General features: G+C 43.9%; 1 protein-coding gene across 1 annotated transcript; it reads left to right on the plus strand.

Annotated features, from left to right (window-relative positions):
* Window positions 1-1,881: 1,881 nt before the first annotated feature.
* Window positions 1,882-44,317, plus strand: SPARCL1 (SPARC like 1). Its single transcript, XM_083176161.1, has 10 exons — window positions 1,882-2,132; window positions 14,825-14,897; window positions 27,274-28,233; window positions 28,327-28,384; window positions 30,352-30,470; window positions 33,644-33,764; window positions 35,513-35,649; window positions 39,516-39,664; window positions 41,461-41,609; window positions 43,982-44,317. Exons 1-10 carry the CDS (start codon window positions 1,882-1,884, stop codon window positions 44,008-44,010), a joined length of 2,046 nt encoding a protein of 681 aa, XP_083032287.1. The 3' UTR covers window positions 44,011-44,317.
* Window positions 44,318-72,089: the final 27,772 nt, after the last annotated feature.

Below are 72,089 nucleotides of genomic sequence, written 5' to 3' on the forward strand. Positions count from 1 at the left end.
CCGGAAGGTCGACTGGCCCCAAGGTCGACAGGGTTAAAGGTCGACATGGGTCAAGGCCGACATGACTTAAGGTCGACATGGGCCAAGGTCAACATGGGTTTAGGTCAACAGTCATTAGGTCGACATGAGTTTTTCACTGTTTTTTGAGCCGACATGTGCCAACAGGTGGTATTTCATTGAAGTGTTTGGATCACACAGAAGAACATTTGTGAGATGCTGAACAAGTGAAAAGCTGGAAGAGTGCCTGACTCCATCTGCCAAGCATGGTGCCAGTAATGTGATGGTCTGGGCTGCTTTGGTGCTAAAATGGGAGATTTGTACAAGATAAAAGAGATTTTGAATAAGAAAGGCTATCACTCCATTTGCAATGCCATGCCATACCCTGAAGACAGCACTTGATTGAGGCCAATTTCCTCCTCAAATAGAATAGTAACCCAACGCACACCTCCAAATTATGCAAGAACTATTTAGAGAAGAACATACATACAGATAGTGGTAGATGCTCAATTAGTTCAGTAATATTACTCAGGTGCATGAGGGAGGGGTTAATACTGAGTAAGTAAACAAGGCATTTTTTCCCCCAGCACACTGAGTAGTATTAGTAACCAATCTTGAACACTAAATGATAATAGAATTCAGAGATATTGGTTACATATACCTGCGCAGGTGTATGATATGCCCCCAAGCCGCGTCAAGGCTTCTCTGTATATTGGGGGTCCCTAGCGCTATATCTAGGTGCAGGGTGCGGCACCCCAAAAACTATCATAAGCTAGGAAGCCCAGTGCGGCACACCAGTGAGATACTAAGTGTTAATAATTAGTGATAAGAAGCCGAAGCTATATATAAAGAGAGAGATAAATTAAATGTAATTGAAAAGAGAGATAGTGTTAGTAAGGGAAAAGTGTTAATAGAATGTAAGGGCATGCCGCACTAAAGCCACCCAGCCCAGCTCTTTTGACCCTCAATTGACTAACCCATCTATTAGGACATACATGCTCCTTATTGGCGAAGAGGTAGATAAACAACTGGTTAATTCCCCTCATAAGCATTCTAATTTGTCTAGAGACGAGCGTTCTATTCTCAAAAAAATGGTGGATAACCGTGACAAGGGGGGAGCCCTGGTGGTCCTCGATTTTAGTAAATACAAAAGGCAGAATTGGATTCGCCACTGGCCAATGTAAATACCTATCGGATGCTGTATAGGGATCCTACCTCTGAATATCGACTGGAATTGGCCAATCTTTTGAAGTCAGCTGTATCTCAAGCCATTATAGATCAGTCAGTCATGGATGCACTATTGCCTGCCTATCCAGTGGTGCCGGTGATATATTGCCTGCCCAAAATCCACAAGACTATGGTGGACCCTCCGGGCAGGCCTATCATAGCTGCCAGACAATCCTTGTCTCAATTTATATCTGTTTATGTTGATGCTATCTTGCAACCCTATATTAGGAGACATGTACACTACCTACTGGACACTACCACCTTACTTCAAAAATTAAAGGAATTACCTTTGCTGACTGATGAAATTTGGCTTGTGACCCTTGATGTCAAAAGTCTTTACACTGTCATCCCACATGGTGAAGGGTTGTCGGCAGTGGGGACTTTGCTTAATGACCATTTTTATTTTTTACACAATGGTAATACTGGTTGCAATTAAATGGCTGCTCGATGGGGTCTAAAGCCGCTCCGGCGTATGCCAATATTTACATGTTTTTTGTTGAGCAAATAATTTTTTTCAATAATTCGATGATTGCAGATAATATTATTTTATATCTCAGATACATCGATGATTTGCTCATTTTTTGGCGGGGCCCCATTGATCCACTCAGGATCCATATTGATAAGCATAATTTGAGTTCCAATCCAGTTAAACTTACCATGACATTTGATCAGCACGTTATTCATTTCCTCGACGTTGCCATACACCTAACAAATGGTCTGGTTACTACTGCTCTTTTTCAGAAGGAGACAGACAGGAATAACTTACTCCACCGTACCAGTTGTCATCCCAGTAGTTTGATTGATGGTCTTCTCTTCTCCCAGATGGTGAGAACCAAACGCATAAAGTCGGATCCAATTGATGCTGAGGCTCAGATAGAGGTGCTCATGGACAAATTTATTGAAATAGGGTAAAGGAAGAGGGATCTTCTACAGGCTAGGAATAGGGTATCTGCCATCCCTAGGGAGGATCTTCTGGTACCCAAAAAGTGCCCTGACCCTGATAAAATCATCCCGTGGGTGACCAAATTACCCCCCAATAGGTCGACAGGGTTTAAAGGTCAACACACAATAGGTCGACAGGGTCTAAAGGTCGACATGCAATAGGTCGAAGTGGTTGAAAGGTCGACATAGTCAAAATGACAAGCTGTCAGCTAGACAGCGAAACATGTCAGGGAGCACCTGCTGATTTTATTACATTGGGTTACCTTGGTTGCTATTGGACACCCCTGCTTTGGAGATTGACTCTGCAACATGTCACCCTTGGACAAACAGCTGAGATCCACTTCTTTACTATATATTCTGGGATACTACCACCTGTGCTCGGCGGATTATAAATACGCACCATCGTCGAGGAAACCCCTAATCCAACTGCGGTTTACTCATATCCTCCAGGGTTACGAAAAATCCAGCAAGTTTTATGAACCCCTAAATCTCATTCAGCTTTAATATGAATCCCTCCAAAGGATTATAACATCTCCAAGAATCTCCAAACAAGGACTACATATGGGACTCCCCACCACTAAGTATAATACCCACATTTCTTTTAAACATTCTATTGTACTATTTGAGTTGTATATGTTTTTTATACTTCATTAATTAACAATATGTATTTAATAATAAATACCATATACTGTTTTTTACAATTAACCAATTAATCCAGTTTTGTTAGCGCTCTACCTTTGTTTTTTCTATTTGTAATCTTTTTAGGGGTTTGACGCCCCCTAGCAGGAGCAGCTTGACATCACACCCTGTTCACTTCTGGTCGTGAGGCTACAAGCTAACCCCTTTTGCACATGGTCAAAAGGTCGACATGAAAAAGGTCGACATATATTTTTTACTACATTTTCAGCCGACATGTGCCGACAGACAGTATTTCCTGCTCTACCATCCACTAGCGCATTGAGGGAGAAGAAAATAGCGTGCCGAGCAGCGACGCAGTGCGAGGGGACGCGGTATACCTAGACAGTGTCCTTGTCTACCTATGTTGACATGTAGACACCCTAAAAACATTAAAAACTCATGTCAATCTTTTTCCATGTCAACCTTTTGGATGTCAACCTTTTGACTAGGCCGACCTTTTTGATGTTGACCTTTTGACCATGTCGACCTTTCAACCATGTCGAACTTTTACCTGTCGACCTTTAGACCATAGATGCCTACCCTCCTGCATTCTGCAGGAGACTCCCTGAAATAGCAGCAATCTCCCTCTCTCCCTCATTAGTCTAGCAATCTCCCTCATTTCCCCTCACCCACATTACACTGTTAAATTTTGGGGCAAAAAAGGAATGAGAGATAGATACATTTACATTGAATCATCAGCACCATTTCCCAGCACTTTACTAAGTATACTAGCTCTTACTAACTGCTTTGGGGCTCATCTACATTTGGATATTTCATTTTAAAAGATTCCTCGCAGATGTAGCAGTACACACCCACGCTTCTAGGTGCCACATTCACAATCTCCATTCACAATATCTCCATACTGTATATGGAATTAGAGATGCCCTTTGGGTGGAGCATGACACACCCCTTAAAAGGGCACCGTGCAAAATTCTACTACCAACTGTAATCTCCCTGAAACTAGTTTTCAAAAGTAGGCAAGTATGCTTTAGACCCTATCGACCTTTTGACCCTGTCGACCATATGACTGTCTATGATGAGTCAGTCTATGAGGCATACCATAACCATTAAGATGAGTTAGTTTATTGTGGTGAGTGTTTAGCCCTCTCTTTCTTTATATATAACAAAGTCCGGCACTCAGTGGTATACAAAAAGTATTACTTGCCCAGCTGCCCTCTTAGGGTGGCATGACCCACTTCAATCAGATACAGGAATAAAGCGGCACTCCAAGACTCCGTGAACAACAACTGTGTTTAATAGGAGCGAAAGCTTACCTGAGCTTGAGAGGAGATAAGCACCCTGTTTTGTATGAAGAAATTGTTAGCTTCCTTGTGATTGATGTTTTAGTCAGGGTTGGTAATTGGGTGCAGTTAGTTCAGCTAGCCAGTGAGAGTGGAGTGAGGGGGAGGAGTTAGGAGTTAATATAAGGGCTGGCTGAGGTAAATTATTCCTCTTGCCATTTTTTGGATTCCCTGGAGACTGCTGTCCTTTCGGTGTCTGACTAGGCTAAGTGCTTTTACTTATTATTCTTCTACTATTCTGTGTAGTTTCTTCCTATCCTTTCCCTTCATATTCTATACCTCTATTGTCTATATCTTTTTTATCCGCATTCTTTAATTTAAGTGGGCTAAATAAAAGTTGTGTCTGTCCTTTATATTAGCCACAGCTTTAGGTGATAGTAGTTTTCTGTAGGTAGTGGAAGATGTCCCGTCCGCGCCGCAGCGCTCCCCCGCCCCAGAGGCTGGCTGAATCAGCCAGGCCCCTTCAGTCAGCAGCCGCGTCCCTCGTCACGCGGGGAGCGTGACTCGCGGCTGCGGCAGCCATGGGGGGGTTCGTGCAATGTCCCTGCTCAAGCGGCTAACGCGGCGGGAGTCAGAGGGAGGGCGCAATAGTTCAGCAGGGCCGGCGGCTGCCCGTCCTGCTGTGCAGAATACAGGTGTCATGGCGGCCGCAATAATAGGAACGCCGCACCCGGCCCCCCGCCGTCAGGCCTGCAGGCATGGTTGGCCAGGGGGACACAGGGCAGTGGGGCTCACAGTTTTAGAGGTAGCCCTGCCTAAGGGGATTTACTATCAGGGACTGGGGGTTCTGAAGTGGCTGCTAGCCCCCCCTCATTATCTCCGGGGGCCATTTTGGATGCAGGGGATCAAATTGCAGGGAGCAATCCCACAGCCTTAGGGGCTGGGGATTTGCACCAGCATTCACATTTAGGTAGCCTGTCTCCTGTGAGAGATCAGGCAGACGTCAGGGCGGATGAGTGGCAATCCCCACAATCAGTCAGGGGGGCTTTTGCCCCAGTAGTAAGGGTAAGGGCATTACCATTAGCCATGTTTGCACCCCTGCCATCCACTCCTGTGGTGATGTCTAGGCCTGCCTGTGGCTCCGCCCACAGTGCTGCAGCAGTTAAGAGGGGTTACTGATAGTTCTGCTGCAGTTCAGTCAGCCCATTTTGGCAGCTGGTCACCGTATTTTTCGTCTTCCAATAGTTGATTGGGTAATTGCATCGGCGGGTAGGAGCTTAAGGTCAGATAGAGATTTTCCAGAGGTGGTAAAGAAAAATGTTGAAAGCGAGGTGAGTTTGGGTAGGATGATAGGGCATTTTAAGGAGCCCCCAATTGCGGACCTATGCATTTCTCAGCTGGGGGTGGTGCCTAAGAGGGAACCTGGGAAATACTGGCTGATACAGCATTTGTCATATCCAGAAGGGGGGTCGGTGAATGATGCACTAGATCAGAAATTTTGTAGTGTTACCTACGAATTGTTTGAGCAGGCGTTGGTTTTAGTGCAGGGTTATGGTAAAGGGGCGCTGATGGCCAAAGTGGATATAGAATCAGCTTTCAGAATTTTACCATTGCACCCAGAATCATTCAAATATATGGGTTTTAAGTTGGGGGATGGATTCTATGTGGTCAAATGTCTGCTGATGGGTTCGGTTTCCTGTTCATTTTTTGAATGTTTTAGTAGTTTTTTACAATGGTGCATTAAGGCGGGTTGTAGGCAGCAAGGGGTAACACACTATCTTGATGATTTTTTGTTAATAGGTCCAGCGGATAGTGGGGTGTGTGGTGATTTGCTTTTTTCAGTCAGGGCATTATTTAGGGTATTGGGCGTTCCCATTGCTGAGGAGAAAACGGAAGGCCCTGTTAATAGATTATCATATTTGGGGATTGAGGTGGATACTGAATTGGGTATTTGCAGGCTTCCGGAAGAAAAAGTAAGGCGTTTGGAGGAGCAATTGGAGACATTTTTAGCTGCAAAAATTTTGCTTTTAGGGTTATTCCAATGGGCAGGGTTTTTTGCCGCAGACTAGAAAGAGCAACAGCAGGGGTTAAGAAGCCACATCATTTCGTGAGGGTTTCAAGAGATTTAAAAGAGGATTTAAAAACCTGGCTTTGTTTCTTAAGAGATTTCAATGGGGTTAGAATCTGGCAGAAGTCAGTAAAGAATGCGAAATTGCAGTTATTTACTGATGCATCGGGGGCTATTGGTTTTGGGGCTTATTTTAAAGGGCAATGGTGTGCAGAAGCTTGGCCAGAGTCATGGAGATTAAGGGGATTCACGAGTAGCATGTTACTGTTGAAATTGTTCCCAATAATAGTTGCGGTAGAACTTTGGGGACCCCAGATTGCAGATAGCAATATTGTTTTTTTGGTGTGATAACTTGGGGGTGGTCCACTCAATCAACAACCAGAGGTCAGATTGCCCTAGGTCCATGCGGCTGCTTAGGCATCTAGTTCTTCGTTGTCTGCAGGGGAATATTTCTTTTTCGGCAAGGCATGTTCCAGAGGTGGATAATGAGATAGCAGATGCTTTGTCCAGCTTTCAGTGGGATAGGTTTAGGAGGTTAGCCCCAGAAGCGGATCCTGTTGGGTTGATATGTCGTATTAATTTGTGGCAGATCATCGAGCCGGCATTGAAGGCTTAGCTCTGAAGGCATTGGCTCCAAGTATGCTTATGACTTATTCAGCGGCTTGGAACGAGTGATCGGTTTTTTCAGCAAGGTTGGGTGAGGGTAAGTGTCAAGAAGAAGGCATTTTGGAGTTTGTTTGGGCATGCCACCAGGAGGGTAGGTCTAGGGCTGCGATGTCAGGGGTTTTGGCCGGGATTGCGTATTTTTCAAAATTGAAGTGTCTTAGGGACCCAACCAAGTAATTTCTGCTATCAAAGGCGTTGAAAGGATTGGCCAAAGAGCAAAAAGGGGAGGGGGATTTGAGAAGGCCCATAGGCTTGGGTTTGCTTCAGGAGCTAGTTACAGCGGTATGGGGTGTGGCAGTAGATGAGTTTGAGGCGACACTTTTCAGTTTGGCATTTGTATTAGCGTTTTTTGGGGCGTGCTTGATATCCGGGTATTGAGGGAGAATGTTTTGATAAAAAAGGACATTATTTTAATAAAGATACAGAGGTCAAAAAACGGATCAGTTGGGTAGGGGGCGTTGGATATCCATAAAGGCGGTGGGGAATAAGGATATTTGCCCTGTTGAAATAGCGAATAAATTTGCAGCAATTAGGCCGCAGGGGGGGGGGGGTGGGGCTCAGTGGTTAATACATAAGGACATATCCCCCCTAACTAAAATTCAGTTCTCCAGCGTGTTCAATAAACGCTTGGCGTTGGGTCTTCCAGAGGAGGAGTACGGCACACATTCCTTCAGGATAGGAGGAGTCAATAAAGCGCTTAGGGCGTTGGAAATCATCTGCTTACAAGTCGTACATAAGGAGGGATAGATTATAGGGAGCGCGCTCCTGGTGAGTTTGTTTTTTGGGTAACCCAGGGCCATAAGCCACCTGCCTTTTATCAAGGGGGATTGGATGGTGTTTCACTTTTTTCCTCTTAAAATCTGAGGTTTTGTGTTGTTCACATCCATCTGGGTAGCCTAAAAAACTGAGTTCACCTTACCCTGGCTAGTTGCTATTGCATATAATTTTAAAAATAAGTTTCTAATGTGTTTTATATAATTCTGTTATAGGTTCGCCTGATGTGGTGGGTAGAGTGTGGATTTTGGGACACTCTTATGTCTATTTGGCAGGAAAGCACGAGGTTAGGTCAGGAGAGGCTCGTAGGGTTAGATGGATAGGAATTAGGGGTCTTTCCTGGTTTAGGCTTTGGGAATTGTTGATGGCCTCAGAAGCAAAGTGGGGTGCTCCAGATGTGTTGATCATTCACGCCGGTGGCAATGACTTAGGGTCATGCAAGGGCATTGAGTTAATTATGGCGATAAAGAATGACCTCCAATGCATAAAAGAGAGATGGTCTGAGGTAAAGTTATGTTGGTCGGAAGTGATTCCGAGGAGGGTATGGAGAGGGACACAAGGAGGTGCTGCTCTGGATAGGGTCAGGAAGAAGCTTAATGCAGCAGTGTCCAAGTTTGTGTGGAGCATTGGAGGTGTGGTAATCAAGATTAAGTATGAGGCAGTGGAGCTCTATAGAGCGGATGGAGTTCATTTATGAAGCTGTTTGTCACAGCCTTGTTGGAGGTGCTGGGAAAAGAGGGGTGAGGGTATAAGTGGCGGACTTCGGCCTGCTTTGGCGGCCTTGTTTTGGCGGAGAGCATGGCTCCTCGGTTGGAAAGAGATTAGCGTGACAGAAATTGACTAGCATTTCCCCTTTGAGAGCGGCGAGCCGGTCACTACCTTAGGGGAGGACCAGGTCACCATCTTAGGGAGGGACCAGTGCTCTGCCAATTTAGGGAAAATGGAGCTACTCGGTAAGGTCACGCAGGGCGTGGTTATAGCCATGCCCATTTCTTACGCATTAGCTATTACTGAGGGCTGTGACCTTAATTTTCCAATCTATACAGTTGTCTGAGTCATTATTTATTGTCTACGAGTCCAGTTATTGTGTCCGAGTCAATTATTTCTAGGCGTAAAAAAATTCTGAGTATTAAAACATATGGGTGACTTAATAGGAGCGAAAGCTCACCTGAGCTTGAGAGGAGATAAGCACCCTGTTTTGTATGAAGAAATTGTTAGCTTCCTTGTGATTGGTGTTTTAGTCAGGGTTGGTAATTGGGTGCAGTTAGTTCAGCTAGCCAGTGAGAGTGGAGTGAGGGGGAGGAGTTAGGAGTTAATATAAGGGCTGGCTGAGGTAAATTATTCCTCTTGCCATTTTTTGGATTACCACCCACCCACCCGAAGTAAGAAAATTTTGTTGTGTAAGTGCATGAAAAATGCTTGAAAAGGCTTAGGGCCTTGCAAGTAAGAGGTAGAAGGCGAGGAGGAGGAGTTGCAAAGGCTTAGGGCCTTGCAAGCGAGCAGAAGGAGGAGAGGAGGAGTTGCAAAGGCTTAGGGCCTTGCAAGAGATGTGTGGAGGGCGGAGAGCATGGCTCCTCGGTTGGAAAGATTAGCGTGACAGAAATTGACTAGCATTTCCCCTTTGAGAGCGGCGAGCCGGTCACTACCTTAGGGAGGGACCCGTGCTCTGTCAATTTAGGGAAAATGGAGCTACTCGGTAAGGTCACGCAGGGCGTGGTTAAAGCCACGCCCATTTGTTTAGTTACGCATTAGCTATTACCGAGGGGCCATGCTTCTTGGCCACTTTTTGATTAATTTAATTCATTCCAGCCATGCTATTGAATAAATTTTGGCTGTGACCTTAATTTTCCAATCTATACAGTTGTCTGAGTCATTATTTATTGTCTACGAGTCCAGTTATTGTGTCCGAGTCAATTATTTCTAGGCATAAAAAATTCTGAGTATTAAAACATATGGGTGACTTTCGGGAAGACACCTATCTTCAGGACACACACAGAAAATAAGCGCTAAAGAAATGTATTTAAATACTTACACAACCTAGGAGTCTCATGCCTCCACTCATTCCTCCATCCAGGTCCCACTCTGCTGCTTCCCATAACATACTGGAAATGACGTGACGCGGCTGGCTGAGCGAGTGGCTGCAGGGGATAAGTGACATTAATATAAAAATACTAACGTCAAAATATAAATATGCCAAGTGCAGAGGATCAACCTAACAGTACAAGGATGAATAAAAAAGATTTCTATTGAATATAAAATACATAAAAATATATAATTAAAAACTACTAACAATCAATGTAACACATACTGTAAGATCACTGCTATACTGGATTTTGTCCAGCAGATGGTGCTGAAACACAGGCTGAACGCATTGGAAACTCACATACTGTAGTGTAATATTTAATGTGTGGCTGCAAAAGAGTTACTGAAATATTTCATATATCATATATACAGTATGGTGCTATGACTGGACGTGACAGTCATATTACTATTAATATTATTTATTTTAAAGGTGACATAGTTATTTTACTATGTGTAGCAACATATGTCCCCTAAAAAAAAAAACCCAGGCTGCTATTAGAATCCACTTAACTATATATAATCTATAGAAAAATAGAATAACCTAAATATTCCACTTTCCAATGATGGTCAAATACAGATAGCCCTTTTTGTTTTATTATTATTATAATTTATTCTTATTATAATTATTAATAATAATAATAATAATAATAATATTATACTATAGATAACATCATAAATTGAGATAGGGCCGGATTAACAATGGGAAGGGGGAGCTGCAGCTCCAGGTCATCCCATGAAAATAAGTTGTAATAATTGTTAGCTCCACTGGGGCAGGGCACTGTGGAATATGTGTGCGCTATATAAATAACTTAAATAAATAAATAATAGTGCCTACAAGATGCAGTCCAGTGTTCACAATAAATTACCGTTTAATACACTGAAAACATATTTATATGCTTAGGGATGAATTCATACATGGTCAAATTGCATTTGAAATATATTGCATAGACATCACATTAATCATATACAGTACTGTATTCTGTTCTGAGTGAGCATAAAATAAATTTAACAGCTAATATATTGTCACAGGCAGCAATGCAGGCAGCAATGTTAATATCTATTTTTTACTGTTATAAGAAATATTTTGCCACAACAAGCATAGAAATACCCATATCTGGAAATAGAAATGCCCTTTGGCCAGCGTTTGACAGGCATCTTGACAGCACATTTTACTGTAAACTCCCTGAATCCCTTTTGCAAATGTAGACAATTATGATATAATTCGCACATGAACCATCTGGTTCAAATGGTATGCAGTTAATTTCCCGACAGTCGGAATCCTGGTGGTCACAATTCTGACGCTGAAATCCTGACTGCTGACATTGCCGCTACCCACAATCCCATCACGTGGTCTATTCTCCCTTGTGGGGGTCCACAACCCCCTTAGAAAGGGAATAGAACCTCGTGGTGAGCAAAGCAAGCCAGCAGGGGGCTTGTTTGCTACCCTCCTATTGGCATTCTGTGGCCGGGATACCGCTGGTGGGATCTTTCTCTGATACTGACTCTGGTACAAGCCAATGCCTCCCCAGTTATTGACTTTGCTGGACTTAACTGCTGTAAGCAATTGGTGTGTGACAGACCAGCACAATTTCAACTTCACTGGGCTTAGTCTTCAATTACCTTCCAGTCAAAGTATCAATCACAAAGAGAAAGGGATTTACAAGGTATCCTAACTGGCTGTGTTATTACTAATGCTGGTAACTGGCGAGTGCTTTATATTCCTCGAGCTCTCATTGACTAAGGTACTGGCTGTATGACCTTTCTAATTTGATATATTTAAAGCTGAGATCTAATCATATTATACTAATAGTAGTTGAATAATAATAATCTGCCTTAATGTTGACAAATTCTATTCCCCAAACACTTCAATACATTTATCATAGTTATAACAAGATATTGGAACAAATCTAAATGAAATTGATTATATATGGATGTTAGCATTAGGCTTCACAAACATGGTTATATAGTATATGATAAACAAAACTGTTTAAAACTTCTTTGTAACGAGTTACAGTTTTCAGATGCAAACGATGTAAATATGATGGAGTAAGATCATAAAATAACCTGGGATTTAACAAGATACATATTGACAAACAGTCCAGTTGTAACAACGGGCTTAGCATGCATTTGACAAATCCGGGGGATGATTGGACCACATTAGGTGGGGGGGTCCTAAAATGTGCAATGATTTATTGAGAATATTGTCTGTATGTTTTTAAGTGCACTGATACTCAATGTTAGTACACAAACTTTTGTTTGAGTGTATATTATATATATATACAGTTAAACTATTCTCAGTTTATTGCACAAAGGAAAATAAACTACCATGAAAATGAATTAACTAAATACACCATCCAAATTATGTTATATTAAACTTTGATGTTGGATGATCATGAAGTAATTTTCACAAATGCCTAAATGAAGATAGTTCTGAAGAAAAGTTAGAGAAAACGTGCCCTACACGTTACAATTATTGTATACCCATATTGTATACAATATCGCATCTCATCGCATCTCGGTTTTGCGATGAGATGAGATCTAGTACAAAGAGTATGTGCTGCACATACTTTTTGTAATAGATCTCATCACATCTCATCGCAAAACCGAAATCCGATGACATGCGATATTGTATACAATATGGGTATACAATAATTGTAACGTGTATGGGCACCTTAAGCATGTCAAGATTTTTATGATCATTTTATTATTATATTATATTTATATGGTAACACAAGGGGTGAGAGATTCAGAGAGTGAGAGATTTGGTAAGAAGGTACGTGTGTAGTTTCACGGCATGCGATTTGACATGCGATACCGCATGGGATATCGCATGCGATTTACTATCTATTTCATTACCCCACTATCCACTACGGTGTGGAGATGACTTTATATAGTGTGGCGAGCGCAGCGAGCCGAGTCCGAAGAGTGGCGAGCGCAGCGAGCCCCGCGAGGGGACACAGATGACGCTACTTGTGTTGTTTCACAGCGACTCACGATATCGCATGCCATTTGCATGCAATTCCGTGGAATACATTCCGTGTCCGCTCGCCACACTATATAAAATCAACTCCACGCCCTAGTGGATAGTGGGGTAATGAAATGAATAGTAAATCGCATGTCAAATCGCATGCGATCTAGTGGCGCCGTGAAACTACACAAGTACCGGTAAGAAATATCCAGTTTTTTTTAAGCGGCAATCATTTACACTACAAACCGGTTTGATTTTGCAGTGTAAATGATTGCCGCTTTAAAAAAAAACTGGAGATTTCTCACCAAATCTCTAACTTTCTGAATCTCTCATCCTATTAAATTTCACCTAAGATTTATGCAGCTCTCACAGGTGTCACAAATTATGACTATAATAACAGTAGTATATATGATAAACATAATTTTACTACAGGTGCAGGTCATCCCTATTAGCAGCAGCTTTCTATGTGTTATATATATGAATATGTTGACTCAATCAGCATCTTGGGATGCAGCTATCTTCAAGTAGACTCCAGGGCCATCCTAACTTATGGGTTTACTGGGCAGCTGCCCTTGGACCATGCAATGCTAAGGACCTTCGAGCGGGGGTTTGCTGGTCCTTGGAGTTTCTTGTGAGGCTAGTAGAGATTGCTACCCAGCTGCTTTGATTGTGAATTACACAAAACCAGAGCTGTCAGGAAACCTTCTTTGCCAGCCGGCAGCCAAACAGTTACTGGCTGTAAGTAGGCTAATTGCTGGATGGCTGATAGAAGGTGGATGGACACCGCAGAGAGATATGATTTTTTCTTTTTTTTACTCAAGTAGGAGCCACGGTGCATTACTTTGCCTAGGGCCCACAATGCTGTTATGATGACCCTGGTAGAGAAAATAGATATATGTACATCACTGCGCAAAGGGACATTTTCAAATAATTACCTGTCAATACCAGAATTATTTACACAAAGAAAATTGCACTGAACAACAGTAAGACACAATAGCATAGAAATAATACAAAATCATTTTTTTTATAAAGATTTCTGATGCTGTCTGTCTCCTCTCTCTTTTGCTGATGCTGTCTCCCTCCCTCCCTCCCCCTCTCTCTCTCTTTCTTGTGCTGTCTCCCTCCTCCCCCCCCCCTCTCTCTCTCCCTGGCACTGTCTCCTTCCCTTCCTCTCATTCTAATGCTGCCTCCCTCCCTTTTTCTCGTTCTGATGCTGTCTCCCTCCCTCTCTCTCGTTCTGAAGCTGTCTCCCTTCCTCTCTCTGGCCCTTATTCAGATCTGTGCGGCCGGAGCCGCATACGGTGCTCCGGCCGCACAAACCAATCCCCGCCCACAATACGGATCGCCACGGCCGTCCGTACACGGACGGCTGGCGATCCGCATGAAAATGGTGGGGCGTACGCCTCCACCATGGTGGGAGCTGCCCCCTGCATTCAATGGTCTGCGACCATCGAAGGCAGGGCCGCACGCCCCACCAGCTCCCGCAAGCTGAGACCACACGGACAATCGTCCGTGTGAAAGCTTGTATGGGGGCGGAGAACTGACATCCGGCGATGTCAGCTTTCCGCCCCCATCACTGGCGTCATAGCCTCATTACCATGCATACGCCCCGCGTTTGCATGGGAACGCCCATGAAACGCGGGGCGTATGCATAGGGAAATGAGGGTATGAAGCCCCTCACGCCCCTATACGCCCCCTTTGCGGCGTAGAAACTTTATGTGCGGCGATTTCGCCTGCACATGCGCAGATTGACCTCTGCGCATGTGCAGAGTGAAAACATCGGCGGTACGGCCGCACGCGGGCCGTACCGCTCAGTTCAGAATAAGGGCCTCTCTGATGTTGCCTCCCTCTCTCCTTCTCTCTCTCTGATGCTGTCTCCCTCCTCACTTTCTGATACTGTCTTCCTCCCTCTCTGTTTTTCTGACACTGTCTCCCTCCCACTCTTTTTATTGCTATCTCACTCCCATTCTTCCCCTTTCTCGCTGTCTCCCCCTTACAAATTAAAAATAACATTTCGCTTTGGGGCCACAAAGTTCTAGTTACGCCCCTGCCTAAATCATTATTTAAATCAGTGTTATTTTAGTTTTCTTTGTAACATTTTTAATGTACAGTAGCATACATTTTAATAATGAAAAGACTTGTTATTTTTTGTAACTTGTTTTACCCATTTTTACTTAACAGGAGTGAAACAATGAGTTCAGTACTGATATTTTGTCTGATATTCTGTCTTTTCGGGGTTTATTATGCATCATCTGTAAGTACATTTTCTATTAACCCTTAATTGTTTATTTATATTACATGTGTTATATCTGTTGTTTAAGCGATACATTTTACTTAGCAGAACAGAGACTAATGTGTAGTGCAGTACTTCCCAAGCTGAGACCACATGATTTATTGCATCAACTAGAACCAGAGTAATTCGCAAAACAAATTATTTTTCAGAATGAATTATTGCTATAGTCAGCAGCTGCTATTATTCATATAAAACCTGTTTGTAAATTTTGCCTTGGGAGGGGCGATTCAGACCTCATCTCAGGTCCGAATTCATCCTCGGGAACAGGCGGCTGATATCACATGATGTCAGCGCCCGCCTCCAGTTCGGCAGATAGCGGCCATCTGAAAAGTATGTATAGACACTTTTCAGAGCAAACGCTAGAAAAAAATCATTTGATGGTAAGCAACCATCTTATGATTTCTCCTCCGTGCGTCCGCATGCGACCGGTTGTGTAAGCATACACATCAGCTTGCGTGCTAGTGCGAGAACTAGCTCGGCGATGGGCACATGCGTTTTGGCAGGGCTGCATTTTACTGCTGCCTAGGCAGCATACAGTATATACCAGCAGGTCTGAATCGGGCCTCAGGTGCCTACAATATTTCCAGTTATGTCCCTGAATCTGCTTATTGTAAAGAAGAAGAAGAATTTTGAATAATGGATTTTTCCGTATTTCAGAATATTTTTATATTTCAATGATCATATCATTTATGTTGTACTGTACAAACATAAAACAAGGTTTCAAAACATGAAACAAAGTTTGTGTAGTACTGTATCTCAGATACTGAATTTGAATTCCAAGCAATCACTGTCTTGCACATATTTAGTGCCAGTTACATTTCATGTCCTCAGTAGTGCCAGATTTTTCTGGCGATGCCCCCCCCCCCCCCGCCCCTGCTAGATCCCCTGCACTGGCAGATGCCGGTGGAGAGGGGATCATGCAGGCGCTTCCGGAGAGGTGCTCCATCTGTCTAAGATGCAGGAGCATCTCAGACGCTTATGCTTCTCAGTAATGATTGCCACAGGGTATGGCAACCCTGCGGACAGAGTTAGGGGTTGGGTAGCAGGGGTACGGTGCCATAAAGGACGCTCCAGTACTCCAATCAACATATTGGCAAATGCCTCCATTTCAAACCCCCACTATCCACTCCAGCCCGAAGCACGGCGAGCGGATGCGGTATGTGACTTTCCGACTTCTTCATACTCCCACTATCCACGTCGACATGGAGTTGAATTTTACAAAGTGTGGCGAGCGCAGCGAGCCACCGAGCCCGAAGCGTGGCGAGCGAGCCCCGCGAGGGGATGCGGATTACTTGATCTGTATTCCGCGTCCCCTCGCAGAGCTCACTGCAGTCGGTCTTGGTGGCTTGCTGCGCATACCACACTTTATAAAGTCAACTCCACACCTACATGGATAGTGGGGGCATGCAAAAGTTGGGAGGACGCTTATCGCTTGCCACGCTTCGGGCTGGTGTGGATAGTGGGGGTGTTTCAGGAAAACATTCACTCCTGTCATGTCAGGCAGGTTAAAATGGTCAATGGTTCACACACAATGTTATAAGCGCTGACTGACTACGCTAACTGCGTAATGCTGACTGACTACGCTAACTACGTAAGCTCCCGCTAGCCACGAACAGGGAGGAACAGATAATGACAGGAGCACCTGACTAACTACACTAACTACTTAAGCGGCCGCGAGAACACGCTCTATTGACTATGCTAACTACTTAAGCGAGCCGCGGGAACACTACGTTGATTCTGACAGGGACGCTGACTATGCTGGCCGTGGGAACACTACGCTGATTCTGACAGGGACGCTACGCTAACTACGTTAAATGCCGCCGTGAAACTACACAAGTACCAAAATAAAACTTTAACACACACAGAGCTCATACATACTGATACTTTCCTATGTTGAGCCCGTAGGTAGGTCCCCATCCATCAGTCCTGGGGTCCGGTGTCCTGGGGTCCTGGGTCCAGGTCCGGTGTCTGAAGAAATCCATAGGGGGATATGTGGAAGGAAATTAACGTGGCTCCTCCAGCATAGATCTGTCCTCTTCCCTCCTGAAGTAGTCCACCGTACTTTGCAAAAAGCAACAACTTGCAAACACCTGAATCCATCGCAAACAGTGAGAAGCATTGAATGTACCGGGGACAGCACCAGGCTTCAGCCTGAGCAGGTAAGTTCTGGAGGGGGACACCCCTTCGTTGGGGGGGTCCTTACTCCCCCAGGACCCCTGCCCAGGCTGACTGGTCAGTAGCGTTAATATTTTGGCAGCGGTACATTATATAATAAGTGTTCCCCAGCTGTGACATTACCCTGTTGGCTAGTTGGGCCTGGGGCTGGTTCTTAACCCCTTCCCGACATTTGACGTACATGTACGTCATGGCCGGGATGTACTTCCCGACACATGGCGTACATGTACGTCATGACTTTAAACTGTCACCGCGTCTATAGACGCGGTGACAGTTTAAACATGTCTGCTGTCCCTGACAGCAGACATGTCCCAGCATGCCCAGGGGGGGCGGCGATGCCTCCCCCCCCCCGGAGATCGCTGCGATTGGCTGTTCAATGTGAACAGCCAATCGCAGCGTTTTCCTGTGTTACCGGCGAATCAGACGCTCGGTAACACAGGGATCAATCACCGCCGGGTGTGAGGGGGCGTGAGGGGGTCACCGGTGGTCATCGGTGATGACCACACCTCACCCCACCTGCCCCCAAGGCTGTGATTGGTCCGTCGGACCGACGGACCAATCACAGCCATGGCGCATGATTTAAACTAACGGTGACTGCGCTGCAGACGCCATTCCGGTCTGGAATTGCGTGCAGAGCGGTCACCGTGCCAATCTGTCGTGATATACTGACCTGATCCTTGCCTGATACTTACCTGATCACCGCTGGTAGCGTGCTGCCAGCAGCTGGATGCTTCCTGGATCTTGTGACTTCCTGTGTGCTGCTGCTGCAGTGTCATAGAGTGAGAGATAGTGAGAGATAGTGAGAGATAGTGAGAGATAGTGAGAGATAGTGACAGAGAGTGATAGAGAGTGCTATATTTTGTGTCTGCTGCCCCCCCTTTTGTGCTGATCAGTATATCTGTGCTGATCAGCAACTTTTTGGGGGTGCAGGTTTTTTTTTTATATATATATATATACCATTCAGTTGCACCAAAGGTTGTGCTGCCTGTGCAACTGACTGCTGCCCCCCCTGCTGCCCCCCCTTTTGTGCTGATCAGTATAAATTAACTGATCAGCAACTTTTTGGGGGTGCAGGTTTTTTTTTTTTATATATATACCCTGTCAGGTTGCACCCACAGTTGTGTGCCTGCTGCCCCTCACTGCTAATCAGTGTTGCATCACTGCATCACTGATCTGCAGTTTTATTTTTTTGTAAAGTGCAGTGGGGTTTTGTTTTTACACCCACGTTGCTTTTGTGGGTGTCCTGTGGCCGCTGAGCGCTGATCAGTGACGTACATCACTGAACAGCATTTTTGGCACAGGGTTGATATAATTTTTTTTCTGCAGTTTTTTTTAATTGTTTTTTTTTTTGGAGAGTGCTGTGGTTTATTTTTTTTTTTAATTGTTTTTACACCCACGTTGCTTTTGTTGGTGTCCTGTGGCCGCTGAGCGCTGATCAGTGACGTACATTACTGAAAAGCATTTTTGGCACAGGGTTGATATAATTTTTATTCTGCAGTTTTTTTAAATTGTTTTTTTTTTGGAGAGTGCTGTGGTTTTTTTTTTTTTATTGTTTTTACACCCACGGTGCTTTTACACCCACAGTGTCCTGTGGCCGCTGAGCGCTGATCAGTGATGTACATCACTGAACAGCATTTTTGGCACAGGGTTGATATAATTTTTTTTCAGCAGTTTTTTTAAATTGTTTTTTTTTTTGGAGAGTTTAGGGTATATGAAGGGAAGGATTCAAGAATTGAACCGCCAGAATGCCCCCCCTCCCTCGTAGGTGTTAGTGGAAAAATTGTCTGGGATTTAGTGCACCCCTTCCTGGATAAAGGTTATCACCTCTATGTGGATAACTTTTACACCAGCATCCCCCTGTTTAAGGCCCTTGGTTCAAGAGGTACAGCAGCTTGCGGTACTGTGCGCAAGAACCAAAGAGGCCTCCCAAAAACGCACGTTGCCCAATTACTGAGAAAGGGTGAAAGCAGGGGAATATGCACCGAAAATATGTTGTTGGTCAAATATAAGGACAAGAGGGATGTCCTTATACTGACAACAATTCACGGAGACAGTACCACCTCCGTCCCTGTACGAGGTACCAGTACCCACACCTCAAAACCTATTTGTATCCTAGATTACAATAAGTACATGGGCGGAGTGGATCTTTCAGATCAGGTACTGAAGCCGTACAGTGCCCTGCGGAAAAAAAAATATGGTACAAGAAGCTGGCCGTGTATATCATCCAGATAGCACTGTATAACGCTTACGTACTATTCCGTTCTACCAGCCAGACGGGGACATTTATGCACTTTCAAGAGGAAGTCATAAAGGGCCTAATATTTGGGAACCAGCAGGCAGAGGGCCCCAGTACTTCTAGTACTGGCCCCAGTACTTCTAGTACTGGCTCCCGTATTGTATCAGGGCAGCATTTTCCAAACGAAATCCCCTCCACTGGAAAAAAGGGCAGGACACAAAAAAGGTGCAAAGTTTGCTATAAAAAGGGAATACGAAAGAAAACTATTTTCCACTGTGAAACTTGCCCCGACAAACCCGGCCTATGTATGAAGGAGTGCTTTAAAATATACCAAACATCTATGGATTATTAGGTTCATCATTTCACCGTGCTTCGGGGGTCTTGCTAATGCGACATAGCACCCACCATTCATTCCACTAGAATCTGTGCTGCAAAATCTAAATATCACTCCTTCCCTTCTGAGTCCTGCCATTTTTGGTCACATATGAGGCATTGCCGTACTCGGGAGAAATTGGGGCACAGATTTTGGGGTGCTTTGTCTCCTTCATTCCTTGTGAAAATGAAAAATTTTGAGCCAGAACTGCATTTTTGTGTAAAAAAAAATTAATTTTTCATTTTCACAGCCCAGTTGTACCACAATTGGTGAAACCCCTGGGGGTTTGAAATGTACACTATACCCCTAGATGAATTCCCTGAGGGGTGTAGTTTGCAAAATGGGGTCACTTGTGGGGGGGTTCCACTGTATTGGTGCTTCGGGGGTCTTGCTAATGCGACATAGCACCCACCATTCATTCCACCAGAATCTGTGCTGCAAAATCCAAAAATCACTCCTTCCCTTCTGAGTCCTGCCATGCACCCAAATGGTATTTTTTGGTCACATATGAGGCATTGCCGTACTCGGGAGAAATTGGGGCACAGATTTTGGGGTGCTTTGTCTCCTTCATTCCTTGTGAAAATGAAAAATTTTGAGCCAGAACTGCATTTTTGTGTAAAAAATGTAATTTTTCATTTTCACAGCCCAGTTGTACCACAATTGGTGAAACCCCTGGGGGTTTGAAATGTACACTATGCCCCTAGATGAATTCCCTGAGGGGTGTAGTTTGCAAAATGGGGTCACTTGTGGGGGGGTGCCACTGTATTGGTGCTTCGGGGGTCTTGCTAATGCGACATAGCACCCACCATTCATTCCACCAGAATCTGTGCTGCAAAATCCAAAAATCACTCCTTCCCTTCTGAGTCCTGCCATGCACACAAATGGTATTTTTTGGTCACATATGAGGCATTGCCGTACTCGGGAGAAATTGGGGCACAGATTTTGGGGTGCTTTGTCTCCTTCATTCCTTGTGAAAATGAAAAATTTTGAGCCAGAACTGCATTTTTGTGTAAAAAAATGTAATTTTTCATTTTCACAGCCCAGTTGTACCACAATTGGTGAAACCCCTGGGGGTTTGAAATGTACACTATACCCCTAGATGAATTCCCTGAGGGGTGTAGTTTGCAAAATGGGGTCACTTGTGGGGGGGTTCCACTGTATTGGTGCTTCGGGGGTCTTGCTAATGCGACATAGCACCCACCATTCATTCCACCAGAATCTGTGCTGCAAAATCCAAAAATCACTCCTTCCCTTCTGAGTCCTGCCATGCACCCAAATGGTATTTTTTGGTCACATATGAGGCATTGCCGTACTCGGGAGAAATTGGGGCACAGATTTTGGGGTGCTTTGTCTCCTTCATTCCTTGTGAAAATGAAAAATTTTTGAGCCAGAACTGCATTTTTGTGTAAAAAATGTAATTTTTCATTTTCACAGCCCAGTTGTACCACAATTGGTGAAACCCCTGGGGGTTTGAAATGTACACTATACCCCTAGATGAATTCCCTGAGGGGTGTAGTTTGCAAAATGGGGTCATTTCTGGGGGGGTTCCACTGTATTGGTGCTTCGGGGGTCTTGCTAATGCGACATAGCACCCACCATTCATTCCACCAGAATCTGTGCTGCAAAATCCAAAATCACTCCTTCCCTTCTGAGTCCTGCCATGCACCCAAATGGTATTTTTTGGTCACATATGAGGCATTGCCGTACTCGGGAGAAATTGGGGCACAGATTTTGGGGTGCTTTGTCTCCTTCATTCCTTGTGAAAATGAAAAATTTTGAGCCAGAACTGCATTTTTGTGTAAAAAAATGTAATTTTTCATTTTCACAGCCCAGTTGTACCACAATTGGTTAAACCCCTGGGGGTTAGAAATGTACACTATACCCCTAGATGAATTCCCTGAGGGGTGTAGTTTGCAAAATGGGGTCACTTGTGGGGGGGTTCCACTGTATTGGTGCTTCGGGGGTCTTGCTAATGCGACATAGCACCCACCATTCATTCCACCAGAATCTGTGCTGCAAAATCCAAAAATCACTCCTTCCCTTCTGAGTCCTGCCATGCACCCAAATGGTATTTTTTGATCACATATGAGGCATTGCCGTACTCGGGAGAAATTGGGACACAGATTTTGGGGTGCTTTGTCTCCTTCATTCCTTGTGAAAATGAAAAATTTTGAGCCAGAACTGCATTTTTGTGTAAAAAATGTAATTTTTCATTTTCACAGCCCAGTTGTACCACAATTGGTGAAACCCCTGGGGGTTTGAAATGTACACTATACCCCTAGATGAATTCCCTGAGGGGTGTAGTTTGCAAAATGGGGTCACTTGTGGGGGGTTCCTTACTTTTAGCATCTTATGGTGCCTAGAAACCTACATGGTGCCTAAAAAATAATCTCATAAAAAGGAGGCTCCAAAATCAAGTAGGTGCTCCTTCTATTATGAAGCCTGTGGTTTGGTCAACGTGCACACTAGGGCCACATATAGGATATTTATGAAAACAAAAGAATTGGGGGAATCAATTTTTAGTCACATTTCTCTAGTAAAATCTACTGTGTTCCTTAGAAAAATGTATTAAAATTGAAAATCTGCAAAAAAAATTAAATTTTGAAATTTCACCTACACTTTGTTTTAATTCCTGTGAAACACCTAAAGGGTTAACAAACTTCCAAAATGCTGTTTTGAATACTGTGAGGGTGCAGTTTTTGAAATGGCATCATTTATGGGGGTGTCTCACATACAAGTCCCTCAAAGTCACATCAGAACTTAACTGGTCCCTAAAAAAATCAGTGTTTGAAATTTTCTTGAAAATTTGAGAATTTGCTATTCATATTTTAAGCCTCCTAGTGTCCAAAAAAATTAAAAGGAGGTTGAAATAATGATGGAAACATAAAGTAGATATATGGTCTATGTTAGTTATTAACTATTTTGAGTGGTATGATTATTTGTCTCACAAGCAGAAAATTTAACATTTTGAAAATTGCTAAATTTTCCATTTTTTTTACGACATTTTGGTATTTTTCACAAAAAAACACAGACTGTGTCGACCAAATATTACCACTAACTTGAAGTACAATGTGTCACGAGAAAACAATCTCAAAATCACTGGGATAAGTAAAAGCAAAAAAAAGTTATCCCCACTTAAGTGATACATGTCAGATTTGAAAAAAAGGGCTCTGTCAGGAAGGCAAAAACAGGCTGTGTCGGTAAGGGGTTAAAATACGGGGGACCCCTATTCAATTTGTCTCCCCATATTTTGGGAACCAGACCCAGCCCTGGGGCTTTTTTTTTTTAAATCAGTGAAGCCCTACGCAAATTGTTTCCTGATTTTTTAAAACCAGGCCCAGCTCTTTGAGCCTGGTGCTGGTTAGACACTGCAGCCTGGAGGGATCTGACTGGGGAATTTGATACGAATGAATATGACATCAGGAATTACAAAGCAGTCGTATTTGACTGCTTTGTAAATTCCCCACCGGAATATGAATTGGCACACGGCTAAAACAGCCGTATGCATTCGTATTAAGAATATGAATATGAAAAATCGTATTCTTAGTAAATTTCCCCCTTGGTGTTTTTAATGGCTGCAGCATTAGTGGAGACTGAGAACACATAGTGAAAACTGCATGATGCCGACTGAGAGCAATACCTGAGACTGAAAGGAATGACAGGAGCTTCTGTGCACCTTACAATAGGGCAGCACTGACAAACCATGCTTTGTGACAATATTGTGACAATATTACTGTTACTTCAGTTGGATGGAACTTGTCAAGGCTGATAATTGCATTATTATTAATATTATTGTTGTTGTTATTATTATATAATACAGCAATTTAGGACTGTAATTTATCATGAATTATCTATGTAGGTGGCATTTCTCATAGTGAAGCATGGATTGAGACATCAACAAAAAGTATTTTTTTTTTAATTCATTTATCAGATAAATTATAGTAGTTATATTCAGTGTGCAAAAAATACATTTCTGGTGCAAGAATATCAGTAACATCGTCAATGATTCACTTTAAACCTGTTTGGGGGCATTTTGAAAAAAAAAAATTGGTACCAGTCCTGGTAGTTGGTAGTCCTGATTGGCCTTTTTCTGTCCTAAAAAACATCTTCCATGTTTTGCATGTCGATGTCTTATATGTTTGGGGCTTATAATGAATCATGAAATGCATAATAAAATCAATAAAATCAACTCATGTAGGGCCTAATTCTGGTTTGTTTGCAAAAGCAAACTCCTGTAATGGTCAGAACCATGTGCACTGCAGGTGAAGCAGAGGTAACCTGTAGAGAGAGTTACATTTGGGTGAGTTATTTTGCTTCTGTGCAGAGTAAATACTGGCTGCTCTTATTTTTACACTGCAATTTAGATATCAGTTTGAACACACCCCACCCAAATGTAAGACTCTCTGCACATGTTACATCTGCCCCACCTGCAGTGCACATGGTTTTGTCCATTAAAAAAGGAGTTTGCATTTGCAAACCACCTAGAATCAGGCCCATGGTGTGTTAAGCTGGCCATACACTTCTCCGAATTGGCCATTTTGCACCCAATTCCTGTAGATCGGGCTGAGAAATCGGGTGAAAAGTGTCCAAATCGGATTTGCTTCACATCTGATAGAATCCAATGCGCAGTCCCGTGCGTAACAGATCAGAGTACGCAAGTGCTGCACAGAAGATTAATCAGATCCAGGAGGATCCGGCAGCACTTGCTGGGGGTTGCATACAATACATCAAATGCTAAAGTCCAGCAATATCGAACTAATGCATGTCTAACTTTTGTCAATGACTAATGCATGTCTAACTTTTGTCAATGACTAATTCATGTCTAACTTTTGTCAATGACTAATGCATGTCTAACTTTTGGTGTCAACCTAGTGATTGTCTGACTAGACATTGTTTGTGAGCTATACCACACTCAAACTGAGATACCGTATATACTCGAGTATAAGCCGAGTTTTTCAGCCCTTTTTATTTGCTGAAAAAGCCCCACTCGGCTTATACTCGAGTCAGTGGCTTTAATACTGTAGCCGCGGCTTAGGGAAGATGGCCGCGGCTACAGAAACATGGCCGCCGGCCTCCTGCATTGAGGACATCTATGGTGCAGGAGGCCTGGCCATTACAGAATGAAGCAGGGCATCGGCGCCGCAAATGGAAGTCAGCGGCTGCCGCCGTGCACCCCCCTCCCCCTGTGGAGCCGGTCAGCGGCACCCGGCCTCTAACTCCCTTGGACACTGCGAACAGGGCATCGGCGCCGCAAAAGGAAGTAAGCAGCTGCCGCCGCTCCCCCCGCTCCCCCCGTGGAGCCGGTCAGCGGCACCCGGCCTCTACCTAACTTGGACACTGCGAGCAGGGCAGCGGCGAGCAGGGCAGCGGAGGACACACCAGGAGGACAGCGGCGGCCATGCACCCTCCTCCCCCGCCTCTCTGCGGAGCCAGAAAGCGCGGCAGCTGCAGCAACCCCCCCAATACAGAGGTCAGTAAAAACCGAGCAGCCTGTTGTGTCCTATGCAGGGGGAGAAGCCTGTGGTGTGGTGTCCCATGCAGGGGGAGAAGCCTGTGGTGTGGTGTCCCATGCAGGGGGAGAAGCCTGTGGTGTGGTGTCCCATGCAGGGGGAGAAGCCTGTGGTGTGGTGTCCAATGCAGGGGGAGAAGCCTGTGGTGTGGTGTCCCATGCAGGGGGAGAAGCCTGTGGTGTCCCATGCCTGTGATGTCCTGTTGTGTAGGGGGAGCAGCCTGTGGTGTCCTGTTATGTAGGGGGAGCAGCCTGTGGTGTCCTTGTATTATGTAGGGGAAGCAGCCTGTGGTGTCCTTGTATTATTATACAGGGGAATTTACCAGTAGCTGCTGCATTTCCCACCCTCGGCTTATACTCGGGTCAGTAAGTTTTCCCAGTTTTTTTAGGTAAAATTAGGTGCCTCGGCTTATATTCGGGTCGGCTTATACTCGAGTATATACGGTATATCTATATACAGTATTAGAGAAAAGTTTTAATTTCCCATTAGTGAAAAAGATAATTTAAATAGATAAAGCAAAGGAACATAAACTACAGATATTTCAAAGCAATCAACAGTAACCTAATACTCTGTTTGGATTTGTTGCAAAGATAAATAGTGATCAGTTCTCTTATGGATACTTTGATCTAAAGTTATTGTTGGGCTTTCTAGATATGTAGTGGTCTTGGAAAATAATTGATAATGATATACTGAAACCAATAACCATATACTGAAACCAATCTTTCCGATATAAAATATACAATTACCTAGTGATACAAATTCTAGAGGCAGCACTGCAGAAATGAAGAGACAGGGCATTTAGATTATTATCGTAATCCATTTTTGGTCATTTCCAATAATGAAATAATTTAAGTAGAACCAGGAAGTCTATTGCTTAAGGGAGATAAGTCAAATTTCTACTGAGTAAGGGATAGTGTCTCTTTTCTACTTAAAGAAAAAGGGAACAATAATGGAAGTTGTATGGGGGGGGCATGTGCAGTTCCCACCTTAATACAGTTCCTGCTATCATTGGCACCATCTTTCTTGCAATGTCTCTTATGCAGGCAAAGATGATAGCAACGACTTTGTGCAACGAGTCTGTGCTGGTTCTATTATTAAACTGGAGGTAGCGACAGCACGGCACAGTTGAACAGTCTATTCTGAGTGCAGGACCCACATGACCAAAGGGCCCAGGTACACATGTCATTTATGAGTACTCCCTCATTTTAAATATCCATAGTAATTATGAGTGTACTGGAAGTGAACGATATGCCTTATATTAAGGAGTAGCGGAAGAGTAGTGTACAGTCAGGAATCAGGTCCCTCTGTCTGGCCCCTGGCTGTGTACTGTCTCCAGGGTTGCCGCTTATGCCTGTAGGATCAATGCAGCTGCTACCTTCTTCTGTGTCATTGCGGGGCAGATGATCACTGATGCCTGAGGATAGCATGCATAGCTCCCAGTGGATTGCTGGTTGGCAAAAGCACGAGGAGACACTGATGATGCTGCAGACAGAATTGGAAGTGACACAATATGGTTTTTCTCCATGGCAATGAGAGATTTCTTCCTCCATCGGAAGACTTCTTCCTCTTCTTACACCATTACCAAGGGGCATAACTACCATAGGTGCAAGAGGTGCAGCTGCTATGGGGCCCAGAGCTGAAGGGGGCCCTTCTTTACTGTCTAAATAATATGATTTACATACATTTTCACATTCAGTTGCTAAATAGGGGGCCCTTACAAACTTTTGCTATGGGGCCTACGGATATCTAGTTATGCCACTGCCATTACCAATATTATTTTTAAGTACTCCTAACTGGTCTACAGAGTACCCCCATGGGTAGAAGTATCCCAGGTTGGAAAGCGCTAAGATATCTAGAATCTGGTTGCTATGAGCATCTTAGCTCTTTTCAGCTTAAGAAGCTTTAGTAAATGTATCCCATTGTGTTGTAGCAATAGTAGCAAATGTATGATTTTGGGAGTATGTTCTGTAATTTAAACCTATCTATCCTAACCTAATATTTTTTATGAATAAATCCCACTGCTATGATTTTATTTTTATTCAGCTAAATGACAGCCTGCAGGAGCATCTGGGTGTCAATCAGGAGAAAGGAGAAAGAAAGCAATTAAGAGTCACAGATAACATAAAAAGCACTGAACATATTAAGCATAAAACTACTGACATTCTAACAGAAGACCCCACATCTACAACAGACATCATTCTAGGGGAACCTATATTGGATCTAATACATGGAGAAAGTGATAATAGTAAAAGTAAGGAAAAGCACAATAACCCCATACAATATGAAAATGAAGAAACAGATAATGAAGAGTACGAAGACAGTGTACAAGTCAAAGCTGATATTTGGCTCACCACAAAAGATTCAGGAGAACCAGAAAGTCCAGACTCCGAGAGCTACACTCAGCAAAGTAAAGACGGACTTCCTACCTATGACCTGGCAGAGCAATACAACAGTATAGAACTGAAGAATAGTAACAAAGGGGAAATTTATATTACAGAGGAGACAAATAATGATGAAGATTTAAAATATGTTTTAAATTTCACCAACGATGATGAAATAAAAAATGAAACAAATGATCGGGTTTATATTGCAAATCTGAATGAGGAAGGTGCTAATTACACCAGCACATTAAAAAGTGACATTCATACCGCCGAACAGGCTGAAAATAATGATGATCATCATGGCGAGGAGGCAGGTGATAGCAAAATTAGTAAAAGTCAAAATGTAATCCATGACACCAACCTGAGACTTCTTTCAAGTTCTATTATTGTAAGTCAGACAGAAAGTTCTCAAGGAGGAGAGAGAAGTCAGCTACCAAGAGATAACATTCTTAGCAGATTCTATAAAGCAAAAGTTCCTGGCTTTGAGTACGCCAACAAAAAGGCCGGCAACAACCAAAGTCAAATCGACACCTATAATAAAGCCATTGCTACCCTCAGCTCTTTTGTGGAACCAGTGACTGTTACGAATAGCAGCAGTCTTCAAGCGGGCCAGAATGACCACGTGAGTACCATATAGTAGCCAGGTATAGAATTTTCCATTTTAATAAAAAATGCTGACATCACACTGCATGTTTTTGTTTTTTCTTCAATGGAGTCCTTTGATTCTGCTATGGAGAAAGAAGATAGTAATGATAAGGCAAACAAACTTACCGGTGAGTGATGACTGCTTAGCTATGTATTTGTTTAATCAGGGTTGTTTCCAGGGCCGGCGCCACCACTAGGCAAATCTAGGCATTTGCCTAGGGCGCCAGCCACTGGAGGGCGGCACTTCGACCCTCGCCTCTCGCATGGAGGCTGCAGGGGTGTCCGTGCCGGGTACCTGCGGCGCTGTGTGATCTGGTGGCGGGGTCCCTGCAGTGATGCGCACTATCCGCCAGCCAGGCGGCGGCGTGGGAAGCGCTGCTGGGTTTTCAAACCCATCAACGGTGCTTCCCGCGCCGCCTGGCTGCCGGATAGCGCGCATCACTGCAGGGACCCCGCCGCCAGATCACACAGCGCCGCAGGTACCTCCCCCCCCCCCGTAGGCACCGGGGCACCCCACCCCCCCCTCGCCTGGGGCGCTCCGGTGCCTTGCACCGGCCCTGGTTGTTTCATGTGTAAAAATCAGCTGCTATGTACTGTATGTGATGTGTCATGTATTGTAAGGTATGTAATATGCATAACAGGCATTATACATTTAATATTCAGTTCCTATAAAATGAGAACATAAACTTTAAAACTTGATTAGGAACCAGAGATGTGTACACGTTCATTCTTCCCATCAGTCCCCTGCATGTTATATATAGATGTCTCTGCCTCAGAGGTAATCCTCTTGTCCATTTATGTCCCATAGCTATTGAATTATAAGCCTGTTTCCTTGCACAGTAAATATACATGTAACCCTTATTAGCCCATATATTCTGTGCTAAATGCCCAGAGATATGTGGCAGTTTGTGGAGCTCCTGATGTGGATGATGGTTCAATTCCACTTTTCAGGAAACTTGAAGTTAACATGTTTTTTTTCTCCAAAGAATAACATTTTATTTTTTTGGAGCATATTATACAATAGACTATCTTGTTTTAGAATGGTGTCATTTTCATAAATAATTTTATGAATTTCTGTTTATTTATTATTAAATGTGAGTTATACTTAACATTTTTTTGTGGTTGTTTAAAAAGATGGTCCCAGTCCCTTCCATTAACTTCTTTTATATTAAGGTTGACCTTAGTCATCTAGGGCCTGATTCTGGTTCACTTGCAAAAGCAGATTCTCTCTCTCATGTACAAAACCATATGCATTGCAGGTGGGGCAGATGTAATATGTGCAGAGAGAGTTCGATTTGGGTGTTATTTTGTTTCCGTGCAGAGTAAATACTGGTTGCTTTATTTTTACACTGTAATATAAATATTAGTTTAAAGTATAAACCCCACCCAAATCTAACTCTCTCTGCACATCGGCCATTATTCTTATTAACTTGCAAGGCTCAAATTCGCAGCGTAGCGAGTCCCCCAGATGCCGCTTACTGGTCCACCCACCCCTCCCACATGGCGGGTTCAACCGCGCGGCTGCGAATGGATGTTTAATATAAACAATCATTCGAAGGCCATGGGGAAACAGTGGAGGGTGCACGCATATCTAAGTGACTCTCTGGTCACTTATATTTGCGTGCACACTTGACAGAAACTGGGCGGGCAGCTGACTTCGGGTGAGATCAGCTGCCCCCCACCCCCCCCCCCCCACCCCCGTCACCGGGCGATTTCCATGACCGTTGTTCCCATGGGCAAATCCCCTGCCCCATGCGTCCCCATACCCTGCAGTCTTGGGTGTGTGTGCCTGGTGAATACTCTGTTATCTGTGGACACACTCACCTGGCTCATTATTAAAACAGAATAACTTCCATGGTACATCTGCCTCACCTGCAGTGCACATAGATTTTTCATGTAAAGCGCAACGGAATCTGCTGCGCTATATAAGAAACTGTAAATAAATAGAGAGATAATTTGCTTTTGCAAGTGAACCAGAATCAGGCCCCTAGTGTGTGTGGGGCTTAATTAAAACCTATTGGTGTTGCAGTGAGTCCCCACATGGTGTCATACCTGAGTTACCAATCTCACTGATGAGTATATTATGTGTCGCCAGATCCGTGCAAAGCCTTCCACTGTAAGCGTGGAAATACATGTAAGATTGATGGGCAAGGAAACCCGTTCTGCGCTTGTCAAGATCCAGACTTTTGTCTACCTGTTAATTTAAACGATCGTGTAAGTGAGAAATACTTTCTATTATCATTATTATTATTATAATATACTTTTTAGTATTTTAGGGCACCAAAAATAGCACACATTGCAGAGCCAAATAATGAAATACTGCCATTACGTAACTGGAGATGAATGCCACATTCTCTTCAACTGATATGAAAGTACTGTATCAAAGAAGAAAATTGTATTATTTGTTTATCGAAGACTTATTAAGGGCTATACACACGTGGCAATTTTCACCCCATTTCAAAGCAATGACTGGATTACTTAGAATCAGAGCACTGATCTCTCCATGTATATAGACCCAGGTGACGTGATGCTTAGCCTATGAACAATAGGGTGCACCGCCATGTGTGCTTAGCGATCAGTGCTCCATTTCTAAGCTCAGGATGGAGGTCAGGTCGCCACATGTGTTTGGGGATTTAGTGTAAAAAAAGCTATACACGTATGCACAGAAGAACAAAACATAGACAAATAACATTTGGTACTTAGGGTCTTATTCTGATGACTCGTTCGGATGCGTATTTGGACGGGCAGCTAACGTTCCAAACCCCGCTCACCGAGTACGGGTGCCAAGGGAATGGCCAGGGAATGGATGTTTCATGTGAACATACACTCGCTGACCTGTGGGATCCACCTCCATCCTCCGATGGTCGGCAACCATTGAATGATGGCCCAAGTGCTCACAGAGGCACGAGTGCTCTAGACCACTCGTACATGTGTCCGAGTACAAGCAGGGATATGGGTGGGCAGCTGACATCTGGCAATGTCAGCTGTACTCCCCCTGCACACACGTCACGACCGCATTTCCATACGCACACCCAGCATTTTAATGGGAACACCCATGAAACCCAGGGCACACACATATGGTAATGAGCCTAAACAGGCTTTCACCCCCCTCTCCACCCCCTGTTCGGGTGGCCACGAGTGTGCACTCGCCGAGAAAAATTCTAGCCGTGTTCGGACAGTGTCTGCATACAGACATGCCCAGGAGAGACTCTGGGCATGCGTACACACAAACCATTGGCCACCTGTCTGAATATGCACCCGAACGAGTCAACCAGAATAAGAGCCTTAGTGTAGAGATTTATTATAGTGAAATACTGAGTACAAAAATGAGTGCGTGCTATAAAACCGATTAACAAGCAGAAGGAAATGTGTATATACAGGGGCATATCTAGTACTTTTTGGGTGCACGCAGATCTCCACTAGTCAGGACCCCCACAAGTAAAAATTGCTGGAAAAGCGCTCCCCTCCCATGTGATGCAGGATTTTCCCCGCAGCGTCAGCCTGCATGCCCAGACACTCTGTGACTGAACGGCAGGCTGCTGCTTTACATTCTTTTGGATGGCTGAGCCGCTCGGCTGCCCTGTCCTGCTATGCGGCCGCTCAGCTGTCAGTCAGTGCAGAGGGGAGTCGGTGAGAGATGTCTGCACTCTTAGCTCCCCCTGCACTGACTGACAGCTGTCCAATAGTATGTAAAGCAGAAGCCTGTCTCTCAGGTACTGGCTGGGTGTGCAGGCTGCTGCTGCAGGGAAACTCTGGCGTTGTGGCCTCTGAGTATGTGAGTGCCCTTAATTTGTGGAGGCTCAATGATGGCTGCCCCTATTGCCCCTCCCTTAATCCAGCCCTGGGCGTTACTCACAGTATGATCATTTGAATCAACTCCAAAGAGTGTTCGATAAAGAGAGAGGGGTAGTCAGGGAAAGAGAGGGGGCATCATGGGAAAAGAAAGTGAGAGAAAGAGGGTGTCAGAAAGAGAAAGGGGAAGGAGCAAGAAAGAGATGGAGGTGTGCGTGCAGGAGTGAGACAGAATGTTGGAGGGAGTGAGAGAGAAAGGGGAAGACAGGGTGACAAGGAGAGAGAGAGAGAGAGACTCTCAGCATGTGTACTGTACCTCCTGCTTCGCAGGGCTCCCTCTCTCAAGCGCTGGGCCTTCTGCTCCTGATCACTGGCGCCGAGTCTCTGGTTCCCAATCACAGGCACTGGAAAAGCAAGGCTCCCTCTCTCCGGCTCGAGATCAAAGGTGGCGGTAGCGCAAGTGTCTCTCACTGTGGCGTTGGGTCTCCAGCTCCCTCTCTGTGCTGCACCGGGTCCCTGGCTCCCTATCAGTGGCACTGTATACACTTAAGGGGGCAAATGACTATGTAATAATCGCAACGGTATTTGTAAATACTCTTTTACTGTGCAATATGCACAGGGGATTGTCTTGGGCCCCCCAAGGCCCTGAGCACCAAAGCAGTTGCATCCCATGCACCCTCTGTAGTTACGCCACTGTGTATATGTAAATAAAGGGGCACATTTAGAGCTAGGCAATTGTGTACTAAAGCTAGGGGTCTGTGTACTAAAGCCTTGTAGAGTGATATGTGGAGAGATATAAAGTACCAATCAATCCGCTCCTAACTGCTGTTACAGTCTGTTTTTTTAAATATGACTGTTTGGAGCCGATTGGTTGGTACTTTATCTCTGTCCAAGGCTTAATTCTGTACATAGGGGCTAATTCAGGTTTGATCGCTATAAAGAGAAAACGCAGTGAACTGCAAGCAAAAAGCTGCCACACAGAAGGAAAGAATAAACACCCATTGCAAACTTACGAATAATTTGCTATGTGCATTTGCATATCCGTTGGCAATTCCCAGAACATCAAAGAGTACTTGTCTTTTGAACAAATGTGAAGTCTGGGGCTTCTACTAACCTGCAACTGTGACAGGCTGTAAGTGGTCAGCGCTGATGTCAGAAATGCTTGTGCATTTTCTAACACCCAGAAAACAGCATGTTTCTGCCCCAAAATGCTAGCTTTCTGTCAGTCAAACTGTGACTGCACTGCATTTGCTAAGTTTGCCTTTTTTATTCAGAATTTGAGGTCACGCTTGTGCAATGAGAATGCTGAGCGTGCACAGTCAGCCGATAATCGCTTGATTTGTTTTCTGAAATTAGTGATCGATGCTGAATTAGGCCCCTAGGGCAGGTAGGGGGTGCTAGACGGGGTATAGAGTGTCAGGGGGATTCGGGGAGATAGCATTTGGGTTTTAAAAGCAAAATTGTATTGTTTTTAATGGGTTGTTTAATGACTTATTCAGAGACTTATTAGGATTACATAAATAAAGGATCAGAGATTAGCTTAATATTTATTCTGTATGTACAGTAGTAACTACTTTTTGTTTTGTCATCTTCAGGTTTGTGGTACAGATAATAAAACTTACAACAGTGCCTGTCACCTTTTTGGCACAAAATGTCAACTTCAAGGAACCAAGGAGGGCAACCATCTTCACCTGGAGTATCGGGGGCCATGCAAATGTGAGGCAAGCACCAAACACATTGTTTTATATGAACTGTGGGATCCTGTTAATTATTAATAAAATGTAATATCTAAAAACAATACTGGACATTCTAAATAACATGACTGTCTTACTGCCCCTCCCACAGGCAGCAATGTACTATGGTGGGGGAGGGAGGGGGGCAGTTGGGACATCCCCTGTCACTCAATGCTCTCAGTAGTGAGTAGATGCTGCATATGCATAGCATCTATTCACATGAGGTCACCAAGTGCTAGCCTTGCCACCACAATGATTGCAAATTAGCGTGGCTCACAATTGCAGCATAGTCACAAAGCAGTGTACCTTTTGCCAAGGCCACACCCCTTTTTTGGGAACACACATGACTGCACGTTGAAACATGATGGGATATATGCCTAACCCTCCCCTCCTGTAGTTTATCCCTAATGGGTAGGGGTTGTTAGGTCGACATTGTCTTAGTCGACAGTCAAAAAGTCAGCCACTATTGGTCGACAATCAAAGGTTGACACACGAAAATGTCGACATGCATTAGGTAAACGTGGTCAAAAGGTTGACGTAAGCAAAAGGCAGACAGGAAAAGGGTCAACATTAGTTTTCCACTTTTTTGGGCGTCTATGTTGACATAGGTTGACATGGACACTGTATAAGTGTACCGCGTTCCCTTGCCTGGCTAGCTGCCCTCATCTTGCACTGTTTTATTCTCCCACTATGCCCACTGGGATGGCAAAGTATGAACTAATCGGTTTAAAATAAAAATAAAAGGAAACGTTCATGTCTTTTTCCATGTCAACAGTTTGCTTATGTTGACCTTTTGGCCATATCGACCTAATGTATGTCAACCTTTTTCATGTGACAACTTTTTGACTGTTGACCAATACTAGTCGACCTTTTCACTGTCGACCTAGACATTTTGACCTAAAGACCACACCTCTCCCTAACCATCCTCTACTCCAGCACACTTACCCTAACCACTGCCCTCCCTTCTGTTGCATTGCCCTAACCCAAATCACAGTACTCACCTTCCACACTTTCTGACCACTGGGATTCCCCTATCTGTATTCTGACTCTTGGGTTCTTGAACACATCCGATATGAAGAATGTTCATTAAATTCCAAATGTGTAGTTGGAATGGTGGCAGTTGGGAGTGCTGAACCTGCCAGGCTTCCCTGTTACAGTTGAGTTAGATTTGACTGTGTCAGAGATATGTTGGTGTGGTCTCATCTCATGTCAGCATGCCAAGGAAGTGGATACTATATCACTATTATATTGCTGGTAACAGCCTTATGTAATGATAACTCTTCTAAAAATGCACTAGAAGCATTTTTGTCGAGGGAGCAGCCAGGTTGGCTTAATAGGGAGCGGGTCTCTAAAAAAGGGGGAGCTCCAGGGCATGGAGGCGTGACCGCTTCATCACTGCCCTGCCCCCAACTATGCATTGCAAAGCAGGGGTGGACCTTCAATGATGTGACTCAACTTAAATCTACAGTAGTCATTGGCCTGCCCCACTTAGCAGGAGTCAGTGGAGGTCAATGGAAGTATGCGGGAAGGGGATGAGTGGGGAAGCGGTACACTTGTTTTCTTTTCCAGGGTGCAGGGAGTGCCACTTTATATTTGGAGGTCTCCTGACCATTCTGGTAGAACTGGCAAGTATCACTAGGAGATGAAGCTTTCATTGCATGAATACAGTAATGTTTATAATTTAATGTTTCATTTTGAATTTTATTTGGTATTATTCTTCCTTTGTCACAGACATACCTCCCTGCACAGACTACGAACTTGCTCATTTTCCATTCAGAATGAGAGACTGGCTGAAAAATGTTCTCATGCAACTTTATGAAAGCAGCCTGAAAACTGCTGGTCTCCTGTCAGAGAAGCAGAGAAGCAAGGTGAGGAAATATGAGGAATTGGTCTCACCCCATTTGCCACTCATTATAAAGGTAAAGCAGGAAATGCCACTGATGTCTGCTGGATAGAATAATTTCACAATATTTCCCACAGTCCTCATACTTTAGTATGGAAAAGTAGAAATGATCTCATTCGTCAAGTCTGAAAAAGCTATTTTTTCAGACAGCGTACAGCAGTAGATAGTCTTCACTACATAGAAAAGGGATCTTTTTGTATCCTCATACCTCCATGCAGCTCTGTGCTTTATCCCTTCAGCTTCCATACAAAGGCCCTTATTGTGATCTGACTGCAGTACAAATTTGTTTGGGGCAGATGTAACTTGTGCAGAGACAGTTAGATATGGGTGAAGTGTGTTGAAACTGAAATCTAAATTGCAGTGTAAAAATAATGCAGCCAGTATTTACCCTGCACATAAACAAAATAACTCACACAAATCTAACTCTCTCTGCACATGTTACCTGTTATCTGCCCCACCTGCAGTGCAGATGGTTTTGCCCATTTTCCAAACAAATTTGTACTGCAATCAGATCAGAATAAAGGCCAAAGAGTATTGATATACATTAAAATACAATGCACTAACCCAGCAAAATATTTATTTGAATATAAGGGGGAAAGGAGGGGGAGAGGGGAAATAAATGAAATAGGGACAGAGAAAGAAAGAGTTATGAGAAATAGGAAAAGAGTAGAAAAAAGAAGAAAAGAAGTGAGTGTGAAAACGAAAAAAGAAAAAAAGTAAATGATAAAGTTTTGTGTTACTTGTGTACTAGCACGGTGCCCACGATATTTGGTCGCACAACTTATGATCGCATCGCATGGCATACACCTGATGCACTGCGATTTAAAATTGTATAACCCCCTATACGATGTTTAATTGTATAAGCCATCTAATGAGCACAGCGAGCCACCAAGCCCGAAGCGTGGCGAGCACAGCGAGCCCGGCGAGGGGACGTGTATTACTTCACATGCATTACGCGTCCCCTCGTGGGGGCTCGGGCGCGGCTCGCTGCGCTCGCCACACTATATAAATAAACTCCACTCCAACGTGGATAGTGGGGGTATGAAAAGGTTGTAGGATGCATACCACCGCCCCTCACGGCGCTCGCCACGCTTCGGGTTCACATTCATAGTGGGGGTGGCGTGGGGGTGCATTTAACATTGTAAGCCCCCATTAGGGGGCTTATACAATTTTAAATCGCATACCATTGTATATATATTGTATATAAATTGTATAACATCCCATCGCATGGCATACCATCGCATGCCTTATGGTCTGCGATGCGATGGGTATAATCCACTCAGAGTAGCCGCTGGGGTAGTTTGATTAAGTGTTATGCGCTTCCTATCTTAAATAGCATATCGCTCACCTTTATCATTGGGAGGTTGTGTTATCATCCCTCTAATAAACTACTCTAGCCATGTGCCGTTATCTTGTAAGTGTAGCGCTAATTGGTCTATATGACTGATGACAGATGAGCCTGTCTGTTCAGTAAGGTGCATCATTCCGCCCGTCAGTCATGTGAGTAGACATACTGTATTGTTACCATATTAATTATGTCCCCTGTGCTCTAAGGTGATAAGCCGTTCCACCCATCAATCTCCTGTGCGGTAGCCCACAGAGACAATTTCTATATATTACAAGTATATTGCAAGTATTAAGTATGCATGTCACTCAGTCGACTATGTGGTACATACAGTATATATAGTTGATCTCCCTATCCTTTAATAATGTAATTTTAAGGAGTGTTATATGCTTCCAATCTCATTTGGTACATTACTTCTCCTTTTAGTTGGTGGGCAGTGTTATCATCTATCTCATATAGTACTACAGCGACCTGTCAAATTTATAGGGAGGTAACATGTATTGTTTTATATGGCTAACCATGTCATCTTCTTTCATATGGTTATTGATCAAGGGGTTTTTGTCTAAAAGTTTTCATCTAAAGAGGATAAGGATACACATTCCATTATTGGGAGCATGTAATTCAAAAAATTTTGATTCCAATATAAAATGCGATATAATCCAGTATATGTTTCCTTAACTGTGAACTATCACCATTTTTCCAATAGTATCGGGAATAGTGGATTATTGGAGAATCCCAGTGTATTCATAGATTTACACTTACGCCATCATGTACTGGGCTTACCCTCCTATCTCCAGGATATGTCGGATGTCCTGTGCAAACTGAATGACCTAATCAAACTTGATCTGTTGGTGGCGCTAGACACAGAATCATTATATACAAGCATAGGACACTCAATTGGCTTAAATGCAGTCAAGTATTTTCAACAGATGGAAGGACATACCGATTTTCATACATTTATAATTGAACTATTAGAATTCATCTTTTCTTGGAATTGCTTTACATTTTCTGACAGATTTTACTTGCAGACAAGGGGCACAGCAATGGGGGCAGCATGTGCACCTACGTTCGCCAATGTTTTCTTTGGTTGGTGGGAACAAGAAACGGTGTTTAGTGAGGAAAACAACTGATATATAAAACATATAGTTGCATGGTGGAAATATATCGATGACATTCTGTTGATATGGCAAGGAGATCAAGAAACATTACTTTCATTAATTAATCATCTTAATTGTAATGAACTTAACATCAGACTTACCCATTATATTAGTAGAGAATCTGTTCCCTATCTTGATCTAAATATCTATAGAGGTCAGAATGGAAACATACAGACACACCTCTACAGAAAGGAAACAGCAACAAACACAATACTCCACCAAACTAGTGCCCATCCCCCCCCCACACACACACACAGTGGAGAACCTTCCAAGAGGGGAATTTCTATGTCTCCGTAGAAACTGTTCAGAGATCAATGTGAAGACCTAGCAGAAAGATTGAGAGGATATAGCAGAAGATCTATAAAACAAGCTAGAAAATAGGCATTCCAAACAAAGAGGGATACACTGATTTTTCCAAAAAAAGAGAGAGCCAAAATTTAAAATCAGATTTGTGGGCAATTATTGCAGCAAATGGGAGGGATGAATTCGTCCATAGCCAATTCGTGAAGAAACCTCCAAAACCTGATAGACTGCTGGGATCCTTCCCATGTGGTAATTGTAGAGCATGTCAATACATGAAAAAGATCGAAGAAATAGAGGACAGATTTGGTAATATGATGAAAATAACAATACATTAATTGTAACTCCACAGGAGTTATATACTGCATAACATGCCCTTGTAAAATTAAATATGTGGGGATGACCACCGGGGCACTAAAACAAAGGATACTTGAACACATAGGAACAGTGAGAAACCCCATATCAGATCTATCGAAATATAAAAAAATCAGTAGCTCGACATTTCCACTGACAACACAATAATTCTTCTATTTGGCCTGGAAAAGTGAATTTGGGAGTGCAGTGTGAAAGCGAATGGACATTCAAACTTAACGCACAGCCTTGCGAGTCCCCCAGATGCTGCCCCCCATGAGCAAAAAGCACCCACAATCCCCCGCTGCGCTTTCCCATGGGTAGTGCTCCCCACTGCCCCATTATCCCCAGCCCACACTGGTAGGTGCGAGCGGGGTGGCGAACATGTAGTTCACTGTGCCCGCTTGCACCCTTCATCTGCACATGCACAGAAATGCGCATGCGCAGACACAATAAAACGGTCCCCTGTGCGAATGCGCGGGCGACCGATTAAAATTAGAATAACCATGAATGACTCATCTATTGCCATCCTTAGTCTGCCATACACCCAATGCATTTCCTGTGCTGCTGAACCTGTTATAGGGGGTGATATACATTACTTGCATTGCCGAAACTCTTCAACATGAGGAAATGAAATATGTAAGCATGACCACATACTGTAGAATTTCTTTATGTTAGGTAAAGAAAATATATGAAAGTGAGAAGAGACTGGAGGAAGGTGATCATAGCATTGATCTGCTGATAAGGGATTTTCAAAAACACTACCACATGTATATATATCCGGTTCACTGGCAATTTCACCAACTCGACAAACATTCAGAGGACAGGTACTTTTACATTATATAAGTTCTATCTAACCACCATTTAACTTTTGATTGAAAATATAGATTGCTGAATCTAAGACCTGCCTGATATTGTTCTTGCGCTAAGAATCATACCTCCCGACTGTCTTTATTTTAGAAGGGGAGTCTCGTTTTGCAGGCACTCTCTTATGGTCCCACCCATGGACTAAAGTGACCTTTGGGGAGTGGTGGAAGGTCCCCTCTCACTTGCTTCTCTTCATAATAAAGCAGCGGGGAATGGACCCTGTGTGCATGGGCACAGCATCTTTTCACTGGGAGAGAGGGATTGTGGGTGTGGCCAGAAGCTCGCTTGGTGAGGGAATAATGGCCAATAACTGATGGTGCCTGGTCCTTTTATGATGTAAAGCACACCTAGGGGTTTGTCACCGAAGGGCATCCAAGTGGTAGCAATAAGGGGAGGGTAGTGATGAGTCCCAAATAAATTCCAGAATCAGAGTGGTGATCCAATGGGGTGAAGAATAACAATTGTAGACAGTCCAAGTTCCAATCCTGGAGTGGGAAACACCTAATCCTTAGTCTGCGTTTCACTACTGGCTGTAGCTTTATCAAAGGTGACAGGGGATGTGCAGATTGGGGATATATATACCCCTGTTAATGAGCACTTCATTGTGGGATGGACAATCAATCAAGCTATAATTAACACATTCAATGTATAAAATCATAATAAATCATATTTAGGAGATAAACATATACTTAAGGAATGTATAGAGTTAATAGATTATTAGTAATTGTTATTAGAAATAAAGAAAAAAGTTAATTAAAACATAAATATCTAAAATACATCCGGGTCATGATCACATGATCGGCCCGGATTTGTGTAATAAAAGGTTGATGTCAAGATTGCAGTGATGACGAAACGATTGCAGAGTAGAATAGATAAATGAAAAAACAAGTCTGATGGTTAAAATAATAATATAAGCAGCCATATGTTGTCGGAATTGTCCGATAAGCCGGTGGAACGCATATGCATTCCACCGCTACTTCCGCCGGAAGTGCTATCTAAAGCACATCCAAGCTGGCTGATGTGAAGTGTTTTCCGCCGGGAGCAATACCTCCCACTAAACGTGGAGGAGATAGATTTCGTATCCTCTGTAAACAGGAAATCTACTGGACATTTAGGATCGACTGTCTGTTCCCAGATTATTAAAAATCATTTTTAGGCAAAGCGCACATACATCAGCCCAGAAACTGCAGTCGCATTAAAAAAAACGAGACCGCAGTCTAAGGGCCAGTGGGAGGCAGCAAAATGGCATTGCAGGAGCGCAGTCCAGAAAACACACCATTGCAACCCAAAACATGATGGGACAGAGGAACTGGCTGCGCAGCCAGGGGACTACCCTTAATGTGTGTTTTTCTATTTCACGAAGCAATCGCGCAATAGCAAGTTTTTGCAATCGCATCGCAGGAAGGGGCCCTTGCTTTGTGCTGGACAGCCCCATGGTTTCTTTAGAAATTAATCTACTAATACAATATGCAACTTTTTATGTAAATACGGTACTTGCCATTTGCCAACATTCCCAAAAGCTACAGGAGAGTCTTGAATTTTGTGGTCTCTTCTGGCATACCTACAGAGTCTGGCCAGTCTCCCGGCCAAGATGGGTGGCCAGGGGTTGGATGATGCAATTCATGATGACACTATGAACACTATGACACTATGACACTTCTGTAAAAGTGTCTTTGTAGAAGGAACTATAGATAATTATATTTGTTGCTTTCCACCTTTAGGGTTGTTTGCTAAATTTATTAGCTTTGTGTTGCAGGCTTCTCACACGCTCGGAGATGGCTCCAATGCGTGCACCTCTGATACCTATGGAACATTGCGTGACCGCATTTTTACAACAGTGCAACACAAACAATGACAGACACATCTCACTGCAGGAATGGTGCCTTTGTTTTGGAATCAGAAAAGGTATGATCTATGTGCAATAGTCAGTTTTATCCAAGTCGTAGTAAGGAGCTAGGCTGTCTCAATGTGTAACAAATCATGTGTCTCCTTGCTAGTGAAGAATATGTATTTTGTTAGTCCCAGGACCAAAATGGCCACCCACTTTTGCCTAACTTTATTATTTTCACTGAATAATTAAAAGAAAGCAACTAACTATGGCTTTTTTTTATTTTAATTATGTATAAATATCTAAGTAGGACAGTTTACAGGGGCAATGCCAATATGTGCATGTCCTACCCGTTGACACTCCTTTGAAGATGGCATATGGCACAGTATAGTGGATATATTTAGCAGTTACTGTTACATTTCTAACTGTTATTACCAACACAATCATCAAAGTGCCACACCCAAACAAGTGCCACCGCCAGGCCAACGGTGATTTCAGGCCACCCGTAGGCAGAACATTTTTGGTCATGCCACTGTCCTCTTCATGGTGGGGCCTCCAGACTGCAAAAAGCTCCCACATCACCCCTCAACCACCACAGTTTACTAACCATTGTCTCCTCCTCCTTCAACACTTACAAAATAAGAAAAAGGTCTTAATGATAAAAACAAAAATATAAATCACCTGGTTTTATCAGGTCCCTCATGCAAGTGAGCATGCTGTACCACCCCAGCAACTGTCACCTCTAGTGCCATATTAAACCCTGTGGAGGCCACATGGCAGTCAAAATCTCAGGAGCCCCATGCAAATTATCCACTAATCTGAGTCAAAATCTCAAGGGCCCCCTGGCACATTATCTCCTAATACATTCCTAAAAAGCTAATCCATCTAGAAACAGTCCTATAATCACTAATCAATAACAAAATATTAGGACTGTTACAGATTGCCCCTGCTGGCGAGCCAGCACTCCATCTGACTGGGACACGCAAGCGTCTCCCACTCACACGCACCCCAGTTTCTGGGCGGTGGGGGACACAAAACCTGCCCTTCTCCGCTTCAGGGAGATGGGCAGGGTTAGGGAGGGTGCAGGGATGTGGGGGTGATCGGCGGGAACCGGCGGCGGGGGCTGGCAGGGAGCTCCGATGTAAGGGGACATCTTAGTGCAAGGGGACATCGTGCGTGCCCTGGCGGGGGCTGGCGATTAGTGATCTGACCTCCAGACCACCACTGGAAGAGAGCGGCTCCATCTGTATATGGCTTTGTGCCTAGGCACCACTCAGCTAATCAGGGCATAAAGGGGTCATGCAAAGGTGGTGGAACTAATTTGTCTATGCCACCTAATTACACCCCCTCCTCTCCCCCATTAGGCAGAGACAGGGCCAGCGGTAGGGTTTGTGGCATCCCCCTGCATACTAGAGTGCTTTTCTGTGAGAATTATTGTGCAGGGCCAATGTGGAGATTAAAATGTTCCACCTCACCATTTGAGGTGGCGGAACTCAGTTCCACCCCGTTCCCCCTCACTTTAATCCCTGGATATAAGAACATACACGAATGTAGCAAAAAGAAAAGTCAGATCATTTGAACAGTAGTAATTATATCAAGGAAAAATAAGATACACAGAGAAGGAGATGGGGGGGCTATGGGGGGGGAGGGGGCTGGGTAGGGGCTGTCAGGTGATTATAAGCCTTATGTGGTATTGTACATTGAAAATTACCACAAAATGATGGTCAGTTGAAAGGTGGATTATTCATAAAATGTCTTGTTTCATACCACATCATGGCACGAAAACATGTTTTAATTTGTTCTTTCATTTCAATGAATCTCTTCTATATTGATACAGTTGTGATGTGAAATACAAAACCAAATACATCCCCCAATACACTATGGAGGATATGGAAACAACTTTAAACCAAAATAAGGGCTTATTCACTGATCCCTAGTTTTAGCTTACTGTACACTTAAAAGAGACAAGATTCTCAAACTCCGTCCTCGGGACCCCACACAGTTCTTGTTTTCCAGGTCACCTTGTCTTCCAGGTCACAATGTGACAGCTGGAGATACACAGTGCTCCTGCTGAATGACCTGGAAAATGTAACCTGTGTGGGGTTCCGAGGGCAGAGATTGAGAACCACGGCAAGAGAGAAAGGTGTTGTTTCCATTAAAGGGGAAGGGGTTAATCTGGTCATTTCCTGGATTTGGCTGCAAAAGTTTGATTGTTGTTTTTTAGGGACAATGCAGTGTAATTAGTATGAGGGCAATTTTGGCGGATGTAGCTTCTGTGTGATAATAATGGATAATAATGGTAGGATGCCCCAATTCGCCTAATAATTCTTTACATTTGGCTGTACATAATTAACTAGTACAGCTATTAAGTACCCACATTATAGGTAAATCGTCAGTGTTCAGTTGTTCATGCTCTTGAAATAACTTTTTTTTTTAATCATGTTTACAGGTGACATCGATGAAAACCTACTGTTTTGAGGATTCCAAACTGAGTGATTTCCCCCAATTTCTTTAGTAGTTGACAGAACTTAAAGTTGGAAAATATTCCCATATTAAGCCTGTAACTAATATGGGAGTACCTACATATGCCAGTGCTTGTAGTCTCCTGGGGCTGTAACAGATACGCATAATGTCTGTGCCTGCGTGTTTACTAATATAGGAGTAAGATATTTCTATTGTATAGTGTTGTATTATTTTATTCTTCAATATACGGGAATATTTTGTATTTTAGCTTGAAATCTCAGCCATTCATTTAGAAAATAAACAAAAAAGTCTAATACAGATGGAACGGATCCCAGCTTTGCAGGGGATTGCGGAAGATTCGGCAGCTGCCAGCCGCCGGAGGGGACGCGCGTGCACGAGACCTTACAATGGGGCTCCCCCCGGGTCCCCGCTGCCTCGCCGATGGTCACCCCGGGTCCCCGCAACCTTGACGCACCCCCCCCCCTAACCCTGTCCATCTCCCTGAAGCGGAGACGGACAGGGTTCCCGTCCCCAGGAAACTGGGACGCGAGTGTGTGTGAGACGTACGCGCATCCCAGTCTCTATCGCCGGCGCTCGCCAGTGCAAGCGATCTGGCGAGCGCCGGCCAAAGATGGGACCCGCTCCATCTGTACATAGGACTCATAACTTCATTACCAGACAGAAAAATGTCACATTTGTCCCCAAGAAAAGATCATTTCATTTGTAGCATGAATATTTTATTGTCTAAATAAGCATATGTATATAATACTTAAAATCTATTATATCTATGTATATCTATGACTTTTAAACTTAAATAATCCCACTGGCCACTGTACACTATGTCCTAGCATTTACTAAGTATCATTATTACAGTAACAGCAAATTTCTACACACAATGTGATCAGGGGGCCTTGGCGGGATATGAGAAGGTGGGGGAAGAAGACGGTTGGGTGACAACCATCATCTTGCCTAGTATGAATTTACATCCTCAATACTGATAACCGGGAATATGTACAGAGTATTTTTCTTTTGTCTACTATTCAAAACTATGGAATGACTTCATACTGTATGATGGGAATTAGGAACATGTGATATAATTGTATGTATTTAAAACGCAATCCTTGCTAAACACTGTTTTTCCCTCCATTGTTTGACTGTAATGATAATGTTTTGTAAATGCTGGGTACTTTAATCCCATGTCTGTGTTGCTTCTGGTATCTATCTGCTAAAACTGAATTATCCAAAACAAGGTGAGAGGAGGTTAATAGGTTGTAGACATCACAATTGCATAGGCCCTATCCCAGACATGGCAGAAGACACCACTGAACCACATCCCTCCTTGTGCTGATAGTATGAGGCTGAAACAATGAAGTAATGTTTCCCTGCTTAGAATATTTCCTGAAGAACAATAGCAGCTTCTATAGAAACAAGTCTGGCTGGTCTATTGCCCTTCAGAAAAAAATAATACATTGATTTAAGTTTTTAAAATAGCAATTTGGTATCCAAAGGGAGAATATAATGGAGTTGGAGTAACAAAATATTTTTAGCAGAGTGACCTTGCCAAATATTGTTATATAGAGGAAGATGTGACCACCATTACATTTTATTTCATTTGCACAGTATGTTAATAGCCCTTCACAAACATAATCACCTACAGTATGTATCCAAAGGGCAGAAATAAGTTGGTTTATTGAGATCTAATATCAATAGTTGCTACTCACCTCATGCACTCTCATAGCAAAAATAATCAACGTATCTACAATTCACAGAAAGAAGTAAACAATAAATGAAAGTGGCGCCATGCAGCCTCAGAAGAGGATCCAGCACCAGCACCCTAGGTAATGTACTGAGAGAAGAGGAATTTGGCAGAAACTCTTCAGGAGGCGCACAAATTCAAAATACAAAGATTAACGAAACAATTCGATCCAAAACAATTTGTGAATCAAAGTGTATCCTTTCTGATTAAAGAAGCTCCGTGTGGTGGTGATTCCAAATGGTGATGATGTGATCAGTGATGCACATAAAGTAAAAAAAAGTAGGCGTACCCAACTCACTCTGGAAGCGTGTGTTTTCAATCCTGTAATGGTTTGAAATCATTACAGGTTTGAAAACACACGCTTCCACATTTTTTCACTTTATGTGCATCACTGATCACATCACCATTGGGAATCACTACCACACGAAGCTTCTTTAATCAGAAAGGACACACTTTGATTCACAATTTTTTTGGGATCAAATTGTTTCGTTAATCTTTGTATTTTGAATTTGTGCACCTCCTGAAGATCTTCTTCCAAATTCCTCTTCTCTCAGTATCTACAATTCAGTATACAACAAGAGAATTGATCCCAGTCAGGGCTATGGAGATTCTGCAGAAAAAGATGCATGGAATAGTCATTGGCAAGGTCTCTGGGCTACAGTACACAACCCAGTCACTCAACAGCTCATCTGTACTCAAAGGCTGGGTTGCCATCAGACATTGTGGGACCCGGAACTGACAATATAGGCATCGTCCCCCTTCCCTTTCTTGAAAACCTGGTACTGTATGCCTGGTGAGACCTGTGTCTGCAACACTGTCCACACTACTCAACCTCTACATTGTTTTAAGGGAAATGTGAACTTTGTATATGACAAATTATACTTACTAAACTCAAGTCCTGGGCCCCCTTTCTGTCTGAAATTGGAACTGGCGTCCCCGCATTCCACCCCTGTGTACCCATGAGCTGCCCTGCTCATTGGTAAACAAAAATACAGTGTTTCAAAAATACACACTCTAGCATGGTTTTATAGTCTCTGAAAAACCAGTTTTCTGATTCCTCCATCTCACTGTAGCAAGTGTCTGCTACGCTGTTGATAGAAAACTTATGCAGATGCCATTGTTGATGTTTTTATAGTTACATTTGGGTTATGGTCATAGCTATTCATAGGATGGCCTTTTTATCTAATAATGAAGGAATCATCCTATTCATGGCCAAGAGAAATAGCATTGTTTGGGCCTTAGTAGTGTCATGCAAAACAAAGGAGAGAGCCTGGGTGCCAAACTGGGTCCTTTTTTTTCAAAAGTTGTTCTACTATCCCACTGCTCCCTCTATGCTCTTGAGGAAGTTGTAGTAGTGCAAAAACTGCCAGGTTTTGTATTGCTGTTGATTAGACATGACATTCTTAGCCAGAGTAGTACAGGTATGTTCACAGCTGCTCCTCTTTATGGGCCAGATGTACTAAGCCTGAAAGTGATAAAATGGAGAGTGATAAAAAGCCAGCCAATCAGCTCCTACCTGTGATCTCACAGGCTGTGTTTGAAAAATGTCAGGTAGTAGCTGATTGGCTGGTTGGTTTTCACTCTCTATTTTATCACTTTTCAAGCTTAGTAAATCTCACCCTAAATCAGAAGGCTAGGAGCTTACAGAGGACCTGCTGTATGAGGTAAAGATCATTTGTCATATACTGTAGTCCATTTCACCTGCTAGTTGCATAGGGGGGGCAGCCAAATGAATGCCTCGCCCCGGGTAACAAACATACTAATTTAAGCTCGGACCCAAGTTCAGAGCCACTGACATCTTAAATGCCCAGTTCATACCTGTATAATTTAAAGTGAATACTCCAAAAATATTGCAATGATGCTGAGCCACATGACAACATTAAACAAAACTACAATAATACACTTACTTGTAGCTATATCTCCCATCCTTACTATGTATACTCCTCTCATGCCTTCTGCTACATGTAAATGTTATAAATAAATTAATAGCATTGTATTGGGATCTATTATCTACAACAGTGGTTCCCAAACTCAGTCCTCAAGGAACACAGGGCCGGATTAACAATGGGCCTGATGGAGCTACAGCTCCAGGCCCATTTTCCAAATAGGCCCATACCAAGTTTCGGCTTACAGTATTTTTTTTATGACTGGAGTGCCGTCTCACCCCACAAGTATCTTAGGACATTGGCATCCTGCGGGTGCACCTTTGGAGGGAACCCTCCAATATATCTCCAATATATCTCCCTGCATTTTTCCTATGCCAGCCCCCTGCCATTTCCAGGCATATATAATTAGTTGAAAGTATTTACACAAATAGAGACACAAGTATGAGCAGACCACCCAAACAGAACACTGGGCACGCCTCCCACATTATTAGGTGCTGGCCACAACTCCTATTATTGCGCATAATAGGCTCTTGATAATTTTCAGCTCCGGGCCCATTTAGACCTTAATCTGGCAATGAAGGAACACTATATAATGCATCCTGCTTCCCCTCTTTCCTGAGCAGAAGCAGCAGCAGCACTGATATGTAGGAACATCACAGATGCCGAAGTCAGAGAGTGAAAACTCCCCCCTTTGCCGATGGCTGGCAGACCCCCTACAGCGCATCAGCCTATTTCTAATGAACTGTGTCTCACTCACAGATGGCTCACTGGGCATGTTACTCACACAAGATTTCAAATGCAGTCCAGAGTCGATTTAAGCCGCAGCCAGGGACAGTGCTGTGAATGTCAACATTAGGACTATATCCAGGCAGGCCCGGCGACATGGAAGTTCCCCAGAACAGACCCCCCCCCACTCAGTCATGAAATGGCGAGCCAATAGCTCAGTAAAATCATCACCCCCGCTCCGTGGGTGGGCGGGGCTACATGGGACTGATGGGTGGAACTAAAAGAGACCTGGCCAGGGAGGTGGAGCTATAGGTGGCTGCTGCTTCCTGCCGGTTGAGGTTTGGTGCGCGTCCGTGTGATAGAGCAAAGGCCGAAGGGTGAGGGAGAGCATCAGTGTGATAAAGTACAGGCCGCAGGGTGAGGGAGTGCGTCCAGTTTATGTTCCAGCATGAGAGGGGGTTGATCACATTTGATGGGGTGGGGGCCCCAGAGATAAAAGTGTATGGGGCCCCAAAATTTCTGTTGCCAGCCCTGCATCCAGGGAATTATATGATAACCTATTAACATCCAATACTATGAATGCAATACCTCATGGGACACATCCTGCAGCTACATCATGAAATTAACCCACTGCTATTATTATTTAAAGATTATTATACTGTTAGACAAGTACATTGTAATTATAATACTAGTGAAAGACTTTGATAATTCCTTTTGGATTCTGGACCCAGACATATGAATAAGCATGTTTTTATTACATCATACAGTAACAATATTATTTTTAAATTGTCCATTGCAAAAATATGCTTTCAAATGTATTAAACTCACTGATTCTGATTCATGAGAATGATTCACTTTGCCAGCGCAGCTTTTGAGCTATTGATTTGTTCACATGCAGACAGTGAGATACATGCACCTTTACAGACTGGCAACATTCAAACATCTACAAATAATGCCAGCATCGCACACATTTGTTATATAAATTCAAATGAAAAATGTGTTAAAAAAGATTATAGACAAAACAGAGATAAATTCCAATCGCACAGGAAATATCAATTTAGGTATAGTTAGGTGGACCCTTTTTATTTGTATTACTCTATGATTTTATCACATAGAGACCAGTAAGGGTGTGCTACCATAAGACATTGGGTACAAGCAGAATTTTTGGAAGAAAAAGAATGTCTGTTGCTGGTGCACCAAGGATTAACGATACAATAAGATTTAACTTTTATTAGAGATTGTTAAAAGATTGCGAAATAAAACACACAAATATATACATAGACACAGACTAGTGAAAATAAAAAAGGATAAGAATCCTTATTCAGTTGAGCTCCCGATATGTTCTTTAATTTGTCGGACCAATCAATATAATATCACAGATCCCCCAGTGTGTATGCAGCAAGATCAACGTGGAAAACCCTGTTGGAAATGTTGGATGTCCCACAATATAAAGTTTGTGCTGAATGTGTGGTTAACCTGCTAGATATCTCCCATTTAGTCACTTTACCATGAGAGGGGATCGATATCTATTGCAGGAAAAAAAACTTAAAGAAGCAGAAAGCGGCAATGCAGCAGCGTCTGGGGGTTATACCCATGCGGCTTCTATAAGTATGCCTGTGCAGAACTCTGCAATACAGGCTGCCTGTGTGCGGTGGGCTGTCCAGCGTTTAGACACCACACTTTCCCGCAGGGGGTTCCGTGTACAGCGGAGACCCGTCAGCGCATCATACAGAAATCAAAATACATTTGTATGTGGGGAGGGGGTAGCGGGAGTCAAAACTGATGTGCGGTCGGCGCACGCTTCGCAAGAGCTTCCTCAGGACCTTCCTTTTTTTATATTAATTTTATTTTTAAAGGAGGGGGATACAGAAAAAAGAAAAAGGGGACACACAGGGTAAATGTGAAAAACATACAGTAATAGACAAAAATGCATTTGAAAATTTTCATATTCTGTATACTGTACATGTACATATATACCCAAATAAACAGTAGGACATAAACCCAACAGAGAAGCATGAATTGTAATATAGTTATCGAGGAGATGAGGGTTGGGGACAATTAAGCTGGGCACACACACAAAGATTTATCTGTCCAATCTGTCTGGTGGGAACAAAAATCCGGAAATGTATGGGAATGACAATCTATCAATTGCTCCCAATTGGATAAAAAATATTGTTTGTTTAATTTGATATATCAAACAACTTTAACCAATTTATCTGAATTACAGTACTATTGTTTGTATTACAGCATTGGGGAGCAAATGATTCAGTCCCATACATTGCCACATTTTTGTTCCCACCCTATAGATTGGACAGATACTGTAAATCTGAAGGTGTGTACCCAGCATTAGAGATAAACTCCTGCCAGTCTGACCATTTTGGTAACGGTGAGGAACTGGAAGAGGAATACGGGCAAATCAAGGTTTCCATAGTGCAGCTATGAGTAAGCTTAGCTTTAACCACTTCAGTGGTATGCCCGGAAATTTTCCCGGCTCAGCTGCACTGCCGCAGCTCACTGCCCCGGTAAATATCCGGGCATACCACTAATAACAAGGTGTGCGCCAGTGGTGCCTGCAGCTGTGCACCACTGGCGCATCACCTGTCCAGGCACCCCCCCCCCACCTCCTCTCCCCTCCCGTCGCTGCCCCTCACCTCTCTGCTCTGGTGTATGATCATACGCCGGATCTCAGGGATGTTCAGGGCAGCTTGGGGGGATTCGGGAGTGCTCAGGGAAACAGGTGCTTGAGTCCTCCCGAGCTGCCCCGAACATTCCTGAGCCTGCCGCCTGTGGTCACTGCTGTGACTGACAACTGGGGCAGTGGCAGAGGAAATGGCGTACAAACGCTGAAGCAGAGGTGAGGTGGGAGCCTCTGCTCTGTGGGGGGTTTTACTGGGTAGGTTTGCCCTGCCCCAGCAAAACCCACCACCAAAGGGGTTAATTAGGTTCATTGAGGGTGGTATAGTTTTCTTTCAAAACTGAGCTATGGTAATATGGGTGATAGGATATCTATTATGAGCAGAAATATAGGCCCTTATTCTGATCGGTGCGGATATTCCCGCATTCTTACGGAGCGGTCCGCACGCCACGGTGTTTTGCCGCGTGCGGCCATCGTCCGTAGAAACGCCCACGTGTCCTCCGCATTCGGACGGACTCACTCTTTAAGAACAGGGCGTGTTTACGGACGACATACAAACCATGCGTGTGCGGGAGAAAAACTCCGATTCTGCACGGTATTACAGAGTATTACAGAGTATGCTCGGAAATACCGCATCCGAACGGGAGCCAAGCGGTGCTACCGCCCGTAAGCGGAGTATTTACGCCAAACAACCCACTATTATGTATCTTCTGCAATACATCACATGACCCACTTATTCAATTACCTATCCTCATAAAAAACTGCTTATTTGGAATTGGAATCAATTAGATGCCAATATATCCTTACAAGCATGCCTAACACATGCATTGCACACATTAACCCTTACAGCAAATCAAGTGCAATGGTTTGTATTAGACCCTGTGTAAAAGATTATAAACAATCTACACATATACTGTTTAATGTGCAAATAAAACCAACAACTGTGAACTTGCATAAACAATTTATTAGAAACCACAATTAACATATAAATAAAAAAATATAAAATAATAAATTAGATCAGGAGATCTCCCAGGTCCTGCAGGTCGGCTAGTAGTAGCCTCAAATGGTGCTCTGCCCGCAGGAGGGCCCCACGAACACCCTCATCTGCCGGTGTGGTGTCATCTGTGGGCATGTCAAAGTGGCAAAAATTAGTCATGTTATTCATGCATACATTTCACATACTGCGACATAAATTGCACAAATGCTAGGTGACATGTGTGTGTATATATATATATATATATATATATATATATATGTAGAGAGATAGAGACACACATAGATAAATAGATATGACACATACATACATATATACATACATGCAAACTTATTTACTACATACTGTCTTTTTTTCCCTCTACCCTTTACTCTGCAGAAGACATAACAGTCATAGTGTTTCTTCTCAGTCACAACCCACCCATGACTAACCAATGACAAGCATGTCATGGCCTCCGTCAATAAGAACTTGTCACAATCTGCTCAGTCTAAGTTCAGTGATGGTTCGTGGCATGGGAGTTATGCAAATGTCAGGAATGCACAGTACACATCCTCAAAATCATAATTCTGTCTAAACCAACCTACAATTCTGTGACGGCAAAAAAACAATCTGAACTACAGGGGGTGTTTAGGTAGAGGAGGCTCCTGGGACACTGGCAACTTGTGACTCCATTCCAAGGTAGGCCGGGCCATACTCCATTTATAGCATACATCCTAGAGTTTATAAATAACATTCACCAACAATATAGATTCCACTATTTGATGGGTCATAATCTACGCTTGCAGCAGGTGAATTTAATCCACAAATGATCCACTCATCCCTTTACTCCAGGATCCTGTTTAACTACAACGGTTATGTGGCAGTCAAAATGGAGCTCCAACCCATCCCACAAACCTGTGTAATTGAGAGGTGTCCTGGATGAAAGGGATGCCTTGGACACCCCATCTAACCCGTACCTGTATCTGTAGCTACCCACTTTGGGGTCTATATGAATAGTATTGGAACACAATTTTTAATCACCAGTGCTACATAACAAATACCAGTACAACTACTTCATGAATGATGCATTATGTAAACATACCGATCTCATGGGACTCCGGGGCCTGGCACGCCTCCTCCCCCTCGGAATCGGAATCCTCTGGGGCAACCGTGGCCTCCTCAGCCCCCTCCTCCGCAAGCTCCTCCGCCACCATGACCTCGTCCACCTCCTCCGCCACAACCACCTCCTCCACCACCACCACCTCCTCCTCCACCTCCTCCTCCACCACCACCACCTCCTCCTCCACCTCCTCCTCCGCCACCAACACCTCCTCCTCTGCCACCAACTCCTCTTCCACCTCCTCCACCACCACCTCCTCAGGCACCTCCTCCTCCTCCACCACCTCCTCCACCATCTCCTCCACCATCTCCTCCACTTGCTCCTCCAACATTTCCTCCTCCTCCACTTCCTCCTCCTCCACCCTTGCCGCCACCTCCTCCTCAGGGTCTTGGGCCTCCTCCTGGGCCAGGGCTGCCTCGGCCTCTTCACGGGCCTGTCGGGCTCGGGCTGTGTGGTAGAAAAAAAAATCAGGGTCAATGTCGGGTCATTGGGGCACATGTATTAATCCATAACAAGACATACATGGAAGGGTGATAATGATGGCAAATGATGCAGGAAAGTAGGTCCTTACTGTTAATGGACTCCAAAATGTGACATTTAAATTATTATGTGATTGTTAGTAATTTGTTCAAACATTACAACCCTGGCATTTATCAATGTGTAACACATATTAGATCTGGCACATTGTATGCATCAGAATCCTCAATGCTATGTCATTACATATAAAAGCCACATGAATGCATGTTAACCAGGAAGAAGCACACATAACAGTCTATGGACTTTGAAACCCATGGACACCCACTTATCATGAGACACATTTTATTGTTTATATATGCTATGTTGTAAGTGCGAAATTTCATAGCTAAAATACTCACAATCAGCAATTTCGCCCCTGATTTGCTGTAACAGCTGGGGCTGGCGCCTGCGGAGGTCCGACCACCGCCGCTCGAGCTGCCCGATGGACCTCCGCACCCGAGTGCGGGCGTAAATACGGCGCCCTGCCGCAGCATAGGCCCTCCGCTTATGGCGGTTACTGATAAAGGGCCCCGCACGGCCCAGCCTTGTCTCCATGACGGAGACCAGAACCCTCAGCTCCGCATGTGAAAAAGGGTCTGCCCTTCTTGTCTCCGCCATGTTAACAATGGCATCTATCAACCAATCAGGTGGTGGCATTGGTTTATCACAGTTATTTGTGTTAATAACTTTATTGTTCATCTTTACATGAACAGCGTCTCTGCGCCAACACAAATGGTGACAAATTCGCATGCCTTCAAAACAGTAGTGCTGATGTATGGCAATGAACAAATCTGATATATATAAAACACAGTGTGTATGCACTTAGCAAATCCAATGACGCCTCGCTCCGCCAAGCAACGCGTGCTATAGCTTAGCAACGCATAGCTGTAGTTAGCATTACTTACTCTATGCATCTATGTGTATGCGTACATTTATGTTTAAAAGACACATACACATACTTGCAGGTATCCTGAGACCAGCATTATACACCAGCCCTGCCTGCCTGCCTGCCTGCCTGCCTGCCTGCCTGCTCCTTGAAATGTTTAAACATGTTAATAAATTCAAATATCATATATATATATATATATATATATATATATATATATATATATATCTGCAAACAAATCATACATCAAATCATACATCAACACAGGAAAAAATCCCCAACACATTAGAGAATAAATCAATGTACTCACCAGTCATCAGGGATAGTATCAACTACAATAATGAAGATATAATGGATATATTAAATAAATGTTAATGGATATCATATCTACAAGGAGCATGGAAGACCTTACCTTAGACCCTGACAAGTCCAGATCTGGAGACAAATGATTCTAGCAGCAAGTCACTATTTATAGGCGTCTCACATGTGTGGTCTATAACAGTAGAGATGAGTATTGCATGACTTGTGGCCTGGATTATCTAAGGGATTGGGCTACTTTTAGCTTGCAATCAAACGCCACAATACCACAGTAGTCATGAATCAAATGTCATGTCATGCTAGCAAATAGCATGTGTATTGTGCAATAGTCACAGGTGTATCAGAAGATTCTATGCAATGTTAGCATTGGTGACCAGTATTTCATGTAGAACTTTCGCCAGGTTTTACACAATGGAATTTCCGCCACCGTATGCGGCGCGAAAAAACAGCGACGTACGCTCACGCACGGAACGCAGCTGCCGCTGATGTCCGCCAAACAGGATACACAAACAGTATATAAAGGTGTATTAGAAGGTGACCATGTTGTTGCTAACATGTCTGGATCACAACCAGAGGTGGACCCAGATCTGCAGCAACTATTTGACCAGATGGACTCCAGCACCACCTATGTGCCACTGCACATGCAGGCAGTGGGTAATGAGGAGGCTGCTGGCCCTTCTACAGCAGGGCAACCTGCACCTGACCATTCTACAGCAGGGCAACCTACACCTGGCCCTTCTGCAGCAGGCCAACCTGCAGCTGGCTCATATGCACCATCAGCAGAATTGTTTGGAACACAACCGGGGACTTCACAAGGTAGTACCATGGCCAGCACTTCAAGTGCAGCGACACGTGACAGGGGGCGTGGCCAAGGACGTGGCAAGGGGAGAGCCAGGGCAACAGAGGAACCACCAAAAAAAAATAAGGCATATGAAGCACAGGAGCTTGCCATCCTGGTTCCCCGAGCACGTGATTGGATTGAGTGTCCATCGGAGAAGCTGACACACACACGCAGATGGAAGATTTGGGAACAGATAACGGCAGAGATTAATGAAGTAGCGCCACAAGTTCGTGAGACGGACCATGTGAAGAAGAGGCAAGTTGTTTTGTGATACATGTGCCCAGTAATAGCCAAGTAATGATTGAATTGATGCTTAGATGGATTTTGCAAATGGCCCGTGAGGTTGTTACGATACACAGACATTATTGCCATGTTATTTTGGTGAGAGTTATAGTAGGGTGATTGTGAATGTGTATTGTAACGGTTGATATCATAGTTGCATGTAATATTATCTTTTGGACATTAATCACATGTCGTAATATGTAGCACAGAGCAATGGCTGCAACAGCTAACATCTGGAGTGACATGTATTAATATGTCAACTTACATTGCAGGTGGCAGGACTTCAAAACCAACCTGAAGAGGAAGATGACCAAGCGGTGGGAACACAGCCAGACATCTGGGGCCGGGCCCATGCCATCAGGGCTAGAGCTCACCCCCCTGGAGTTGATGGCCGAGAGCTGTATATCAGTTGAGGAGATCAGGGGGGTGAGCACGATGGATAGCGAGGCCCCAGCTGAAGTGTTTGCGTCTTTTCTGGAAGGTAAATATTGGTCATGCCATAAACTTGTGCAAGTAATTATCTTAGAATGTCTCCTAATTGTGTTTATCTTTTTCCACAGACACCCCACCGCTTGGTGACGACTCTGCTCAGGAGGTGGAGGAGTCCGTGCCACCTGGCCCCAGGGGTAGGCCTGTGCAGCAGCAGCCATCGGCCCAAGCCGATTTGGCCGCCTTGGCCAACATGCTTGGGGACATCAACCAGCAGGGAGACTTGGCATCAGAACGGATGCGTAGGACCGAGGAGATCCTGGCGAGCTTGGTCAGCACCCAGCAGGCCATCGCTGCGAGCATGCAGGCCATGGCTGAGTCACATCAGGCCATGGCTGCAAGTGCTCAGGTGCTGGCCGAGCAAGCCACCCGCCAAAATGATCTCCTCCTCCACCATAATGAGCTTATGGTGGAGCTGGTTACCAGCAACAGGGTCCTAATGTCATCCGTTTCTGGTGCATTACCACCGGCAACACTCCCTGCTGGCAGGAGGGGTAGACCAGCCAACCCCTCAACATCATCTGCTCCACCTGCCCCAGCATCTGGCCGTGGCCGAAGAGCTGCTGCACAGGCCAAGGAGCCTACCAAGGCCAAACGTGGTCGCAAATGAACTTGTGGCTGCATTAATCTCCACCGTTATGTGGTCCCAAATCTTCCATTGTGCTGTGTGTGTCAGCTTCTTGTGTCCAATCACGTGCTGAGGGTAACCAGATGAGCCCTTGCTTCATATGTCCTTTTTGGTTCCCCTGTTGCCCTCTTTTGCCTGCCATTACTGTCAGCTGTACTTGAAGTGATGGCCATGGTACTATCTTGTGAAGTCCCCGGTTGTGTTCCAAACAATTCTGCTGATGGTGCATATGAGCCAGCTGCAGGTTGGCCTGCTGCAGAAGGGCCAGGTGTAGGTTGCCCTGCTGTAGAATGGTCAGGTGCAGGTTGCCCTGCTGTAGAAGGGCCAGCAGCCTCCTCATTTCCCACTGGCTGCATGTGCAGTGGCACATAGGAGGTGCTGGAGTCCATCTGTGTGCAATTATATTTGTTTTGTATTATTATTTATTTTGGGACATTCCTGCCATGTTGTTTATTTTGGGTATTTTGTATTTTTTGGTCATTGCATCACAGTGGCATTGACTGTGACATGTATAGAAATAAATTTGTTTACTTTACCAAAAATGTGTGGTTTCATGAGTACATGTCGAATACACATGTGTATTGATAGTATTAAGATTCAGTCATGTCCATTGTTAGCAGTTTTTAAGTGTGTGACAAGTACAGCATATGTGGGGGATTACTAAGGTTTCCTTGAAGCAGCAATGGTTTCAATTAAAGCACTGACAAGCGGCCTATTAGTGAGTAATGAGTAAAGGAGTAGATTCTATTGGGTTCAGGTGTTAATGCTTGTAGTCATTAGGCGGTCCGTTCGCCTACCGCATGAACGAGTGGTGTCCGCAAAGCAATAGTACACTTGTGGACACCGCACATTTCTGCCCTTTTTGATCGCGTGCATTCGGAGTGCTATCCGAATGTACGCCCCCCAACATAAGTGTACTCCCCCGTATCCGCCCATGTTTCCGCCCCGTTTTGCCCACTTTGAAACTACGCCCATGTGTCATTCCGCATGACGCCCATAATACGCCCATATTTCCCGACTGATTGCGGGGAACAGTTTTGTACGGGATTTGGCCGAACTGGTACGGAGTCAAGGCGTGGCACATGCGCGTGGCGTTCTCCACGCATGCGCAGACGCCGTAAATACGCGATCCGAAAGTATGCGGTAAAGTACGCGTCAATCAGAATAAGGGCCATAGTCTGAGAAAATATGTTGGAGTGCAACAGTCGGGGTCAGAGAAATATGGAGTTCTGTCACCTACAAATTCTTATACAGCGCAGCAGTTTCTGTTGCGCTTTACAATTGTAAAATTGATTAAAACAAGAATATTCCACATATATTTGTCTATTGTTATCAAGACAATGGTAGAGACTGTCTGTTCCTAGTGTACCTACAGGATCTCAAATATAGTTCCATAAAAGCCATTTTGAAAATGAAAATGGCGTATTACCAGTTCTTGTGGAAGCGTGGTATTGACCATCTGGCTGCAATCTCCAGATGTATGGAATGGTTTTGTGCTCTTAAGCAAAAGAGCTGGCTGTTATCCACTTGAGGAGAAAGTTCTGGTGGCCACAATATTCAGTCTGCTTTCTTTCCAAATTGCCAAAACACAAATATTAATGAAATACTATTGATAATAGGGCATTCTGATCATTTCCAATATGTACAAAGCATTTTCTGGAGCTTGTATCTGATGGGCAGCACCATCTATACAACTCAACTAATTGCAAATGAAAGCTCTTATGGAAATAGCAGTTGTCTACAATTTTTATCTCAATTATACATGCATATGGTGTTACTAAACTCCACTATGAACGCAATCAGTGGAAGGATGTGTCGTATTCAAAATGGGATGCTTGATAAATCCCCCTTTGTGTGTAATGCATGTCTCTAAGCATTAGCATGCCTTTCCACAACTACAGTAGTTTTGTTTAACTGTCTGTAGTCAACTTGGCTGTTTGCACTTACAGTACATCGACACATCTAAGAAGTTAACTTAGCACTTAAGTTCTCTAACATTGCTGTAGAGATCTCTTCATCATCTACTTGTACTCCTACAGAAAATAGTTGCTGAGAAATTGATATCTTTTTGTGGGATTCAGTATTGAATCCCGGCGGTCGGGATCCCGGCGTTCAGAATCCCGACGCCGGAATCCCGACAGCCGAAATGCCGACAAGGGGGGGACGTGGATCGCCCCCCCTTGCGGGCTCGCTGCGCTCGCCACGCAGCGGGCCCGGTGCCTCGCTACGCTCGGCACGCTATTTTATTCTCCCTCCAGGGGTGTCGTGGACACCCCAGGAGGGAGAAAGTGTCGGCATTTCGGCGGTCGGGATTCCGGCGTCGGGATTCTGAACGCCGGGATCCCGACCGCCGGGATCTTAACTGCATCCCCTTTTTGTGAATGCAGTCACTTTACATTCACATAACTTCCTGTACAAAATACATTGCAGATTAATCCTTCTCATGAGACTCCCCTCTCCATGATATGCTGCCTATAGTGTTGTTCAGATCTTTTTCTGACACTTTTCCCATGCATGATAAAGCACATATGTTGCTTTAAACTTAAGAGAATTGTATCTATTGATTGGAACGGTCAGCAGATTATATTGTAACTTTCTACATCCTTTTATGCTTTAGTTGTATCTCCAGCAAATGTTATTACTGACATGTGTACTACTTAGTCCAGGGGTAGCCAACTCCAGTCCTTGAGAGCTACCAACAGTTCACGTTTTCCAGCTCACCTCACAGGTACACAGGTGCTCTCATTACTGACTGACACATTTTATAAGATCCACAGGTGGAGCTAAATACTTCACTTGTGATTCTGTGAAAAGACATGGAAAACGTACTGTTGGTAGCTCTCAAGGACTGGAGTTGGCTACACCTGACTTTAGTCAATCTGCAATGGGCCGATGTGTTTTGCGGGCGTGGTGCGGCGGGCTGGGTCATTTACATATGGGAACACCCAACATTTCATGGGCATTCCCATGAGAATGCTGGGCATTCTCATACAAATGACGAGGGCGCGGGGGCGGCCAGCTGACATCACCGGATTCCAGATGCTCGCCCACTTCCTCCTGAACGTCCACGCATATGCAATTGACTTGAGAGTCACTTTGTTATGTGTGCCCCTTTGCCATCATTCAATGGTCGGTGACCATCGAATGATGTGGGTGTTTCCCCGCAGCCTGCGAATGGATGTTTAGGCTAAACATTCATACATAGCCAGTGCGTGAGAACACACACTGCGAGTAGTTGTGGCCCGGCATTTACCGGGCGAGGTTTAGTGGACTCCCAAGGCTGCAAATCAACCAGAATAACCCCATGGACTCGGTATTATGGTCAACTTTTTTTGCTTGGTCTATCTTTTGGAAATATTGCCCTTTTAAAAACATATTGTGAAGCAAGATTGCTCAGACAAATAAAGCATCAATGTACTATTCTCTTGGCCTACAAGTGTCTCCGCTGCTTCTTTGGTGTATGCAGAAAGTCTCACTGATAAAAAGAGCATTGAGCAGCATGGCCCTTGTTCCGAGATAATAGAAATAAACTGTGCTGCACAGTCTATTTCTACATTCAATTCCAAAGCCAAGGGCCACGCATCGTGATCAAATCGGTATTGGGTGCTGCATAGCACAGTGCAATTTGCATTCGGTGCTTTGTGATTTTGACTATATAGTCGCAATCGATAGTGCAAATCACACCGTGTGTACACAGCATAAGTACTCAAACGGGTGTTGTATACTGTATATACAGTACATATCAGATATGATGATTTTACCCATCCAATTCAATAATTATTGTTTCTTTGGTACTTGTTTAGTTTCACGGTGGCAGCGCGTGCCGCTCTAGCTATGAAACTTGGCAGCTTGCCAGACTGCCTTAAGCTAAGTTATCAGCATGTTATCAGCGTAGTCAGTCAGAAGTAGTGCGTAGGCAGTACTGTCATCGTATGAAAAGCGTCTAGCGTCTAGTTATAAAAGTGTCTAGCATCTAGTTCTACTCAGAATTAGCGTCCCTGTCAGAAACAGCATCTAGTTCTCGCGACTAACTCAGTTAGCTTGTAGATTCAGCGGTACGCAGTTAGCACAGTCCAGGGGTGTCAAACTCAAATTCATCGGGGGCCGCATCAGCAGTTTGGTCACCCTCAAAGGGCCGGTCCCCCAAAAAGTACAAATGACAGAAAACTTGTACAAGGTGTACTTTAAAGCAGTATGAAACAGGACATGCATATAACAATAATGCGATAACAAAAATGGTGGGCCATCAAACACAGAGCTATGCTGCAGAAATTTAATTCCACATCCAGTACTAATTATATTGAGGTGCAGGGTTCAGTGGTAGACAGGGACAGAAGGTACAGAGCTGCCTTAGGGATGCTAGAGGAGGTGACACCATTTTGGGAAAGACATTTTAATGTGGGCTAGCAAGATAGACACGCAGTGACTAGAGGAGAGCATGGCCTGGTGTGTAAATGTCACCCTCAGTGACAGAGATCCCCACGTACAGCGACCAGCCCGAGCTATACACTACTAACCTATTTCAGTCAGCCGCCTCGCACACACGGTTACCGCTACTACCAGCAGTCCAGCACAGATCGCCAGCTGCGTGACGTCCCAGCAACCAACCCCGCAGCTCCGGCGAGCGAGCGAGTGGGGGGTGGGTGAGAGGAGGTGGCCTAGGCAGGAGCTGGGACACACTGCCCCTGCGTGCTATCTCCTCGCGCTGGCCACATGACGAGGTCTGGCGGGCCGGATTTGGCCCGTGGGCCTTGTGTTTGACACCCGTGGCATAGTCAGTCAGCTGTTGCATAGTCAGTCAGCTGTTGTATTGTCTGAGCGGCAGACGTATCGGAGACATGGCTGCAGAGAGGCTGACTATCTTTACTTTGCCTCTGACTGAGGAGGAGGCAGTGTCATTTCTTCAGGGGCAACATTTCCTGCCTGAAAAGCAGACCTGCCCCAATGGGCACCCGATGAGGCTCTCTATTAGGGAGCGGATGTGGCGCTGCCATATCAGGGCCTGTGGAAAAAAGTTCAGTTTTAGGGCAGCACAGTGGTTCACAGGGTGCCACCTGACCTTTGTCACCCTACTGCAATTCGTATTCTGCTGGGCAGAGGAGCTGACTAGAGTATGGTTCTTCCAACGCCATCTCTCCTTGTCCCAGGTCACCACTGTGCAGTATAATAATTTGCTGCGGGAGGCCTGCGCTGTCGACCTCCTGTCGCAGCCTCAGCGGAAGATCGGCAGGCCAGGCACCATAGTGGAGTTCGATGAAAGTCTTTTGGTTGGACGAAAGGCCAATGTCGGGCACCTGTTGTCCCAGCAGTTGATCTTCGGGGGCATCTCCAGACAGACTGGAGAGTGTTTATTTTTTTTCTTTACTTACACTTTTTTACCAAAGTGATAGAATTATTTTGAATATGGGCATGGTGACACCTGGTCATTTCTGCTGAAAGTGAACCCGAATGTGGTTATTGTCTCCTGACAAAGTTGGTATTCAGCTAACATACTTATCCAAGTACTGTGCTCTGAGACCCTGAGATTTGAAATATAGGATACAATTTAATAGGATGGGAGATTCAGAAAGTGAGAGATTTGGTAATAAATCTCCTGGGTTTTTTTAAAGTGCCAATCATTTTCCACTTCAAAATCAAACTGGTTTTGCAGTGTAAATGATTGCCGCTTTAATAAAACTGGAGATTTCTTACCAAATCTTTCACTTTCTGAATCTCTCATCCTATTAAATTTCCCCCTAAGCTTTTATTCTGCATCAGGCAGTAGAATATGCAGTTCAAATATTTGAAATTACTTGGTAATAGGTAGTTTTAACAAACCCTTTAATGACTAGAGATGAGGTGGTTAATGTAATGATAACCTAACAACCAATGAGTCATTCTATTTGTATATCATTGGCCCATTGGTGTCTGTGCCTCCGTTTTAAGAGGAGCCTTTGTTTTGTGGCCTAGACATTAAGGACATTACTGGGTCCCGAACAGTATGAAGAAGGTTGAGAGTAAGTCAGACTTCTACTTATTTTCTATGTTATTTATTGTGTGACTGATACAATCCTGTTTCAGGTTTTTATATTAAAGCAAAATATGTAAATGTCAGAATTAATGGCATAGTTTTCAACTTTAGTTATTTCCTCTAGGGACAACATTTGAGTCCTTAAAGGAAATAACTAATTACAAAGGCCGATATGCAGGGCAAATGTATGATAGCTAGTAGCCCTCAGTAGCTATTGGCTTCGACAGCTGCAGGTTGGCTATACCCCATTGCCACAGCAAGGACAGCTCTGTCCCTGCTGCCCGCTCTGTCCCTGAGTAGCGAGATCTCGTGCATGCTCAGAAGAGCCGGCCAGGCAGACATAGATAGCGTGTCAATGCCCACTGGTGTGCTGTCTGCACAAGGGGACATCGCCGGAGGGGGTAGTTTGTGATACCCCACTTCAGCAGACAAGATTTTAATACATCTCTTCTGTGACCCTTCCTTCTTCATTTCATTATCGAGGCGAATCAGAAAGTGTTATTGCGAATACATCAGCCCCTCTGCCACATAATGGGGCAAATGTATTAAGCCTGGTGAAGAGATAAAGTGGAAGGTGATAATGCAGACCAGTCAGTCAGCTATGTTTAAAAAATGACAGTTAGGAGTTGATTGGCTGGTGTGTTATCACCTTCCACCTTATCTCCACTTTATCTCTTAACCAGGCTTAATACATCTGCCCCAATGCTTCTTGAGAAGGGTAAAGATTGATGACACAAACACACCATCCAATATCAAAATACACACTGAGCTATAAAGCCATGTTACCCCAAAACCTAGTCCTAGTCAATATACTCAATTCTCTACAGTAGGCACAAATGTTGATGTCTTATGCACTGGAAAACACAGCATTCTGTTAAATGATGAAATTTAAGGGGCGGTAATAAGGGTAACAGACTGATACAGTAAGAAGATTTATAGTACATGTGTGTTTATTAGCTCTAACTGACTCGTACACCACACAAGTGTATTATGATTTCACTATTAAAGTGATGTATTAACTTAGTACAGTGATCTCTTTATAAATCAAAAGAAAGGAGCCAGAATTGTGGAAAAATAGTTTATCCCCCACCAGGATAATGTGCCAGACCACACAGCTTTCTCTGTAAAGAACTATTTGGCTGAGAAACAGATTGCAGTGCTAGAACTCTATCCATACTCGCCAGACCTGGCACTGCGTAACTCAAGGGAACCCATTTTTCATAAGTTACTGAGGTAAAGAAGAAATCTACCGAGCTGTTGAGATAGCTGACAGATAATTAATTGTAGCATGCCTTTGACAATAGGACAATAAGAATGCAGCGGTGTGTGGATGCAGAAGAGGAGTATATAAAATTCAATAGAGTTAAAATGTACTTAATATAATTACATGTAAATTATAGCATCAGTCATATTATATAATAGCCCCGACTTGTAGTCTAAGTGCTCTGCAGAAGATCTGATTTCCAAAGGATAGGGCTTGTGTGTGTGCTTATAGCCAGGATGGCTACTTTCAAAAACAGATGTATTAGGGCACCTGTGGCAGAGTTGCATGTGCTTCAGTCATATTTTAAACAAGTTTGGCAGAAAATATTCTCTATGGGTCATATGTTTAATATTTGTTCACATTACAATAATAATTGTCCAATTGATTACAAAAATCAATCTGTGAAATGAATGCTAATACGTTGACTGATATTTAGAATGTGAACTTAAAGGATTGTACTCATTTAAGCGTTCATACCGAGTTTCTGTTTTATATTGCTATAGTAACAGGTATCACATTGCCCTATTTAGGTGCCCTGGAAATGAACGTTATTTTTATCCTTTTTCATCTCTTTGGTGCATCTTTTGCTATTCCGGTAAGTACAAATAATATATATTCATGTATAACGCCAGCAATTCAGTTTATTTTGTGCACAAGATCTCAATGTGAGTTCTTTCTTTTATCCAGCTGGTTGCCCAGCGTCTTCTGTCTGCGAGTAACAGCAATGAGGTTTGTCTGAGAAGTGATTCTGATTGGAAAACTTTACGAATTTCAATTATCTGTATCTGGTTGTGAATAAACATGGTAAATTCTACTTGCAGGTGCTGTTGGGACTGGTTAATACAAACATACCCCAGGTAATATAATCATACTTGCCTACTTTTGAAAACTAGTTTGAGGGAGATTATAGTTGGTAATAGAATTTTGCCCAGCGTTGCATTAAGGGGGCGTGTCATATGTGATACCTGTTATTATGGCAATGCATTTCATTTTACTATATAGTACAGATCTGTACTATATAGGCCAGTATTCAATGCCTCTGATTCGCCATATTTTCTAGGGAATCAGGCAATTCGCCGGGTTTACAGGGAATTTTCTCCCTGAAAAAACAATTCGCCCTATTCAATGGGCACAATTCGCTGCAAATGAAGAGCAAATGTCTGGCGATTCTCCGTTTGACTCTGAGCAGTAAGGCAGATTGGTCCAGCAGTAGCAGCAGACCTCCGGCTCCAACAGCCCCAGCGCGGTGATAGCAGATGTCAGCACTGGGACTGCTGGTGCCGGAGGTCTGCTACTGCTGCTGGATCCGTCCCTGTTCTGAGGCTGTGCGGGGGCACCTAGCGGCATCAGCGGGCTCCCAGCTGTCTCATTCGCCGCCCGCCCACCGCCCTGTCTGGTGTGCTGTGCCTCCTGGCTCCGGGGAGCTTTCCCCCGCTGTGGAGCAGAGCCAGGAGGTGAGCGCAAAACACATTACAAGGGCGGGAGTTCAGCGCTGTGCCCTGTCTCAATCGCCGCCCTGTGCCCTGGCTCATTCGCCGCCCGCCCTCCGCCCTGTCTCCTGGTGGTTCGCACCCAATTCGCTTGCAGGGATGGAGAGCCCCTGGCGAGTTGAATAGGGCAGACGGGAGGCTGCCCAGCGAATCTCCCTACAGGGAGAATTGGGGCGAAAGTGCAGCGAATTCGCTGCCTCCCCCGAATTCCACCATTGAATACCTGCCATAGTCTTGCCTGACAGGACTATTTTTCTATTTGATTTACACTACATGGGAGTGGCTCACTGGGATCAAATCTGCATCAAATGTAGAAAAAACATTTGATTTTCTATTCAATTTTTTTTATTCGATTTTGCTTCTATAAGACAAATAGACAAGTAGTGCATATCTCACCATGTGCATATCTCACCCTCTAAAAGAGTTATGGAAAACTTTGATGACAAACAGTAGGTCTCAGCATTATTACATCAATACAAATAGATTCAAATGCAGTATACAGTATAAGTTTACTCCTACGTGAAGTGATAACATTCCTTCATATTTACCTACTTTTTACCCCTCCTTTCTAGCGGAAGCACCCCCCCCCACACACACACACGCACACACACATACACACACATACAGTATGCTTACCCTTAACCGCAATAGGCTTTTGCTAACTATCAAATGTGCTTATCTTGTAATCCCTATGTGATGTTTACTTTTACCTCCTCTCTCCTTTTTTCAATTCAGTGGCATCACTAGGTGGGTGTGTGTTGCTTCTGGGTGTCACCATTCGTTGTGTGGCCCAAAAATTCTGGCTCCTCCTCAGTGACTGTGACATTACATGCAGCACTTGGCTCCTGTAACAGTGAATAAGGTGGTCGTGCAGTCAGTCAATCTCTGGGGGCAGAGGAGCATCTCCTAGACTCCTGGAGTTATGTAAGGAAGGTCACAACAACCATGCCCCTTTTGCCGGCAAGCACCTTTGTAAATTTTACAATTATTGAAAATATTTTTTTTAAGCCTTTAATATTCATTTACGATCTTGCTGGCTTTATTTTTTTTAGAGGCTGCCTTTGGTTGTCTCACTACAGTTGCTGCCATGAACCTTCCAAAATTGTAATCTTATGTGGCAGGACAGCATCACTTCCTCTTTGGAATGTGGAACTGGGCTATGACATTATTTCCAATCTGTTGCCAACATTTCGGTGAAGCAGTTGTTAATTTCGGAGCCCCTTCATGATAAACTGCCTGTGCCGTCACATAATGGTAGATGCATCATACCTTAGAAATAAAGTAGGGAAGTTACCTATAGAAATAGCAACCAATCATCTTTAACTCTCATTTATCTAGTACAGTCAATAAAATGCAAGTTAGAAGTTGATTGGTTACTGCGATAAGGTGCACAGGGAAACATTCAGCTCCTCTGAGTCCATGTTAGGAACATATGATCAATGGCTAAAGACAGTAGTTCTGATCATTTTCACCATAGAAATGTGTAATAATACAGAAAATTAGATGGGAGGAACCACTTTTTTTTCAAAGCAGTAGTACACCATATTATCTGTTTCGTAGAACTAAAGTAAGGAACGTAATATCACACAAATGTCCATATCTGTTTGCAGGGTGGTGCTCTGAACCTCCTAGTTCCTGGTATGTATCCGTCACAGTTACGACAGAAGATGGCAGGATTGCCACAGGGTCCATTTGGTGCGCGCACAGGGTTAGTTGCACAGCTTCCAAATCAGGTGCCTTTCCAGTCAGTGTTAACTTCGAATATGGGAACACAATCCATTCTACTAGACCCCACATTGCAAAAGCAACAGCAACCCAATCAAGTAAGTAAAAAACATGTTCTGTTCAGTTTAAGGACTATTGTACCTTGATGTTTGAACCCAAAAATGGGGGCCATGATGGAGAAAATGTTATTCCAAAGTCCATGTTCCAGTGACAGGTACTGGGCAGAACCTAGCATACTACTGCTTCATCTATGCTGCATTTTATTGCATGGTCCTGTCTGGGGAAATATTATATTGATAAAAAAATTCTAGAATGTTAGGTTTATGGGGGACATTTGTGAACATTTGTTCAAAGAAAAAGTAAAACGGAGTACAGTCAAAGGAGGGAAAGGTTACAAGTGGAGTACCCCAGGGATCTGTACTTGGACCAGTGCTTTTTAATATCTTTATTGGTGATATTGCAAATGGAATTGAGGGTAAAATGTGCCTTTTTGCAGATGACACAAAAGTATGCAACAGGGTAGACACACCAGGAGGGGTAAAACAAATGATTGATGATCTAGGTAGATTAGAGGAATGGTCAAGAGCATGGCAACTACAGTTTAATGCCAAAAAATGCAAAATCATGCACTTGGGTTGCAAAAATCCAAAGACTAAATATAGTATAAATGGCACTATAATGGAAACTACTGAGGAAGAGAGCGATCTAGGTGTTACTATTTCAGGGGACTTAAAGGCAGGTAGGCAATGTAACAAAGCAATGAAGAAGGCAAGTCAGATGCTTGGTTGCATAGGGAGAGGTATCAGCAGTAGAAAGAAAGAAGTAATAATGCCGCTGTATATGTCATTGGTACGACCTCATCTAGAGTATTGTGTTCAGTTCTGGAGGCCATATCTCCAGAAGGATAAAAATACATTAGAGACTGTACAAAGAAGGGCAACTAAAATGGTGCATGGCCTACATCACAAAACGTACCAGGAAAGACTAAAAGATCTTAATATGTATACTTTAGAGCAGAGAAGGGAAAGGGGGGACATGATAGAAACTTTCAAATATATCAAGGGTTTTAACAAGGTACAGGTGGGAAACATTCTTCACAGGAAGAGGAGCAGCAGAACACGAGGACATGCACTGAAACTAGAGGGAGGAAGATTCAGGGGAAATTTGAGGAAGAATTACTTCACAGAAAGAGTAGTAGATAAGTGGAATAGCCTCCCATCAGAGGTGGTAGAGGCAAATACAGTAGTACAATTTAAACATGCTTGGGATAGGCATATTGATATCCTTACAAAAAAATAAGGATCAAATATGGTTTGAGGTAACATGTTTAAAAAAGGGGCAGACTAGATGGGCCAAGTGGTTCTTATCTGCCGTCAAATTCTATGTTTCTATGTTTCTATGTTTCTAAAAATGAAATGGCAACCAATCACATTGACCTTTGTTGTCATGCTAGTGTCTTGAGGGTTCCAAATGAAAGGTCAACAGTCAATTGTCAATGATCGACATGCATTAGGTTGAAAGGTACACAAAGTGACAAATACACAGAGCACATATAAATTCCCCACCCACAGAGAGACACCCTATTGGCCAATCACTCAAGTAACACTGGGAGCCATTGCAGCACCGGGAGCGCCGAACGCCGGAGACCATCACAGAACATCCCCACATGCGGGCGGACACTCTCACTGTCCTTCCGCTGCACAGGGATGACGTGTGCCGCTCACCGGAACTATTCAATCCACCAGCCGTCTCAGGAGTACGGCCAGAGGTTATCACTATGGAAACAAAAAACAACACATTAAAACATAATGAAAAATTACAATAATAACAAATCACATATAAACAATAAATAAAGTGAATAAAATGAGTCAGGTCAGGATTCTAGCTGTTATTGTAATACCATACCCTAAACAAGAAAAAGGGTACTTATGTATTATCACGACGCACAGTTGCATTGATTGTATGCCTTAAGTGTTATGCATACAATCACATGTGATTGACGCGATTTTGCGGTAAAATCGCGTCGATCGCATGCGTCCAAATCGCGTATGCGATGCGATCGACGCGATCAACGTGATTTTCCCATAGGAATCAATATTAAATGGTTAAAAATGGTCCCTGACACCCGATTTCACTTTAGGGGCAATGTTAAATGCCCCCCAGCCCCCCCCCATTAGGTGTATTAGCCCAAATGCCCCCGCATTGTTAATGCCACCCCACCGTCAACGCCAACCCGAAGCGTGGCGAGCGCAGCGAGCCCACGTGGAGTTGATTCAATATAGTGTGGTGAGCGCAGCGAGCCACCGTGCCCGAAGCGTGGCGAGCGGACAAGGAATACGAGCCCGAAGCATGGCGAGCTTAGCGAGCCCTGCGAGGGGACGCGAAATACATGTTAAGTAATCCGTGTCCCCACGCGGGGCTCGCTGCGCTCGCCATGCTTCGGGCTCGTATTCCGCGTCCCCCCGCAGGGCACGCTGCGCTCGCCACGTTTCAGGCTCGGTGGCTCGCTGCGCTCGCCACACTATATAAAATCAACTCCACGCCGACGTGGATAGTGGGGGTATGAAAAGGTCGGGGGACGCGTACTGCCGCCCCTCACGGGCTCGCTGCGCTCGCCACGCTTTGGGTTGGCATTGATGGTGGGGTGGCGTTAACAATGAGGGGGCATACACCTAATGGGGGGCCCTGGGGGGCATTTAACATTGACCCTAATGTGAAATGGGGTGTCAGGGAACATTTGGAACCATTTAACATTGATTCCTATGGAAAAATCGCGCCAATCGCATCGATCGCATTGCATGCGCGATTTGGTCGCATGCGCGATTTGGTCGCATGCGATCGATGCGATTTTTCCGACGCGATGGAAAAATCGGGCGCCGTGATAATACATGAGTTCCAGAAAAAGCATAAATAACTGATGTAGTACCAGGGCAAAGATAGACTTCTAATATAGTATTGCCTTTAGTATACTGCTGACAATCAAATTGTTGACTAAATATTTAAAGATCAGTTGTATAATACAAGCACATATCATCTACAGTACATATAAATATCCTAATATTACAAAAAAAAATCCATCAAGTATTGCTAAATACTGCCAGTAAAAAAAAATTATGAAAAAACATGAAAAATTTCTTTACAAAAAAATAAAATAAATGAAATATTTTCTGTCTATACTAACCACAAAAAAGGAGAAGGAGCAGCCATAATCATGTATTAAGGAGTTCAAAGCCAAAGGGGAAATCTTAAGAAACACTGGAGCCCCAGAGTATCATTGAGTCCCCCCCCCCAGTGCCATGGTATTCAGAAAAAATATCCAACAGCTCTCTTTTTGTAAAAGGATTTTATTCCTATTCACACCCCTTAACTGTGGGGGAACGTGATCAATAATCATTGTTCTTATACTGGCCATGCTGTGTTTAAATAGTAAACAATGGCGTGCCACTTGTTGATCACTGGAACTGCTTAGTAAAGCTTGATGTACTGTATGGCTGACCTACGAAGGGCCATGCGCTCTTTAAAAGAGTGCTGGGTTTTCCTGACATAGGTCAGACCACGGGCAAGTTAACGTATAAATAACGTGGGTGGTACATGTGAGGGGAAATTTTATAAAAAAAAATTCTCCCAGTATGGGGATGATTAAAAAAGTTTCCAGTGGACATAGACCTACAGGTCAGTGCATCCCAGACAGCGATAACATCCATTCTTTTTAGATAAAAAGTGGGTTGCAGGGGTTTTGTCCCACCCAGTTATAACTAATTTAACTTCAGAGTCCCTAATGTTTCTACCCCTCGTGTAGCTGGGGAGAACTCGTGACCCCTGTTGTAATATCAGATCTTTGTCCGTGGTCAAAATTGGCCATAAAGATTTCACTATTTTTGTATTAGATACCGAGTCAATGGTGTATCTATTGACCCAGGGGACCCGAACGTCTTTCAAATGATCAACTTTAGTGTCCTTAGTGGTTAACAGTTTATTTCAGGGAATGGCTAATACCTTATTCTTAATAGAGTTTAATTCTGCTCGTGGATAACCTCTAAGGGCAAAATTGTCAACCATATCTTGAAGCACTGCTGGAACTTGGTCTGGATTAGAAGTTCTCCTCTTTGCACGAATCATTTGCGAATAGGGTAACCCTTTGCGTAAGGGAGCAGGATGGAAACTATATAGGTGCAGAAAATGCTTCCTTTCATCTACTGTTCTCAGCTGCAATAAACTATGATTCTCTCTGTATCCACAGATGATGTCTTATGTAGTTGCATATGGACCAAAACAAGACCAGGTAATATTTACACAAAATGAGTCCTCCTAGTAATGCTGCACCAATGGTAGTTCCACTGGAGCAGCGGAAACAAGCTGCCAATGATCTCACCCTGCACAAACTGGCTCTACATAGCCAAGACTTCTCGCCCTCATCAATGTGTAGTATTAGACAGCACACTTGGCAGAACCCCTGGAGTTATACAGTACAATATGCAGCACCCCATGAATTATATGGCATAATTGGCAGCCCACCATGATTTATACAACACAATTGGCAGCACTGTTG

The sequence above is a fragment of the Crinia signifera genome, chromosome 1, assembly GCF_055691185.1.
Source record: "Crinia signifera chromosome 1, ASM5569118v1, whole genome shotgun sequence".
NCBI lineage: Eukaryota > Metazoa > Chordata > Amphibia > Anura > Myobatrachidae > Crinia > Crinia signifera.

Excerpts from the sequence above, each read along its gene's own strand:
- SPARCL1 (XM_083176161.1), top strand. The coding sequence starts at position 1,882 with ATGACATTTGATCAGCACGTTATTCATTTCCTCGACGTTGCCATACAC. Across the intron at positions 30,471-33,643 it reads CTGTTAATTTAAACGATCGT|GTTTGTGGTACAGATAATAA; the intron begins GTAAGTGAGAAA and ends TGTCATCTTCAG. Across the intron at positions 41,610-43,981 it reads TTGTTTTGGAATCAGAAAAG|GTGACATCGATGAAAACCTA; the intron begins GTATGATCTATG and ends TCATGTTTACAG.